At 38.5% G+C, this 72,089-nt stretch overlaps 4 protein-coding genes across 7 annotated transcripts in view; 2 read left to right on the top strand and 2 right to left on the bottom strand.

The window, feature by feature from the left end:
- Nucleotides 1–11,379, top strand: part of LOC114480473 (schwannomin-interacting protein 1) — a 19,857-nt gene extending 8,478 nt beyond the window's left edge. Inside the window, exons 4-7 of the mRNA XM_028474645.1 lie at nt 944–1,058; nt 1,145–1,270; nt 1,339–1,456; nt 8,816–11,379. Of these exons, the coding sequence (XP_028330446.1) occupies nt 944–1,058; nt 1,145–1,270; nt 1,339–1,456; nt 8,816–8,916 (460 nt within the window). The 3' untranslated portion in view covers nt 8,917–11,379. The remainder of the gene's footprint in view (nt 1–943; nt 1,059–1,144; nt 1,271–1,338; nt 1,457–8,815) is intronic.
- A 10,088-nt stretch (nt 11,380–21,467) lies between these two features.
- Nucleotides 21,468–27,410, top strand: LOC114480475 (P2Y purinoceptor 3). 2 transcript variants are annotated; one of them, XM_028474648.1, is made up of 2 exons: nt 21,468–21,773; nt 24,901–27,410. In XM_028474648.1, exon 2 carries the CDS (start codon nt 24,995–24,997, stop codon nt 26,399–26,401), a length of 1,407 nt encoding a protein of 468 aa, XP_028330449.1. In that variant the 5' UTR covers nt 21,468–21,773; nt 24,901–24,994; the 3' UTR covers nt 26,402–27,410. The 2 variants fall into 2 exon arrangements, with proteins under 2 accessions (XP_028330449.1, XP_028330450.1); XM_028474649.1 differs by lacking the exon at nt 21,468–21,773 and adding an exon at nt 24,227–24,283.
- A 661-nt stretch (nt 27,411–28,071) lies between these two features.
- LOC114480376 (chromatin complexes subunit BAP18) lies at nt 28,072–45,563 on the bottom strand. 2 transcript variants are annotated; one of them, XM_028474481.1, is made up of 5 exons: nt 45,420–45,563; nt 36,690–36,784; nt 35,360–35,598; nt 34,133–34,240; nt 28,072–28,989 (listed from the first exon to the last, which is right to left on the bottom strand). In XM_028474481.1, exons 1-5 carry the CDS (start codon nt 45,438–45,440, stop codon nt 28,925–28,927), a joined length of 528 nt encoding a protein of 175 aa, XP_028330282.1. In that variant the 5' UTR covers nt 45,441–45,563; the 3' UTR covers nt 28,072–28,924. The 2 variants fall into 2 exon arrangements, with proteins under 2 accessions (XP_028330282.1, XP_028330283.1); XM_028474482.1 differs by having other exon boundaries at nt 35,360–35,583.
- A 5,725-nt stretch (nt 45,564–51,288) lies between these two features.
- Nucleotides 51,289–60,170, bottom strand: donson (DNA replication fork stabilization factor DONSON). 2 transcript variants are annotated; one of them, XM_028474784.1, is made up of 12 exons: nt 59,786–60,170; nt 58,855–58,908; nt 58,195–58,380; nt 57,943–58,121; nt 56,308–56,383; nt 56,126–56,228; nt 55,062–55,125; nt 53,497–53,643; nt 53,217–53,415; nt 52,022–52,091; nt 51,819–51,949; nt 51,289–51,739 (listed from the first exon to the last, which is right to left on the bottom strand). In XM_028474784.1, the coding sequence occupies exons 1-12, from the start codon at nt 60,101–60,103 to the stop codon at nt 51,599–51,601; spliced, it is 1,668 nt and encodes a 555-aa protein (XP_028330585.1). In that variant the 5' UTR covers nt 60,104–60,170; the 3' UTR covers nt 51,289–51,598. The 2 variants fall into 2 exon arrangements, with proteins under 2 accessions (XP_028330585.1, XP_028330586.1); XM_028474785.1 differs by having other exon boundaries at nt 53,497–53,640.
- Nucleotides 60,171–72,089: the final 11,919 nt, after the last annotated feature.

The raw sequence follows: 72,089 nt of genomic DNA, 5'->3' as shown, positions 1-72,089 counted from the left end.
GTGGGCCTACGGGAGGGTTGAACAAGATATTAGAATAATATCTTGTTCAACATAAAAATAATCTAATATCTCTTGAACAAGATATTAGATTATTATTATGTTTTACTATATATTCCTCAACAGGATAGATAAAATTCAGAGACAAATTTCACTGTAGGTCTACGTTACATTATTATGTTTTGAGTGTGAAGGAGTAGGGGGTACATGTCTAAAGAGGTACGGGACTGTGAAAAGTTTAGGAAACACTGATCTAAACAATCTCAAGCTAAATTTTAAAGCTGGTCGTGAAATAGAGCTATTAATTGTTCAATTTATTATCCGATTAGTTGATTAATTGTTTCAATAATCGACTAGTCTACTATCAAAAAAGTTGTTAGTTGCAGCCATAGTGTTAAATGTGTGTTTGTCCTGATAATGGACTTGGAAATGGGTCGACCAATTGCAGACTGCTTTTCCCCACCCACTTATTAGAACCAGAATCACTAGTACTTTATTTATCCCAGCGGGAAATTACTTTCTTCCAGAGGCTCAAAATGTCACAAATGAAAAGAAGCAGTAAACAAAAGAATGATTTAGTAAAATACTGTTAATTAAATACAAGTGCACACATAAAGTAGTCCCAGTTTTAAAAGTTAATAAAAACGAATATGGTGCAAAATAATGCGATTTGTTAGGCATAGATCTTCTAATAAGGACGTGTCAAAGGTTTTAGGCCACATTTGTAAAAAGGGAGGATCCCTTTAATGAACAACTGAGAAGCAGGTGTGTAGACATCAGTACCAGGGCTAAAGGAACACCTGCACATTTTCAGCTGGTCTCAAATCTCCACGACTTTCACCTTTCAGCAGAGCATGCATCCATGCTGCCGTTTGCTGATCAGTTTGATCATTTTGCACTCTGTGAAACAAACGCTCATACTGCCCCACTGCTCTTCATCCTCCAGCCTGCAGACACACATGAATCTGCAGCTCTGCTTCATCAACAACAGTGAAAGTGAGGATGAAGAGGAGGAGAAGACAAAAGAGGACATCAGGACGAAGGGTGGCAACCAATCCATGGTGATTACTTTACTAACACTGTCTAATGAGCGTGTGTGGCATTTGCAGACACAAATCTACTTCTTTGTCTTCTTTATCTGAACCAGTCAGCAGCTGCTGAGCTTCAGAGGAGCGACCAACCTTCTGCCAAGCCAGAGAAGCCCAAAGCACGAGGTTTCAAGAACACTCTGAGGAACCTGCGAGCGCGACTGAGAACAGACCACAAAGCACTGGTGAGCACAGCTCATGGTGTCCGCTGAATAATAGCAGGGCTTAAAGGTAATAATCGTCCTTCTTTCAGAACGCAGCTCGTTGTAATCCAGCGTTTCATGGCAAACATCTGGAGGCCCATGACTTACAGAGTTTCTGTGTGAAGGACCTGACGGCACTTTGTGCTTCTCTCAGCAAGGCCATCCAAGGTACTCATCATTGCATTCATTGTAATTAGTTTTCCCCTCGTCAGAACAAAAAGGCCTGATCTTAGCATCAAGATGATGGAACAGGAATACAGTGCACAGAAATGTTTATTATCAGATAAAGACAGTGTACGCCTCATAGATCAATAAATCAAAGATATTTTGCCTGAAAAAAAGCAAAAGGATGAAATTGTCGCGCAAAAGTTTTAGACTCCCACTGTAAACACTCTCTTACTGACATCGTCGCAAATGTTTTGCACATTGCATTTTGGGATGTAGAATCCCATAGACCAGTGGTTCTCAACCTTTTCAGCCTGTGACCCCCAAAAAGAATGTGCCAGAGACCCATCATTGAGGCCCATTCATTAAGTCAGCAAAATGATGGTCCATTGTTCTATGAATCTTAACATTTATTTATTTATCTGAATAATAAATACTGTTATCCAGGAAGGTAAGTATTATTTGGGCCATAATATATATAGTCATCTTAAATAAAATATGTTCAAAGTGATCAAAAATGGTGGAAAATGTGGTTAAAAGTAGCAAGTTAGTCATCAGAAACGGACAAAAAAGTGGTAAAAAGGGTTCAAGGTGTTTTGAATTGGAACAATTTGAAGTAACAATTAGTATAAACTGGCAAATAATGGGCATGACAAATTGGGAATGTGATTACGTTGGCAAAAAATATAGTGAAAAGAGGTTAAAGGTGGCAATAATGGGTCAACATATTGACATTAGGTGGGAAAAATGGTGAAAAGGCATTGAAATTTGAGGTGGCAGAATTGGGAGTAAAGTAGTAAAAATGCATTAAAGGGAGCAAAACTATGGCAAGGAAATGATAAAATTAAAATATGCTAAGTTTGGTGTAGTTGCAGAAAAAGGGTGTTCAGAAAATATTCTGTTTCTTGAAGGCATCTGGAAAACCCCCTGACAGTGTCTCGTGACCTCAAATGGGGTCCTGATCCCAAGGTTGAGAACCCCTGCCATAGACCGATGCATAGAAGTGTTATTACTTCATTCCTACTGTGATTTTGTGTTTGCTCCAAAAACTTTGCCACAGAATTCCCATCACATTTCACTTTTCCGACGATGTCAATAGCAGTGTTCACAGTGGAGATCAAAACAAACTTTCAACCGACAATTTCAACCTTTTACATCTTTTTTTTTTTTTTAGAGCAAATGATCTTTGCTTTATTAATATGAGGCCTACACTGTGTATTTTTCTGATTTAAAAAAAAAAAAAAATATATATATATATATGCAGAAATATGGTTCACTGTAAACCCAGACATTTTCCCTGTGCCACTGATTACTACTGTCAGCCAGGCATGCAGAGAGAGTCAATTCTTCCCTTTGTGTGCGACTTCTTGTTGACCTTCAGTAACTAGTGAGAGGGAGTGAGTGTTTGACCTCAAAGATGTGCAGAGCAGAGTCTGAGAGGCAGTGACTCCTAAAACTATTATTTTAACATGATTAAAAATAAAATGATTATAAACTCCCATTTATTTATTCATTCAATTAGTCTGTTTGTCCTTCAGTCAGTCATTCATTCATATGTTGTTACAGTAATGTGAGATGAAGCGTCTTTATGCATTAGACACTTTAATAGGGGATTTCTACCATTACTGTTTTTTGACTCACAGCGTATGTGTACACAGTGACTCGGGGACTTCAGAGTTGGTTAGAACACAGACACAATCGGCACATTTTGCCCCGGGGTCATGGCCACACTGCACTTAAAAGCAACAAGAACTGCCAATTCGAATTACCAAGAACCTAGCCCCATAAGAGTTAATGATCTGGGTCTTTGTTTATAAAACACTGCTCAGAATCTGTACTAAAAACGTCTGTGCTCTGAAAATTTTCCATTTATAAAATTGTGCTGAGCACACACATTTCCCTTAAGATGGTCAAAGGAAATCATGAATGGATTTTGCATTGGACTGTCTTCAAAGGAAGGTCAAAAGGAAGAGAAGTATTAGAATGAGGAAGTTTGAGTGATGAAGGCTAGAAAAAGTATATTTAATTTGGTGGTCACAGTAATGGCATCACTATTACGAGAAAAACAAGTTCCCCTCAGCTGTCGTCACTGCTGTAATCAGTGTTAGTGCCATAGAGGGAAATGTAGCAGGGGTGAAGAGACGGGTTGACGGGTTGTGGCGTGATTGAGCGCTGACACAGCTTCCCTCCTCCTCATCTTGCTGCAGCGAGTCTAATTTCGCTAACAACTACACTAGGGTCTTATAAAATCCACATTAACAGAATCAAGGAATCTACTGTTGAACGCGGAAATGGATAGAATCGGGTTTAAACGCTGCCACAGTGAGTGAAAGGACATTTTTTATGCGGAAATGTCCTCCACTCTCATCTTTGCCAGTGGCCGCTTCAAACACCATCTAACACCATCTAACCTCACCAAAGACTATGCAAATCATCACTGACTCCTAAATCAGAACCAACCAGTGCCCTCTTAACTTTAACGTTTCTGTGAAACCCCTTCGTTTCTCATGTAGCTGCTGTGCTCTGTTATGTTAATTTAAATTAAGTAGATCAAAACCTAATCAATAAATCTGATCAGATTCAGTAAACCATTGTTCCCTGAGGGGGCATTTAGTGACATTAATGCTGTTCTCATACATCTTTATATGACATATGAATAATTAAAAAGGAGCAGTCAGAATAATCCATGTCAGTTCAACTTATATCTACCTTTTAATTATATCTTACTCATTATTTTAAATTACATTTTTATTATTGACATATTTTTGTTTAATTATAGTTTTCTTTTTATTGGTATTTATTTAGTTTCCTCACAGTACAACTTATATCTTCCTTTTGATTGTATCTTGCTTTATTTTTGACATACATTTTTGTTTAATTATGGGTTTTTTATTTATTAGTATTTTGTTTCCTCGCAGGAGTTAAAAACTAATATTTTCTGAAAAAAAAATAATATTTCTAAAAAAAAATGAATTTAAAAAAAATTGATGTGGAAAACAGTAATTGGAAAAAAAATTATACGCATATGCATTCAAATATATAGAATATTTTTAAAAATCAAAAGGTTTTTTGTCAAAATTGTGCAGCCCTAACGTGCGTGCACGCACAAAGGACACACATGGAGGACGCACATGCACAAAGTAGAGCTTTAATAGGGCCAAAAAAAGAAGACCCGGCCCAAGAGAACACGGCCCGAACCCGTCCGACCAGAATGAAGCCGATGTCTCTTTAAACCTGAACATGTTTCAACCCTACGATGTTCACATCTGTGTGCGCGCCTGTAGAATGAGCCGTTCTGCGGGTGCAGGTGCATCTGAGCAAATCGCCTGTATTTAAAAAATGGTGTGGGTGATGTGTGTTTCTGGGTTATTCAGATTAAAAAGAGTTTAAACAACCCATGCATGCCTGGAAGTGCCTTTTGTTTCCAACTGTGCAACAATTATTACAATGGTACCGGTTTAAAAAAAAAAAGGGAAAAAACAACATAAAATCTCTCCTACGTGGCTGAAAACTGAATGTAGGGGGCGCCATTACTCCATAAGGGAGCAAAATTACGTCGGGTGGGCCCCTACGCTCACCGGTGCTGGCGAGAACCCTGTCACCATAATTCCAATTTGTCAGATTGTAGAATAATCTATAACACTGCAGGGTTTGCTTTTTATGCCCATCTGCATGTGCAGCAGTTATATATGAGGCAGCTGATTCAGGTGACGTTAGTTCCATCGCCAGCTTCCCTTTCATCAGTTAACCTTATTTCCTAAAGCACCATTGTCTGCCTTTTTCTGCTGTGGTTTTGTCCGACCTGCTTGTTGGTGGACCCTGCAGTCCAGCTCTGCCTTTTGTCACTGTCCCAAGAATAGCTTTGTGCTATAGCTGAGTCTCTGTGTATTGTACAGCCTCTTCTTCACCTCCTCCCTGTCCTCCTAACAACCCCCACTGGCATCTGTCATTAAAGAGTCTTAACTCATTCAGTGCCAGCCATTTTCAGAATTTCAGAATTTTTGAGCATTTTGACTGATTTTAAAGACCCACAGAATATTTTCTACTATGACTTTCTGAAATCTGACACCAGATTCTGAAAGATTGAAGCATCTACTTTCATCAGAAAAAAGATTTGTTTCTGGCTTGTTTGGTTCTTCTGTAATCAGCTGTTAAATAGAGCAAGTTTGACACAAATCTTCAGTTTCAGAGCAAAAAGCTGAGAAAACAGCCTTTTTTTTAAAAAAAAAAAAAAAAAAAAAACCCCTGTCAGTGACTTTATAGGTGTTTTTTTTTTTTTTTTTGCTTCAGTGACAACTCTAACATCTGACCATCCATCCATCCACTTGTTCCTGTTTGTCAGGGTCGTGGGGGTCTGCCGGTACCAATCTCCGGCTTTCATTGGGCGCTGGGCGGGGGACATCTGACCATTGTTTCATTATAACACTGAGAAAGGGCTTTTGATGGCAAAATTATTATTATTTTGTTATCTGGGTCAGAGTTGAATGGATTTCTTGCTGTATTTTGGCATTCCTCCAAGTTGTCAGTCTGCACACACGCAACTTCCTCTTTCTCCCGGACATGCCTAGTCTCACTGCTTGCCCCATTTTTTTATTTTTTATTTTTTATTTTTTTTTATATCTTATTGTTTTATCTCACCATCGCCACACTCCAATAATCCACTAAAGTTCCACACATGCTCTGGTCGGCTGTGAGCTCCTGTGCGCTGGTGGGAACATTGACATAATTTCTCGTAGCGCCATTTTCTGTCCTCTCATCTGAGCTCTGTGTGTCGATCACACAGACGTTACTTCCTCTTCCTCCCGACACACAGAGATGACCGTTTGGCCCGATTAGTTCCTGCTTCTTCCTCCTTAGCTAAGGTAGCATCAGTGGCTGATCTGACATCTAAAGGTGCGCTGCTGCCACCTTCAGGGCACCAGTTGGTCACTACATCACATTACAGCTTAGATATTGATGAGGGACCACTGCCAGGGTGTTTTCTAGCAATCACCGTGAAAAAACGCAAATGACGAGTTTTCTCGTCAATGGCACTGAGTGAGTAAATAGGTGAGCAGAGCTGCAGGATTCAGGCTTTTAACCTTCCAGTGACAGTAGATCTGTCCATTGACCAAATTAAGTTAAACCCATCTGCTGTGAACCATAATTAACTGCATTCAACATGATTTTTTTTATCCATTAAGAACTCAAACATGTAGTCGTTGTATTAGTGCTGTGTAGATCAGGGTAGGGCTGCACAATTAATGAAATATTAATTGTGATCACGATTTTGGTTGCCACGATTAAATTAACCTGATTGTTGGCAATATATTTACATTTAAAATGTGGCCTCTGTACTCTGTAATAGTGTATTTATTCATATAGGGCTCTATTATCCCATGTGCGTATTTCCAAAAAGCCGCACAGCGCTGTTTTTGGCTGCGTGCTATTCTCCCCCTGTACTTAAGTCAGTCGCTGCGCGCCTTCATACCAGTTACGCACTGTGGGTGGAGTGGCCCTGAAATGTGGGTGCTCCCATTTAAATCTGGCTTCACGCGCATTCTCCGGTGTGCGTTAAGTCCATTTCCTCTTACGTTCTTCTAACCCTGGAATAAGTGCAGCGCCCCGATGAGGTGACACATTATATAGTACTAGAAATATGGACTTAGTTACATTTGAAGGAACACGGACTCATAATATTGCAGAAGAGACTCCCGGTGAAGAATCAATCCAAAGGGACACTGACATGCTGTCACAGGGGTGGGAGGAGTCACACAAGCACGCTCAGGGATTAACCATCAGCGTTACTAATATGTTCACATTTACCAGTTCTAGACGGGACAATTCACTTTATTTTACTTAGCCTATCGCGTGTTGCGTGTACGTGTGTGCTGATGCAGCTCGTTACAAACTCTGACAGATGTCAGACTAATTAAACTATTTTAACACTGAACAACATAAAGCCACAATTTGCTGACACAACAAGAGTAAATAATAAGTGAAACATTAATGACAGATTATGATGATGTGATGTAACGTGCGTGGATGATGATGATGATAATCAAGGAGAGAGATTTTAACTGTGACAAATCAACCTGTTATATTGTTTATCAATGAAAGGTGTTTCACATTAAAAGTGAACTTTATCATTTTCACAGATTTCAATGACATTTACAAGCGTTGGGAAAAGTCCATGTTCTGTGATTTCTAGACAGCCCAAAAAAATGACATCACTGCCTCCTTTCCTTCAGCCCGCATTCATTCACAGACTACGTGCTTTTTGGCTCTTTGCGCACGTTGGGCGTGTCAGCAGCCTGGACCGGAGAATATGCGTAGGAGAGAAGCGCTTAACTGCAGGCGCCAAAAAAGCGCTTAAGTCCAGATGGGAGAATTAGTCTTTGGTACATTTGAAAATCTTGGGTTAAATTTTCTTAAATTACTTTTTTCATTATACTTCAATTTTAAAGCTTAATTTTGCAGTGTAAATTGTACACATTGTTTGGCTAGAAGTAGTGCAATAAAAAAAAGATTTTTTTCCCCCCCAATATGATAAATAATTGTGATTAAAATCGTGATTACAATATTGATCAAAATAATCGTGATTTTCATTTTTCCCATAATTGTGCAGCCTTAAATCAGGGGTCAAATACAGACAAGTTTGATCTCAAGTGGCCAGCAGAGGTGGGGAATTGAACAATTTCATCATAACTGCTACTTTGCTTTGTTTAAATGTTATAGAAGCATGTACAGCATGTCTAGTATATAAGGCACCAACAATATCCAAGCAATAGGTGAAAGGTAGTGACAATATTACATTTGGGCAAATTTTGTCCAATAATTTTAGGATTGAGCAGGATTTTGGAGAAACTGTTTATTCTTACAAGCATGGGGAAACTGCCAACCCCTGCAAATGTTCTTGAGTTTCATTGAATTTGTGAAAAATTCAAAGAAACTCCACTTAAATAATTGTTAAATAAAAGTTGTACTTCATAATAAATCTGTTGAAATGTTATGTTTTTTTTAAAGTGTATTATTTTTGCATGGATGCCAATATTTGTGAATATGAAACAGTGATGTATGTATGGTTATGTTCAATCAATATTTCCCATGAAAAGTTTGTTTTTTAATATTGTCAAAATTCCCGAGCTTAAGATCCCGTGGAAATTAGCTAGATATTTTATGCTCCTTTGCAACCCTACTGATATTGTATAGCTACAACTAAAATATTTGGCAATTTACACAATGATTCATGTCTTGAGTTTGACACTTAGTGTAGATGCTGGTGACCAGGATGACCGACCTTTGTATTGTCTCAAATGTGTGATGTCAATATGATTAATTCCGTACGTACTCTCAGCTGTCGGGTTTGTCTGTCCACTTCAGACCTGAGCTCTGAGCTGGTGAGTCGCCTCCAGGCCCGGGACGAGCTGAGGATGGAGCAGGATGCCATGCTGCTGGAGGTTCAGGATCTCACCTCTGTTTGAACCCGTCTCTCATTGAAGCAGGCAAGAACCCTGTGGGATCCAATAGAAACAAAGCGTTAACAATCCTCTGACTTGCGAAGCAGTACGAGGTCACTCCCTAATGAGTGTGGACAATCAGCCTCACAGTATGTGTCCTTTATTCCCATGAGGTGACTGACGTCCATCATTTATACTTGGTAGTAAGGAGCGGCTCAGGTGACGGTAAGAAGTCCCGTAGAGGCTCAGGTCATGACAGCTTCAGCTCACATTAAGAGCTCAGCTTTCAGAGACTTGAGGCTGATAGTCCCATTGGAATAACGAGAGGAACAACAGGATGCAAAATACTTAAATCTAGATATATTTTTCTACGCTACAAATGACATTGTTCACTGCTTTTATACTTTCACTTATTGTTGTCATGATATTAGCTGTAATCAGCTAATAACAATGGACATGTAATCTAAACAGTAGTGACAGGGAGAGACCTCTGTTTGCTCACATTTGCTCAGTGGTTGATGACTTTTGCAGTGAGATGTGTTATTTCTCAAGGTTTTGTCCCCTTCACTCTTCTGTGTCTCTGCTGCCTTTGCACCATCACTTCTATAGAGTAGAGAGAACAACAAAGCAAGCTGAGTGTTTTATTGTCTAAACACAAATCTGACACGGTCATCAGTCAGTGAGAATACAACGTTCCTCCTTTGTCCTGAAGCTCTGTCAATGCAATTTATTTTTTGAGTCAGTGTAGTACGGCTACAGCAGAAGCATCTGACAGTTCTGCTGAGTACGGAAGAATGAGAAGTCCTTTAAAAGTTGTCTTGGCTTTCCTGGACAAGTGATGTAAATGTTAGCACAGCGGCTAATGTTCTGTCAGTCAGAATGATTCCACAGTAATCTGCTAGCCCAGAGGTAGACGACCGTTATGACAACATGATTGTCTGATTCAAGGGCGGCATTATCAACATTCATGTCAGCGTTCAGAATAATTTGCAATCTGAACATTAACATAGGAAAGAAATGTTTTTGTTTGTTTTGTGGGCTTTTTGTTTTGTTTTTCTGTGTCATTTTGTGTGTTTTCCTGCCATTAGTGTCTGTAGTCCAAAACGGGACGAAGGTACCTGTTGTAATTGCTTTTATTTAATATTATTCCTTTCCGCACAAGATCGCAAATTTGGGCCCCTGAACATCTCAGAAAAGTCACGAAAACTGGCACGCACCTCAGGCCTGGTGAAAAATTTGATGATTTGGTGCAATGAAAAAAATCAGTAACAAAAATGTGCGAGTAGCGTGCATCATAGAAAAACATTGGATGGAATCACCCCACTGACAAGTTTGACCGATGTGCATGAAATTTGCCACATTTATTGACCTTAGGATGAACAAAAATGTCCATTATGACCATGCCAAAAAATCAAAGCATACCTTTATATTAACATATATCTACAAAAACTTTGTTTTAATATATTCATAAAAAATAGTCCAATATCTAATCAAGAACGAATATAAATGATTCATCAATGCTGTGATGAAACAGGCAACTAAGCTTTCTTTTTCACATAAGCAGGTGTGTTTGTTTTACAATCACATGTTTGTTTCATTAATACATTAGAAATTCTTATGATTTTCTCATCCACCTTCAAATGTCTTTATACTTTATTAACACTAACTACAACAGTTTGCTTTCATATGTTTGGTATAAGCAGAACCCCATCCCAGTAAACCAGCAGTGCCATTACAAGTGCCAATAGTGCAGGGCAGTAATGTTTAATTTTGATTTTCCAGATGACTTAATATTTATTGTATTAAAATGTATGAATGTGTTAAAATACAACTGATCAAACTGGCTTACATTATAAATCAGAACGTAACAGAAGCCACAGGTAAATGTAGCAGTAAATCATCTAATTTGGCGTACTATAGAAAATAAAATCAATCCCTTTCCAAAAGTGTTTTTGTAATTTTTTTTTTTTTTAAAACATTCAATTCCATTAAAGTTCTCCGCACATCCCCCAGCGCTATTAGGGAACTGAAATTTACCAACAGGTGTTTCAGAATAACAGGAACAGTGACATTTTGAAGCAACAAAACAAAATCACTCACCTTTCCATTTTAATTATTCATTAAATATAAATTGCATTAAGATTTTCAACACAACCCGAGTCTTACGAACGTTGAAAATAACTGGCGATGAACCTAGCTGAAAATTTGCCAACAAACATTTATTCCTACTACCACTACAACAACAACCACCACAACTCTCCCTATATCAACAGAAGCTCAAACTCTTTACCCCACACAGAGGGCTCTACACTAACTTTTCCAGTGGTAGCGCAGAATTTGGTCGCACCATTTTTTTGAACGGGGGGTGGGGTCGGGGGTACAGCATAGTTATGCATGCTGATGAATAGTTGACTTAACTGGCCGAAATAACAGTTCATTTATTGTATATAATTTAAAAGAAGACGTAACAATTTTTTTTTAAAATAACAGCAAAGCATAACAACAGGTTACATGTATTTTGTTTTCATTTTGCAGAAAGGCTGTACTTGAATTAACTTAACAGTAGCATAACCAACTTAGCATCAGCATTGCTTCACCCCATGGAATTAAATTCAGAGGGTCCAGGGGTCTGCAACCTTTACTCTACAACTGGGGTATCCAATCCTGGTCCTCAAGAGCCACTATCCAGCATGTTTTAGATGTTTCCCTCTTCCAACACACCTGATTGAGATGACCAGGATCGTTATCAGGCTTCTGCAGAGCTTGATGATGAGTTAATCATTTGAATCAGTAAACTTCTTTTCATGGTTTCTCTCTAGGTTTGTCACTGTCCCCCACACGCCGTTTACAAGGCCATCTTCAACATTGACATTTTTGACCAACATAACACGGGCACCCACACCCACAAACAGCATTTCATCCAAAGACGTTTTAGATGTTTTGGAATGGCGGTGACCCTCAATTAATCCAAGCTTCCCTGTTTTCCTACCATTTTTGAAATTCTGCGCTTCTTCTCTCAGATATTCAGGGCAAATCCTGAATAGTTCACCACAATTGTGCTCACTTACTTGGCTTTTTGTAGCATTTGTGTGTAAAGCTGAGCTGACTTCACCAGTTTCACAATGCTTCAGTGTCTGAACATCACTGACCAGCATTTTCAACCCCTGTTCAGCAACTCGGCAAACACTCCGTCCTTCTGCCTCACTATTTACTTTAACTCATCTACCTTAAATACAGAGCACAGAAGAATCCCTTCAGATTCCCTTTAATGGGAGGTAACTAATACAAATCACAGACCAAAAATTAAGCACTGATTGAAGAGAATTGTGTTGCCACAATAAGTGCATAATCATGAAGGCCCAGGTTTGGCAAAAATTCATGTTTAGTGTGTGTGTGAGTACACACAAAGTTTACACAGGAAGTAGTTGGTCATTTTAAGCACCATTATAAAATCTTTTATTCCAGGAATTTGCTTTATCTGCCTCAACCTAACATGGTGGTAACACAGCAATCTGGGATCCACCATGGACATTTCATTAATAATATCTGTAGGTCCATGTATTTCAAAAGCAAGGAATTTACCTTGTCTTCACCCAATGGCATGTACGGTAAGTGTACGTCCAGTCCAATGCTAAGAGCTGTGTGGATTGTACATGCGTTCATATTGAAAGCAGAAGTCCCCGTTGGTGCTGTCAACACAACGCTGACGTTGTCAGGATCATGAGACATTGTTGACAGCAACCTTGTCATATTGAATTGCCTTTATTAAATGGCCTTTTCCTGTTCCAGCACCACCGGTGATGAACATGTGGAATGGTTCAATTATTTTCCCTGAAACCTTTTAATGCACCACTGCAGTATTTAATAAAATACAGGCAGCTGTGTCTCATTCAGAGCCAAACCATATTTTCTACACAAGATGTTGTTTCTCTTTTCCAATCAAGAATGATGTTGATGTTCCTCTACCATCTGCTCCCTACTCTTTAGCTCTTCCACACACTCTAAACTCACGATCGTTTGGCCCCACGCATCATCAAAAATCAATGTCATCTTCATCTACCGAATCTCGGATCTCATCCAGAAGCTCTGCTTCCTCTTCAAATTGGGACCTATTGGAATAAACAACAGACTTAACTGAATGTGTAAAACTGTTAAAGTTTCATAGGTGTGAGGTTTCAGATCCAAATCTTCCTGACGAGGAAGAAACCTCTGCAGGATGCTTTGACAAAAGGATTTGGGATGTTTTGTCTCAGATAAGCGCATGTAACGCACCACTGCATCTTTGCTTCATGTTCATTTAGAGACAACAACCAAATCCTTTTTCAATTTTAATTCTCTGATTTCTCACCTTTGCTTAGATACTGATATTCTGAAGCAAATGTTGCCATACAAAAGCCATTGAATACAATGTCATCTGGCCTCTGTCTGTACCTGTCCATTAAACTAGTCATCCACATGCCTTCTGAGCTAAGACCCTCGGGTGACGCTGCCTTTTGTTTTAACACTTTAAAGGCAAACACATTTGAAAAATGTTGCACCTGTTGAGACAAACAACTTTTCTAGAGCAGTCCTTCAGATGCATACTTGGTGTTAGTCTGTATACAGCCTCCTGGGCACACACATCCCAATGCCCAGCTTTTTCAGTGCATATTTTGGTCCTTACTGCTTCTTTCTGGGCATTTCCCAACTACAAACCTATTTCCTTTCCTGCTTTAGAGATGTAGGAAATTATGTACACCACCCAAGCGTATGCATCTGCTACAGATTGGATGTCCATGTTTGCTTTCCAGCCCTTTAAGGGAGCCTTACTATAAGGATTGATCCAAACATCATCAATTTCACTTTTCAGTACTACTAGGGTCTTTGTTCCAAGGCGTTTATACGCTTGTTTCAAAAAAGCTTTTGAGGTATCCCTTTATAACTGAATAAGTGGTCAATATTCTGATATTGACAATTATCATCAGAGAGAGACATTTTGATGGCATTCAGGACCCGGTCTGCTACTTTCTTTTGCATCTCTTTGGGTTTGCATTTGCAGGGTTCTTTGCTATCTCCCATCTTACACTTGCACGGCTTTTTCTGCTCTTTAACGTGACTAATAAGGTCCCAGTTGAGGCTGGCTTTGGATAGTTAAAGCAACGGTCTTCTTACAGGTCTTTGAATGTCGCTGGACAGATGTCACAATGTCAAGAAGATCTTTGTCTTGTGACTCAGCTCACAGGTGACATACTTATCTATGAATTCCACAACCTCCTTATCGGTGTTTCTTCTATCCAAATAAGACAATGCACATGAAAACACCCACGTTGCTGGAATTCCACCCTTTGAAAAATACAGTGGTATGCAAAAGTTTGGGCACCCTTGTAAATGTTCATGATTTTCCTTAATAAATAATTGGTTGTTTGGATAACAAATTCCAGTTAAATTTATCATATAGGAGACAAACACAGTGATATTTGAGAAGTGAAATAAAGTTTATTCGATTTACAGAAAGTGTGCTAGAATTATTTAAACAGAATTAGGCATGTGCATAAGTTTAGGCACCCTTGCATCTTATTGATTTTAATACTCTTAGCACTAATTATTGGAACTCAAAATTGTTTTGGTAACCTCAGTGATCCTTGATCTTAGGGTCTGGATTCTGGTGGGAGGTATTTTGGACCATTCTTCTCTGCAGATCATCTCTAGTTCAGTCAGGTTTGATGGTTTCCGAGCATGGACCGCCCGTTTTAAAGCACACCATACATTTTCAATAATATTCAGGTCTGGGGACTGAGACGGCCATTCCAGGATGTTGTACTTGTTCCTCTGCATGAATGCCTTAGTAGATTTTGAGCAGTGTTTAGGATCATTGTCTTGTTGAAAGATCCAGCCCCGGCGCAACTTCAACTTTGTCACTGATTCCTGGACATTGTTCTCCAGAATCTGCTGATATTGAGAGGAATCCATGCGCCCCTCAACTTTAACAAGATTCCCAGTGCCTGCACTGGACACACAGCCCCACAGCATGATGGAACCACCACCAAACTTTACTGTAGGTAGCAAGTGCTTTTCTTGGAGTGCTGTGTTCTTTTTCCGCCATGCATAACGCCCCTGGTTATGCCCAAATAACTCTATTTTAGTTTCATCAGTCCACAGCACCTTGTTCCAAAATGAAGCTGGCTTGTCCAAATGTGCTTTAGCATACCTCAAGCGACCCCGTTTGTGGCGTGTGCAGAGAAAAGGCTTTTTCCGCATTACTCTTCCATACAGCATCTCCTTGTGTAAAGTGCGCTGAATAGTGGAACGATGCACAGTGACACCATCTGCAGCAAGCTGATGTTGTAGGTCTTTGGAGCTGGTCTGCGGGTTGACTGTGACTGTCCTCACCATCCTGCGCCGCTGCCTTTCGGAGATCTTTCTTGGTCTTCCACTTCGGGCCTTAACTAGAACTGTGCCTGTGGTCTTCCAATTCCTCACAATGTTCCTCACAGTTGAAACTGAAAGCTTAAATCGCTGGGATAGCTTTTTGTATCCCTCCTCTAAACCATGATGTTGAATAATCTTTGTTTTCAGGTCATTTGAGAGGTGTTTTGAGGCTCCCATGTTGCCACTAATCAGAGAAGATGCAAAGAGGAAACACCTAGAATTTTCCTACTTAAATACCCTGACTCATGATTGGATTCACCTGTGTATGGAGATCAAGGATCACTGAGGTTACCAAAACAATTTTGAGTTCCAATAATTAGTGCTAAGAGTATTAAAATCAATAAGATGCAAGGGTGCCTAAACTTATGCACATGCCTAATTCTGTTTAAATAATTCTAGCACACTTTCTGTAAATCGAATAAACTTTATTTCACTTCTCAAATATCACTGTGTTTGTCTCCTATATGATAAATTTAACTGGAATTTGTTATCCAAACAACCAATTATTTATTAAGGAAAATCATGAACATTTACAAGGGTGCCCAAACTTTTGCATACCACTGTATTTGTAACCACCCCTATTGGATGTGAGGGGGACATAATCACCTCCTTCATGAAAATATGCATCGATAATCAAACAGTCTGGCCACTGCGATAGGATTGTGATGCAAAAATCACACTTGTTGGCCACTCTAACTGCTCAGCTGTTGCTAAACGACCCTCCTGTCTTTTATATGTAGTTAAATATATATATATATATATATATATATATATATATATATATATATATAGTTAAGAAAACTTTCTCATCGCATATCTTCTAAGGGAAATGAGCAAAACCAGGTAGGGATCCCAAGCTGCCCAACACACAGTCAGATATTATTTTTTGGTCTCTGTCAAAATCTGGAGTGCCTCTAATAGGCTGAGGAAAACAAAAGCCATCATCAAACTCCAGCAGCTTCTTTAAGGACTCAACTTGCTCAAGGTTTAACAAGTACTGGGCATAAAATATATACTCAACATTCTGTGCAAGCCTGCCATTGGCACTCAACAGCCTATTATTGAAATAGCGAGACAAAATCAACCTAAGTTGCCTTCTCTCATGAAAAGTATTGTTCCCTTCTGGAATTAATACTGCAAAAAAACTTAGCCTCAATAGCAGTATCTGACAACAACTTCACTGGATTATTACCTTCCACAACTACAAATACTGCCTCCTGAATCTCCACCTCTGTTGCCCATGTTCCTACATAACCCATTTTAGACTTTCTAACAAATCAGAGGTATACTCGCATCTCAAAAAACTCCTGTAAAACTGTGCTGTACTTTCTAAATGGTTAACAACAACCAGCCTAATCTTTCTATGGTTTCTTTGTGTCCCACTAACAGCCTGACTAAGTGCCCTAAAGAAACAATTACCATCCTCTTGTATTTTCAACTTCTTACAAATGGTCTGAGCTATGTCTGCACCAATGGGATTGAAGTCCATGTCTGCATTCCTATGTTCACTAACATCACATCTGGCTCCATCTCAATGATTTCTCTGTCTACTTTTTCTCTCTTTGCCTTTTCATGTCCTATGGGACCTGTGGGCGTGATATTCATTCCACAAGGCTCAAACTGCTTTGAGCAACTAAACACACTATAGCAAACTTGCAGATGTGATCAACACGTCATCCAAGCTTTCAACGACAGCAGCTACACTCTCCCCTGCACCATGTGCCTGCATTTCAAGTGCATTGCGTGCATGAGAGTCCACTACTGCATACGGAGCATCCTGAGCAATGATGGAGCAAGTGTTTCCTGCTACTATCAGGAAAGATGTCATACTGCCCACAAATCCGTGCCAATGCTTCTCTTAAAGAAACGTAGGCACCTATGTCTATTAACTCTCCATGCACTTTTTCACCGGACACCACATCTTTCTTCAAACTCAAAGCTGTGTCCAAAAATGACACACGTTTAGGCAGCTCTGACACAGGAAGGAATCGACTACTATGAGACACTACATATGCATCATACAATGAATTATAGACCATCACCTAACACAGACACCTCATCCAGGTCAGCTGGCTGCCATGAAAACACGTTGTTTAGCTACAGGAACCAGGCTAATAGCCATACACTGAACACCTCCATGTACAAATCGGCTATCTTCCTGATGGAATGAGCCCTGTACTGACCTGACAGGAGCAGCAGGCCTGATTGTGCTGCAGCCACACAAACCCTCTGCCTCTTCAACTACTACACCAATTACCTTACCTTCAACCGCAGAACAGGTGTCCTCACCAGACCCCTCTGCTTGCGATGAATGGACAACCAGCAGCTACAAAAAAAACAAAGTAACACATATTATTACAAACACTATCATTCTTTGCTCCATCAAAGACGCCTGCCAACGCAGCCAGTGACGACCTGCACTTATAAAATAAATATTAGACACACAGACACTCAAATCTGAAACAATTTTGTTCTGTTTCCTGACTCTTGTTAGACAGGCTTTAAACCCTATTTAACTACATAAAAATAATAGTGTTTAAATCTTTTTTCAATACAAAAAATATGATACAAATATTCTAATACACATTGAACTAAGGTGAAAATATCAGGATTTGAATCGGGGTTTATTTCATTTTTATTTTATAAAGTACATCCCAAAACAAATACATAAATTGTTGGGTATGAAGTAATGACATTTATTGATCTTAGTCTTTTTCACAGATTATATAGTTAAGTTGCAAAAACGTTAATCTGCTGAATATTTAACACATGTATGTATAACTATCCATGTATGACCGTAACCACATGGAAAGATTTCCCATGACACCTCGTGTTCTCGGCTGCCACCGGTCACGTGCCATATCGACAGCCAGAGCGCAAAGACGATATGATGCGCCAACTTCAATAATGTGTTAAGTGCACTTCCACCCAAAACAGGCCGTGTTCAGAGGGAGGGGTCTATAATGCCACCAGACAATAATTTTAAATACTGTATCTCAGCTGTTTTCGCCAATTTGCACCAAATTCTCTCAAATGGAACAAACACTAATCCCCAACATTGGGATACGTGACATTGGAGTATTTCCACCGGTCACTTTTTCGGACCTTGTAACGCTGCTTTAATTTAGTATGTAATTTTGTGACTTTAGAATCATTTGTGTTGTAGTTTTGTGTGTTTTGTCTTTTTTAGGTATATTTTTTGTATTGTGTTTCTGTTCCATTTCATTTTCTATGTTTCATTTTGTGTTAATGCAGTCGTTATGTGTCTTTTTTCACTAATTCTGTATGTGTTTTTAAGTCATTCTGTGCATTTACTTTGGGAGATGCACAGAATTACAGCGGTGGCCTCATGTGGCCCATGGGCCACCATTTGCCTATGCATGTGCAGGCCTGTAGGGTCCATTTCATTTTTTCCCTAAACCAGTGATTTATTACGTTTTATTGCTTTTATGAGGACTGGGATTGTATTCTACTGTTGTATTGTATTTCCTGTAAAGTGTTAAAAACTAACTTTTGTAAAAACCTGTTAAATCAATCTTGGTACTATTTTTTTATACACATATGTTGACTTGATTTTTGTTTCCGTGTAGTCTTGATATGAAGCCCTTTAACGAAAAGCTTTTTCATGTAACTCACCTGTTTTTATAACTGAATACTTAAAATGCTTTTAATGTACTTTATTTAACATGTTGACACGTATAACAACTCTGTATTCTGCCTAATTTTGTATAAAAAAAAAAATCAACTCAAACAACTCAGTTGTTCTTTCTTACTTCATTGACGGGTAGTATCGACCAGGTTGGATTTCTTTAAGGGATTCATTAATGGCTTCTTTGTCTACTATAACATGAATTCCTTCACCACTATCAGCTGCTCAGCCCAGTAGAAGGAGGAGTGCGTCCGAATAGTCCCTCCTATCTCCTTTCCTATCCACTGTTCCTTGACCCCCGGAAGTGTTTAAGTGTTGGCTCAATGCTACTTTTATTACCTCCTTTAGCCTAGGAAACATTGATGCATCCTTTACCAAAGGAGACAAGATAATGCTGACCCACAATTCCTTGTGGCAACAATATTTAAAGGGACATGCACACTCTCGCGCTCGCGGAAACTCACGATAAGTAACGGAGATCATGTAAGTTACCAATGCAGTAATATGCTTTAAACAACTTTAAATAATCAAAAACCCATATCTTATTATATGTAAGACATATTCTTTGATTATAACTGACATAAAACACTGTGGTTCAAGAATAAGGGATCAGAGACATTTTTAGCTACATTATATTTTATTCAAAATATTTCTGACTGGAAGGTGAGCGTGAGCAACCATTCTCAATGTAACGTTCTTTTAGTTTCGCTTTTGTTCCTCGTCGCCTCTATTCCTTTGATTTACATTCAAACCTTGTGATTTTTTTTAGATATAACAGCGGAAAGTTTTATAAATGCACTTTTAGTCAATTTTCGGACATATTTCTTAACTATCAACTTTTCGTAACCCACCACAGACCTGAGTCATCACAAGTGATCTATCACAAAGTGTCATCTTTCATGTTGGAGCACAAACACGTAGTACAAAAAATTAAAAGTACATCAACCTTGAACATTAGCCTTTGAGCTGGATCAATAAATCACCAGTTTCAAGACGATACCAATAGATGTATCAATCCACATAGATTGTTACACCCTTATTGTTCAGTAGGGATGTAATGATTAAACATAAGGCAGTTAAAAATCGACTCATAGGTACCATGGTTCATATCGATACTCTGAAAATTGAATCGCAGTACTTCTTTTAAACAGCAGAGGGCTATATATTTATTCTTCTCTTGTCCAGAAGTGGAGGCAGCGGGCGGAATCTGCTACTACTTTCTTTCTGGCCGCCTTCTATTCTTAAACATGTTCATAAATGATTCCTTACCCCTTTAGAACCGAAAGAATATCTGTATTATTACATGAATATCTGTAAAAGTCACGTTTTTCTATTAGCGCTGTCTGCTAGTATAGCATATCTTCTTCACTGCAAGAATATCTGCATGCCAACAGACCACTGGGTTACCAGTGCCCTCTGCTGGTCCAAACAAATATCTGATGTAAATACAATACAATAACTGCACAAAATACATTTTCAGTTGCACTTTTAAAAACAAAAAGAACTATTACGCAGTTTTGCATTGTTTACTATAGAACCAGAATTTAAATTAATAGGCTTCTTCTTCATTTGTATTATTCCTTTATTTATTTCATTCAAGATTTATTTTTAGTTAAATTGCATTGTTTGGAATTGTTTATCAAGGAATTCTTTTGACAATGAAAAATAAAAGGAAAATAGTACCCATTTTGTAAAAGTAATCGTCAGAGAATTAATCGGGAACCCAGTATCGCGAATTGAATCGTATCGGGAGTTGAGTGAATCGTTACATCCCTATTGTTCAGTATACGTACACGAAAACTGGATTTACCGGCAAGGTCCTATGATTGCACAATGGTATTTTTTAAAATTGATTAATACAGATTCAGAGACTATACATTTATCACTGTTCATGTGTGTAAATAACAGAGGTGACATAAGTACTCGCCGTCAGTACTCAAGGAAAAGTATAGATACTTGAAGAAAAAGTGACTCTGGTAAAAGTACTGAAGTTGCTCCCTTACTTTAGTAAAAGTAAAAAAGTACATGCTGTTAAATGTACATAAGAAAGTAAAACAAATGTCCTTTCAATAATAAGACAGGGTTTTTGAACCAGCAAATGCCATATCTTTTATTTCTTTAAGAGCTTGTAGAATACTGGTACACGGTAACAAGTTAAATCTGTTCCCTTTGAACACCTGGAGAATTGAGCACTCATAATAGATAAAATGTGTCAGGAAAAAAATAAGTGCAAATGCTCAATAAAACCCAGAGCAGCTTTGAGTTTAACATTTTTAAGAATTTGTAGAAAACTGGTACATAAAAATGAATAAAATGTTCACCTGGAGAATTTAGCACTGATAATAAATACAATCATTAAACAAAATGTTTCAAGACCAAAAAGGGGAAGAGCTCAATTAAACCCTGGTCTATAATGATTATGATTTCCTACTTGATAATTGAGAAATATTTATTATTATCAGGTTAAACTGATAGCATGTCTTTGTCCTTTAGGCGTGTCCACAGAGAATCATCCTCTTCTAATAAAGGTTTGTTTGTTAATCCTGTAAGTGTCACAGCTGGGGGAGGAAACAACACAAGTGGTCCCAGTACTAAAGGTACTAGACACCCACATATAATCGGAAGGAAAAATGGAATGACAAACAACGACAGACAGAGGGAGGGCCTGAGTTTCCATAGAAACCATCTCGACTGTTCCTGGAAGCAGGAGAAAAGGTGTCGGCTCAGGTGGTGCAGGACTGATTGACCAAATAAGTGCTGACAGTCCACACAGCAGTGCAGCTTTTCTGTGGCTGAGCCTAGACTGACCACACAGGACACTCAGGTAAGACGTTTGCACTAAGTGCCATCTTAGGGACCTTGTTTTTTATCTATTTTTGATTTTATTTTTTGAAATTTCTGGTATAAAAGAAAAAAAATCTATTGACCCAAATTTGTATTTGGGTCATTTTGATTATGTCATTTAAGGGTTTAGTGATTATTGTTAAGTTCATTAAAGAACAACTGAGAAAAAAGAAAGGAATGTAACAGAGGAGAGAGACGGACCAATATAAAACATTGAATGTGCAACATGCTTCTACGATGACGTGCATCATCAAAATGTCAGCTGCTTTGATTTTAATGTGTTCATTTCATCAGAGTTTTTCAACAACACTAGACCAGGGGTCACCAACCTTTCTGAAAACTGAACTACTGTATACTGTGTAACAAATTCCTTGTACTGTCCTCAAAACTGTACATGGCAAATAAAACATTTCTGATTCTGATTCTGATTCTGAAAAACCTCCTTAAATACTACATTTTCATGGTTTCACTTTAATTAGAGGGTAAGATAATAAGAATGGCTAGCAGGCACTTAAACAGGTCGGAAATATTTACGTTTCAACATGCAACACTATTTCTCCTAATTTCATAGAAAATCCCCATGTTGCTATTTTACTTCGTATTTTATTTCGTAAATCATATAAAATTTGTAAAAAATCAACCTTGCGTTTTTTTTAAATTATTTCATTTATATCATATTATTATATATTATATAACAGCACAACCCATACAGCAAATCTGCAGCATTTAAAAACATTTGTCACAATGTTTCAGTGAAAATAAACATTTAATACCAAAACTTTATCACGTGCAGCAATATTTAACTCTACTACATCTGTCATATGTTTTTATCTTTGTGAGTTTGAATCCTGGAAAGTTCATCAGATTTCAGATGGAGCTCCTGAGGGCCCCTCACATGCTCCATGAGGGCTACCTGGGGCCACAGTACCGTGTTGGTGAAACCTGAACTAGACTATGACTAATTTTAAAAAAATTGCATGTTGACGAAAACTACATTAAAGCTTATTTATGTTTTTGTCGACTAATAAATACGAAACTATCATTTGTCACGTGACGAATTCAAGTCAGAACTCATGTGATCATGTGCTCTTATGCATTGATCACATAAAATATATAATTAATACCTTCTATCTTTTAACAATAAATTCATAAACTCTGCTTTGTATTTTAGTCGACTAAAATTTTAATGTCCTTGAGTTGACTAAAACAAGATTATAACTGTAATAGTCCAGATTGCTATGTTTTGGCAAAAATTAGGTCGCATTTTTGTCAAAAGACGAGCCAAAACTAAATCAAAATTAACTCCAAACAAAACTACGGTTTATATTTATCCCCTAAAACCTACACTTAAATATTAGTACAAGATCATTTCAGATTCAAATGAAATTATTACAATAAAAACTAAAATAGACTACTAATGTAATAAACAATACACCACAGCTGACAAATAACAATGTCAATGATAGACATAAATACAATTAAAACAGTTTTATAAAGTGCAACCATTGTAAAAATGGGATTAGTGTTTGTAACTAATGAAATGTACTAAAAAATATATTCAATTCAATGATAATTCTATTAAGAGTTTTCATTTTCTTCTGTAATTCCAACCCAACTATTCTGTTCACATATCTTTGCAGGGGTTGATCTAAAAAGCTTTTCCATTTATTGTTATAATAAAGTGCTGGCATCACAAATATACGTGTAACCACCTGAAAAAGTACTTATTCCTTCATATATTCACGAAACTCCATGAGGGATTCTTTTATAACAACGTCATGTCCAAATTGCTAATGCTAAGAACCCAGTTTGGTTTTCGGTAGTGGTTGGACGATACACTGATATCGTGATACAATACAATAATGGGCTCTCCAATACGGTATTGTACAATATTTTTGGGAGGGGAAAAATGAAAAAAAAAATTGCAGTTCTTATTGATTTTATTTCACTTCATCTCTGGGTATGACCTTATCAACTCAATAGAAATGTAAAACAATCAGTCTGGTATGTTGTAAATTGTGTGGATCTTTTTTTTTTTTAATTTATGTGCAGCTAAATGAGTCAAAGAACAGTTTGCAGGTTTCACATGAACAACGTTCCCCATTGTATTTTCTGAACCTTTAAACATCATTGACCATGATTTCGGTTGTTTTTCCCGTACGTAGACCTCTTCTTACATCTTGTTTGTGTTGCCAATCTGTTAATATGTCGTGTTACTGGTTGACACATTACCCCTATTTACACAAAGCTGTGAGTAAAGTGCTGGCATAACCTGCCTGTGGTTGGGCTGCTGTTTGTGCTTCTCTGGACATGCAGGTGAACAGCTTCATGCTGTTTATCATGGTGCTGAATAACTATAGCCGTTGTATTGAAACAGAAAACACAGCATGCATTAAGACTGAGCAGAAAACAGGTTTTTTTTTTTTTTTTTTTAGCAGATGCATGGAGACACATGGGATATGTGTGGTTACTTATTACGGAGTCAATGAGGTGAGAAGAGACTGAATCAGCAGCATAGGCTCATACACAGGATGGCAGAGAGAACTCTAATTACCACCATAGAGCAGGAGGTATTCAACGACATTCTGTACAGGTTATTGATCAGATTATTGCAGTGTGACTGAGTGACAGTTAAAATCTCTTTCCTTGGTCATCATCACCTTCATCATCATCGCTGTAAAGCGTGACCGAGTTAGATGCTGGAGATATTAGGAAATAACGCGGCAGAGGTTTTTTGGGGCAAACACAAGAAACAGTAAGAATGAACCCTCCTTTTCTGCCTTACAGACATATTAGTCAGCATTTGCTGCAAAATACACTACATCATACCCAGGACTTGAACCGAACGTTTATTTTAGAATGTGGGATTAAAATTGGAGGACCCTGAAAAAAGATGAACACGTCCCAGGTCTGTTTGTTGTGAGACTTAAACCCAGAACCTCTCACCACTACCCCAAATTACGGCCAGCTATCACCAAAAAAAGCTATTAGAGTTAAACGGAAAAAAAGTTAAACCCAGTTTGGTTATTTTGGTTAGAAAATGATTCAATAAAATATTTAGTACTAGGATTTCAAAAGAAAGTACTAATGTTAGTATTTATTTACAGGTACACCTGCCACCTACAATCTGGGGACGCAAGAATGACTGAGGGGAAGCCCATAAAACACTTTTCTTTTGTATAGAACTCTCTATCCCACATCATGTCATCTAATGGAGGATTTCCTCCAAACGTAAGCTTGGAAATATTCCTTGGTAATCCCAGAGCTTCGTCACCCTTGCCTGAAGCATCAACTCCACAGTGCAGCATCGATGAATCCTACAAATACATCTTTCTCCCAATTTGTTACTCTTTTACTTTTATCTTCAGCATCTCCCTGAACTCTGTGATCCTCTACCGTTCTTTTCGCCAGACCAAGCGTTGGAATGCGTCCCTGATCTACATGGTGAACCTCGCTACCACAGATTTTATGTATGGTCTGTCACTGCCCTTTCTCGTGGCTAGTTACATCATACGGGACCGCTGGGTCTTTGGGGACTTCATGTGCCGCCTGGTACGCTTTCTTTTTTACTTTAACCTCTACTGCTCCATCTTCTTCCTCACCTGCATCTCTGTGCACAGGTACCTAGGTATCTGCCACCCAATGAAAGTCATTACTCTGGAGTCCAAGAAGGCTGTCAAGTCCATCTGTGTCCTGGTTTGGATAGTGGTTTTTGCTTTGACCTGCCCCATCTTTCGCTTTGCTCAAACTGGCCATGTGACAAGAATGGCAGGACTTGGGAGCAAAGAAAGCACAATGACTGTCAATCTAAGCTACCAGGTGGTGTCAGGGGATGATAACGCTACCTCCATTACCATGGGAGGTTCAATAGAGGAGTACCAGAACTGTTGGGACGATGCCATTGATAAGGAGTTTTCTGATTACGTGCCCTATGGCATCACACTCCATTTGCTGGGCTTTTTTGTGCCCTTTTCCATAATAGCCTGGTGTTACTCTCATGTCGTTTTGACCATTTTTAAGACTCTGCATTCACAGCCTTCAACACGCAGAGTTCAAGGAGATAAAAATCACAAAAGGCACACAAAGAGACATAAAAACTGCTCCGTGTTTGAGAGTACAGGCAGTACCAGTCTGTCAAGAGCAGTGGCTCAAGAAGAAGGGATATCCATCCTCCTCGGTGCTCGTTCTCCATATGCCAGTCGCAGACGAAAATCTATCAAGACTATCATAACCATCACCCTCCTGTTTGCACTGTGTTTCCTCCCATTTCATGTAACCAGAACCATATTCCTTCTGCTCAAAATCCTCAAGGGAGTCTCCTGTCACACCATGACCACTGTGTCCATGTGCTACAAGATTACCAGACCTTTGGCGTCATTCAATGCATGGCTCAATGCCCTCCTTTACTTCCTGATAAAAGACAAAGGGGGAACCCAGTGCTGCTGGCCAGTAAAGACCACCCAGGAACATGGAGGGCTTCTGCTGCCACTGAGAATAACAGAGAAAGATGGATGGAAACCGGAGGATGGAAACAACAAAAACAAGTGCAGTGCAATTCCCAGTACAACAAATGTGAAAAGCACCAACATTAAGCACATCGTTGAGTAAAATGATTGGAATGACTTTTCCCTCTTACCTGAAAAACGCCTGTTTAATCAATTGTCTTGTCGCCGCTTTTTATGTTAATCTGAAGTGTTAAGAAAAATATCTTTTTAAGAGTGGCTAAACCCCAGAACCACTTTTTCCTGCTGAAAACAAATGTATTTGGTATGAAGTAGTTGTTGATTGATTCTTGTCCAATTCTAGACATTTTGACAAAATATATAAATTTGCTGTATTTTATTGTAAGCCAATTTTTCTATTGGCTAAGAATGGTGGTTTGACATTTTGATGGCTTCTTACGTCCAACCAGCACTGTTGGCCCCGCCCCTCCCATTAAAGCTAGCACCTGTCGACTCTGCAATCTGTGAATTAGAGAATTGTGAATAGATAGGTACAGTGAGTATTGAGTAGGTAGTTAGCATAAATTGTTCTTTGAAGATTTTAAAGTATAGAGTCTTAACTGCCCCATAATCAAGGCATTTTTTTACCTTCCATTTAAAAGCTCAGGTTTAGACTTTAATTTGAGAATGGTATGAAAAACTTGACATTGCAGGTGGTATTTTAAATAACAATCTCATGTCAAATGTAAAGCAGAACACTACATATTCACCTTCTTCATCAATTATAGGCTCGCAAATTCAATAATAGTTGAACAGATCAGTAGGGTCTATATTACAGTAGGGCCCACATTATTTCAGGTCATTTCACTAACACATTATTTCTGAATAAGCTCTGGTCCAAAGTTCTTAGTAGGCTATTGGTTCTTTAGGAATATCATGTTTGTAGGCCCATTATATTACAAAACTTAGAAAACCACATGGAACTGGTTCAACAAAGCTCAGTTTGAAGATAGGTTTGTATCAACACTAGGGTTAGCATGATTACGCTACCATTAGCATCGTGTTTGTCCATCCATCCATCCATCTTCTTCCGCTTAGCCGTTTCCGGGTCGCGGGGGCAGCATCCTCAGTAGGGAGGCCCAGACTTCCCTCTCCCCGGCCACTTCCTCCAGTTTTTCCGGGGGTTCCCCGAGACGTTCCCAAGCCAGCCGAGAGACATAGTCTCTCCAGCGTGTCCTGGGTCTTCCCCGGGGCCTCCTTCCGGAGGGACGTGCCCTGAACGCCTCACTAGGGAGGCGTTCAGGTGTTTGTCCTGAAAGTAAAATAAGTGCAGTGTTTGTCCCTATCCTCTCTTAACAGATGTTAACTAGACACTTCACATCTGTCTCGTTTTCACACTTAAGTACTGTAATATAACAAATGCTCAAATTTCTGCATCACAATGAATTGTTTATAAAATCTGCTTCAAGATCATCTAAATATCTTGTGAAAACTAGTAAATTACTGCTTTGGTGACTTCACTGTGTAAAGTATCCGATCATGAGAATACTGTACTGTAGTGTGATTCATGTGTGGTTCTGTCTTTGAGCCAGTGTGTATTTTTGTTGATTTTACAACACCGCATAAAAATTTGTTTGAGGTTACATGCGAACACTGATCCATGCTTTTAAGCCGTTGAATTAAACATTTCAAACATTCACAGAAGCATCTTACTCGTTTAATTGTTTACAAGACAAATGAAGCATTTTAAGGAAGCAGTCTGGTGCGTGTGCGTAATTATTAACTGATACATAACACAGGAAGCGTTGGTGGCTCCCAGCTGAAACTTCACGCTCTGATGATTCAAATGCAATAGATGGCTTTCTTCAAAGAAAAATAATGCTCGTCTAACATGGCTCGTGGGTGACAAAAATATACATACACATAATGTGCAATTATTTAATAAGAGCAACTGATATCCCTCATTTATTTATACATTCACAAGGAAGAATGTATAATATTATTATTATAACTCATAGTGAGAGCTAATCAGGAACAACGTGGTTTCTTATTAGTTCTTAAAGTGTAATGTCAACATTTAGGATTTTTTTTTCATAGATGCATAAATGCTTATACAGCAAATGTAAAAATACATGGTTTGAAGTATTACACAGAAAGTCTGACTTTAATAAGGTGTCATGAAGGCAGTCATTAAGTGTTGTTCGCAAAATTCTGAAATTTTTGGAGCTATGTTGGCATTTTTTGGGTTAAGTGGAGGGATCTAGTGGGGTTAGGGCTAAAGTTAGGAGTTAGGGTAACGAATGACTTAATGACACCTCATTGATGCTAATGACAGGTGTTATGTAAAAGAGTCAGAACACACAGCTGGCAGCTTGAATATTGAGTTTATTTGAGCCGTCTTTGGCGTCTCTTCACAGTGCCAACACTAGACTCACTCTGACTACAAAAGGCCTAATGAAGCATATTAAAAACCATTGAATGCAAGAAAACAAAACTCTCAAATAATACATGTACCAAAAACTAAAACAAGAACTGCTTCGTCTACATTGTGTCTATGAGAACTCTGGTAACAATGAAAGCAGTCTGGAATGGTAGACCGTGTGCCGCTACCATAGAGCGGGATGTGAATGATCCATCTTCTCCTTTTCACTCTAATTACAAACGCCTCCAAATGAAAGTCCATGACATGTCATCGAGAAAGCAGGGGGAGGTCACCGGGTGTCATGATGAGGCTGGAGTCCAGGCTCAGGTTATCTACACAACAACAAATGTGTGATTTTAATGAAAACATTCAGCAACATGTTTTTATGACACCAGAAAGAAGATTACTGTCCTCATGGTGACGTCATCTGATGCGAGCCGCACTTTATCACTGAATAAACACTGAAGGAGCCTCCTTTGATTTTAGATTTATTTACCAAACGGACAACACTCATTAATGAACATAACATGTAATATGTAAAAGGCATTAGGGCTGGGCGATATCGACCAAAACTCATATCTCGATATACAATATTAATTAGTTCTGGGTTAGATTTGCTGATGCAAAATGCCACACGGGCATATTTATTAACAAACAGCTGCACAATATGTGCGACCTTTAGCCTTTTTGTCCTGTAGGGGACACCATGTGTGGCTTGTTTAGATGAAGGTCTGAGTTAGGACGCATTCACTAATCCATCTAACTGAGCTTTACATGCTGCTCTGAGAAGTAACGAAAGTCACGAGTATTTTGATCTAAAATAAGCTCTAAAAATATATATCAGAAACATTGTGAAGTAGGACACTATTTAACTGTACCCTAAATAATATTAAAAACTTGTACGATATAATTTGTACAGTGTGATTGTATAAATAAAAACAAGTTAAAGAAATAAAGATATATCTCAATATAGGCGATATTGTCATTTTCTATATCACCAAAATAGATAACGCGATACATCTTGAATCACAATATATTGCCCAGCCCTAAAAGGCATGATTATATCTTCAATCTCCTGGTGGACAAAGAAAAGTCACTACAACAATGAATGTATGGGCAGGAGATTTAAAAAGGGCAAACATGATAAAAATCTACACATGCATTTTAGGAAATAAAAAACAAGTGTTTTCATATTTTATATATAATCTTATTAAAAAAAAAATATTTTTTAGGGCTGCAGTAAACTTTTTTTTTTAGTCATCGATTAATCAATCTGTTCCTTAATCAATTAATCATGTAAGAGAAATGACATGTTTTGCAGTCTTTATGCTTCTTGATCTCCTGTCCACACATGCCTTTGAAGAAGACTGGCAGTTGAAACAGTTGAAACACAGCAGATGACAGTTGAAACATTTAAAGAAAATCAAAGCAAATTTCCTGAGAAAAAGTTGTCGGAATGAATGAAACCTTAACATATTATTCAAAAAATCATCTTGTCATAGTCATTACTAGTCATAGTCTAAAATGTATTAGTCGACAAAATGACCACTGAGCCCCAGGTCAGTGGATGTCCTCTCTTTATTTGTGTGTGTGACAGCACACTGCTGCCCCCCAAAGGAAAATAGGTGTAATGCAAAACCAATTCTTTTACTGTAAAGTGATCAATAAAGGATAACATTACCAACATGTTCAAATCAATGGGTGCTGAAGTGTATCACTATGTAAAAAATCTATGAATGAATTATAAAATACCCTTATTAACAGACACATTCTAGATGTGAATATGTATCTGAATTATGATTTATTTAACTGGTCAACAAAATAAAAAATCACACAACATTGATTTAAACCAAAAAGAAAAATGTGGGAGCAGTTCTGACTTTTCAGCAGCCATTTAAAAACAAACAAACAACTTGTACATGTATGTAAATTACTTCTTGTTTGTGAAGAACAATATGAAACAGGGCTGTTGCCTCTAGGGATGTTTTATTTTTTCTATTTTCCTAAAAAAAACCAAAATTTCATCTGTTCTGGTGTTGTATATGTTTCTGCCCAACATTGTCATACACTACATCATGTGTAACAGCACCACTGCTTTAAAATACAGTTTATCTGAATCAGGCACTGTTGTTGGATCAATCTGAAGTTGGAAAGATGACATTTTATTCTGTTCACAGCTTTAACGTTAACGGGTGCTGAACAGTGAAATGAATGTACTACTTTAAGGTGTGTGTTTAAAATGATCACAGTATACGCAGAATGAAACCACAGACTAGTACAATAACTATAGGCCTTCAAAGGAGGTAAACCACTTTGTTTCTTCTGAAAAACTGCACTAACTTTCCCATAAACAGGGCCTCCAATATTCTGTTTCCTACTTTTTTTTTTTTTTTAGGGTTTACCCATTTCCACATCACTTCCATTATGTTCCTGTTTCTTTCCCCGTTTAGATGACTTTACTGGCTAATAAACTGGATGACAATAGAGTCAACTACCTGTTTTTATGCTTCAGGTGATTTACAGAAATGGGAGGGTTATGCTGAAATCACGCGGCAATACGTCGCAAAAGCAACGTTAGCCACACTGCTAGACCCCAAGCAAACGCAAAAAATACCACTGAAATATGTGATATTTGTGAAACCTTTAATTAGCGCCAAATCTTGCCTGCACAGCTGTGTGATTGGAGACGCTTCTGCTGTGATGTGTCACAAGATATAATGATCACCAGTTCAGCTCATACGCCAATAGCTAATCCTGAGCCTTTTTAGATTTGAATGCAGTCATGATAATAATAACTACGCATTAAAAACACACTTCAGATGAAGCTCTGCATCATTTTTCAGTCACAGGATAACATGATCACTAGTCTCACTGCAACACATAGAGAAATGACAGAATTATGGGCAAAACTGGACATATTTACTATTTGTTACACATTCAATCACCAGCTTTTCAGTGAAAAGTGAATGTAACTCGAATATTTGCATTTCCTGACGAAAATGCAAATGCTGACCTTAGCATTAGTTAGCATTAGCACTAACATTAACATCTAAATTAGCATAGCGTCAGCCTAGCATATCATTTGCTAGCATCAACATTAGCCTAGCATTAGAATTATCATTAGCTAGCATTACGCAGCAGAATGAACCTCAGACTAGCATTAGCATTTCCCTAGCATTGACATTAACCTAGCATTAGCTAAGCTAAAACCAAGCAATAGCATGAGCAATAGAAAAAGATAGAATACAATAGATAGAAGGCTTTTATTGTCATCAATGTACAACGAAATTAAAGGACAACTCTGGTGGTGCAAGAGTATATAATAAAATAAAAACACAATAAGCTAGTAAAAATATGAAATGAAATAAAATAAATACAATTAAAAAGTTAAAATGGGTTAAAAAAAGATTTTAAAAAGTAGAAATAGATTGAAAAGGTTGAAAAAGGTTGATGGTAGTAGTTGAACATGTTGGAATGGTTGAATGGTCAAAATGGGTTGAAGAATGGCTGGTGATGAAGGGTTTGAAAGTAAAAAAAAAAAGCTGAAATTTCCAATAGAATCAAATGAAAAAGAAAAAATGTAATAAGTTAAAAAGTTTCAAAGTTTAAAAAAATAGAAAAGTAGAAGCAAAAATCTCGGAAACATACCAAATTTTTTGATAACTTAATTGCCTCCTGCATCCCTCACTAAATACGTGATATTGTCTCAAAACAAGTAATTGAGACATTTCCGTGTCATGCTGGGAACCGATTTTAATTAAAGCAAGAGGAAAAAAATTAAGATTTGTTTTCCGTTTCAAAAAGTCAATGCCGTTTTCAATCACGGAAAATTGGATGCCCTACACCAGTTCCGGCTCAAGCTGTACCTGATGATACGTAGGTGTGTACGGCTGCCATCCAGAGTTTTGTTTTTGAAAACCGACTTTATGACTCCAAATGTAGCGGTTGGCACACGAGCACCACCCCACTGTGTAAAATAGAAGCTTTGATGGCTCATGAGATGGTGATGGTGACCCAAAGCTGTGGAAAATGTATTCTCACAACCAACCAAACAGTACATTTTCCAGTTTAGCCACTTTTCCCCACATTGATTATTGAAGTAAAACATACATTTTTCAACCTTTTTTGAGCCACAGTCCAGCTTTTCATTGAAAAAATCCCAAAGCACACCAACCAGAAATGTTAAAAATAACACGTTGTAGCCCATTTTAACAATATACAGGAGAGGTGGCAAAAGTACTAGTCTTCAGTACTCAAGTAAAAGTATAAATACATATATAGATATAAAAAAACGACTCTGGTAAAAGTGAAAGCATCGAAGTTACTCCCTTACTTGAATTCCATATGTTTTATTTTTTTAAGAACTTGTAGAAAACTGGTACATAGAAACAAGTTCAATCTGTCACCTTTGAACACCTGCAAAATTTTGCACTCATAATAAATACAATATGAAAATAAAATGTGTCAAGAAGAAAAAAAAAGTGCAGATGCTCATTAAAATCCAGAGCAACTTTAAGTTTAACATTTTTAAGAACTTGTAGAAAACGGGTACATGTAAATGAATTAAATCAGTTATTTTTCAATTAAATTAAACCATGTAGATTAGCACTAGCTTCTCGGTTGCTGGTTTGTGTCTTTTTTACATCTTTTTACGCCTTAAAAGTAACCAGCTCATTCTTAAAATGTAAGGAGTAGAAAGTACAGATATTAGTTTAAAAGAGTAAAAAGTAAAAGTAAAAAGTCTCAGAAAAAATGAATACTCAAGTAAAGTACAGATACCAGAAAAAACTATTTAAGTACTGTACTTATCACCTCTGATATACAATCAATAATATTAAAGATTAAATAAACACTAAGAAATAAGTTTTTATGATTTTTTAGTCAAAAGTGCAATTTAAAATCTTTATCTTATATTTATATAATATAAAGATGGATGGATATCCATGTTCTGAGCTGCCTGTTCCTTTTTATGCAGATCACAAGTTAAAGTAGCTTTATTTGCACTTATCCACAGTGGTGGGGGTCTCCTCTCCGCTCTGACCTGCAGCTGAGGTCGGGAGATGCTGCTTTTTTTTTTTTTGCCAACTTTAATGTTCTTATTGATTTTAAGCTGTTGAATGTTTTCTGTTGCACTTTTTGATCATGTGACGCACATTGAGTTGCCTTGTGTATGAAACGCGCTATACAAATACATTTGCCTTGTCTTGAAGCTGACGGCCTGTGGACGGGGAGGGGCTCACGGCAGAAGAAGCAATGGCACATTTGCAGACAATAATTATTCATTAGTTTTAAAAAAAATAATTTAGACCAGTTAGGTGAAATTGAATCATTTTCAGTGGTTGAAAAACCCTGATTTAGGCGACCAGTTCTTTTTTTAAATGGTGGTTTTTAGCTATTTGAAAGAACGTAAAAAGATTGTGTCTGTGTGCGTGTGTGTGTGTGTGTGTGTGTCTCAGAGCAACTTGAGAGCTTCACCTTGGTCAAAGTTGTTGAGTTTTTTGGTGGTTGATCTTTCAGTAAGTCCTTCAATGTCCACCAGATCACTGTTGACATCTGAATCATTTAAAGCACTGAGGGTCACGTCTACACAGAGAGGAGGGGCAAAAGTACTGTATGTCACACACATGCACAACTTTAGAGTGTTTGACTTAATAACAGACAGCAGCAGTATGAACAACAGTAGGCAGTCACTAGGCCTGGGCCGATAATCGATAAATCAATTAACCAGACGGTAAATAAAATGAACACGGTAAGTTTTCCGGCCTCGATATATTGCCATATTCATACGTATTTGCAGCGTAATTACTCTAAAATAGTTTTCCCACGGCCAGGTTATTTTAGATTTAGGTCAATCTAACAGTTATAGTCCGGTAGATGCGGCAACGCTGGACCTACTACGTAGCTTCGGATTGTTACGCCGACTGCACTCAGCGGCCTGTGGAGCAGCGGAGCCTCGTACCAGCGGAGGAGATGTAAGCCGCGTGATCGGAAGCAGAAGCGGGAATGTCGAGTGGGGCTAGCAACCAAGCTAAGTATTTTGTTTTCCTCGTCTTTTGCTTCCTAACAGGCTGGATGACAAGATGGTTCACATGCATTTGAGGTGTTTTTTTTTTTCTTTCTTTCTTAACAGAGACAGGGTCTATTTTATTGTTTTTGTTTGATATTTATTAAAGTGCAATTTTTTGCTAACAGAGACCAAGAGTCCATTTTATTTTAAGTGTTTGTTTTATTTTATCTTGACATTCCAATTCCAATGGTAAAAAAATACTAATGAGAAATACAAGTTGATTTGAAAGGGTGTACTTGCATTATTATGATATATCATTACATTAGTGGTTGATTTGGTCTAAAAAAAAAAATCGACAATAATATCGTTTATCTGCAATAATTTGAGGGGCAATATATCGTCTAGCAAAATATGTCATGAGCCCAGGCCTATCATTCACAACCTTTTAGTAGTTTTATTACAAGCTGAGTGACTTCCCTTGTTCTGCAGATTATCACCAAAGCATTTAGAAAAACTCTGTGTGTGTGTGTGGAATGTTTGCTGATTTAAAACTGTGTATTAGTGTTTCCTGTAATACAGCTCAGGTTGGTCTTTAATGAATGTTGATGATGTGACCCTCAGATCAGACGGTCACATGTTGTGGCTATCTCTGGTGTCAGCCAACACAACCATGGGTGTGATGGTGCAGGACTCACCGGCTGTTTTTGGTTTCCTCAGTGGAGCCTGAGATGAGGTGGCAGTCAATGGTGCTGAAGCGCCCACAAACTGAGCTGCAGACAGAGGCAGGGCAGCTGCAGTGCTCGGGGCTGTCCTGGCGGCTGCGGCGGCGCTTTTCTTGCTGACCTTCTTTGGCCCATCGGAGGCAGGCAGGGCTCCTTCTTCATACAGCTTCCTCTTCACTGTGTTCTTTGTCTGACCGCTGCAGGGAGGGGAACTGAGCCTACTTTACTATTTTTATCAGGGCACACTGGTCAGTGCATTTGTTCAGGTACACACACACACACACACACACACACACACACACACACACACACACACACACACACACACACACACACACACACACACACACACACACACACACACACACACACACACACACACACACACACACACACACACACACACACACAACACACACACACACACACACAAAGCAGACCAAGATGGGCAACTTTTATCACAGTGGGGGCCACAAAAATGTAATGTCTGATCTGAGGGTCACATTATCAACATTCATCTTAGTATTTAGTTAATAACCAATCTGAGCATTAATACTGGAAACAACAAATGTGCATTTTGTGGTCATTTATTGTTTTTTTTGGTGAAATTTACTTGTCCTTTTGTATATTTATATGTAGTTTTTTTTGTAGTCATTTTGTATTTTTGTTGTGTTTTTTTATGTTTTTGGAGTCATTTAGTGTTTTTTTAAGTCGTTTTTTAGCATTACCAGTATATTGACATTTTGTGTACTTTTTATTGTCCTTTTGTATATTTGTAGTTATTTAGTATGGTTTTTGGTTATTTTGTTGAGTTTTGTTGTTATTTAGTGAATCTCTTCTTTTTTTGGTGTATTCATTTTGTATTTTTTATTGTTGTCTTCAGTGCTCTTGAAGTCATCTTGTGTTATTGGAGTAATTTCTGTTATTTTCTGTCATTTATGTGTCTTTTTGTGGTCATTTTGTGTATTTTGATAATATGTTATGCATTTCTGATATCCTTTTGTTTATTTTAATTGTAATTTAAATGTTTTTTGAGTCATGTTGTAGATTTGTGTTGTCATTTTGTCTTCTTTTAATCTTTTGTGTAGTTTTGTCATCATTTTGCATCTTTATTGCCATTTTGTGTATTTGGAGTCAGTTTTTGCATTTACTTTCAGGGAAGCACAAAATTATTCTGAGGGTCACATGTGGTCCCCCATGTCTGATCTATAGCCTCAGCAAAGTCACAGACAGTCACACAACGCTGATGCACAGATGATTCACTTCTCATGCATGTGTGTGTGTGTGTGTGTCTGTGTGTTACCCTGCAAGGCTTGGGTCCACTGCTGGGTGAAGTTGCATGGTGAGCTCTCCAAGCTTTGTGAAGGCAGCTCCAGCAGCAGAAAAAATCTCTCCAACCTACACGTACAGACACACAAAAACACACACACACACAATTAATAATTATTTAAATTATTATTAAATAAAATAATAATAAAAATTGGGGGTTGCAATTTGGCGCTCCTCCAGCAGATGGCACTCTAGACGGCCGCCTAGGTTGCCTGGCAGGAAGCGTGGGAATGCTGTTGTATACCACAGAGGAAATGTGTGTTATTTTAACCTGTTTAGCACAACATTGAGTTGCTGAATGGAGCGATACCTGAAGTTTCTGCACTCTATGTGTTATTTATTGCTTCCAGCGTGCAGAGGTCAATAAACAACATATTTCTATGTCTCTCCCGATATGAGGTTTGAGTGGTGAGCTGTGAGCAAACAGCGGGGGACAGGGGGTACATGGCTCACAGTCACCAGCCTGACTAAACTAAATGTAAAGAATTGTTGTGATCAAATAGCAAGGATTTACGCTTTTCTGGGCTGTGGAAAAGTAACATTTAATTGAAACCATAATGTGCCATTATTGATAAGTTAACCTCATCCGAAATTCCGCTCCATTACAGAAACACTGTTCACTTCCTCCGTTATTCTCTTTCACAGAGTGTTTATAAGAAGCTCCTTAAATTCCAGTTTTCACACTGCCAAAATGCACATCTTTGTTTTTCTTCCTCTCAGCTATGAGGAAGGATGATGATTTTCATCTCGGAAACGTTTATTTCCTTGCAAATGTTTGTTTGGCCTCAGTGGGCGGGGCCTCCGAACCTGGAATATTTGAGGGCGCATCATGTTAATGACAAGCAAATTCAGCCACGGCATTTATCATCACCAGATTATTGGTGAGCTGGGATTCGTAAGATACAAATGTTTCATAAGTCCTACGTTGCTTCAGTCATACGGCACAATGTGCACTCAGATTTGGACCCGTTTTCAGGAAAAGTTGGTAAATGAGGGCCATTTTACTTAGCACCAACGATGGAAGCACCATTTTACCCAGAAAATCAAAAGGTTGTTCTGAACAAGTTTGCGGACGATACCTTTATTTATTAGACCATGTTCGACGACCGTGATTTACTTCACAGTGAGGACACATTATGACTGATTTTGTGTAAGATGTTGTACATTAAAGGTGCATTTCCAACGCAGTTGGTTCTAGATTTGAGCTCTTCTACACTTGAAGTCTGCAGGCCAAAGAGCTTTTAAAAGAGTGTTGTAATGATTCATTGTATTTGTCCAATGGCCTGTTGATATCTGTGTTTCCAACTACTTTAATCATACCTGGCAAATCTCACCAGAGAGAAATGTTTATATGTGGTTATGGCGGTGGAAACAGTCATTTAAGGGACAGTTCCTAGCTCTACAGTAAAGTTGCTGCGTTAGAAATGCATCTTTAAAGTACAGATCTGTCTTAATGTGGATCTTTGTCTTGTCTAGGTGTATAAGCCGTTTCACACTCTTGCTATGGTTTAGTTCTTCCACATTAGGTCAAAGGTCAAGAGGGATAAACTCGCTATGGCTGACGGTGTACGAAGAGACTCTGACAGAGAATTTGATTATTTTCTCCAAGGCAGAAAGACTGAGTTCAGCTGCTAAAGCTAATGCTAAAATTCCAGTTTTGCCTGGCGTTTCAATAGTGACCCAGCTTATAGTCACATGTTGTAAACATGAATCGCTGATCAGTGCTGTTTCATTTATTCAGAATCAGAAAATACTTTATTAAAAACTTAATAAAGTATAATATAAGTATAGTATAAATGGCAAAAAGCGCTGTATTAAAAAAAAAAACCCAACACTAATAATGACCATCACGGACTACAAGCCCCCTCCGCAGACCTGTGACAGTTCCACCTCTCTGCAAAACAACCTCAACAACTTCTTTGCTCGTTTTGAGGCAGACAACAGCACCCCAGCACAGAAGACGCCACCTTCTCCTGGCGACCAGGTACTGACGCTTTCCCGGGATAGCGTGAAGCGATCCCTCCAGAGAACAAATGCACGGAAAGCGCCAGGTCCTGACAACATCCCAGGTCGTGTCCTGAGAGACTGTGCAGAGGAGCTCACAGATGTCCTCACCGACATCTTCAACACGTCACTGAGCCAAGCTGTTGTCCCCACATGCTTCAAAGCCACCACCATCATCCCGGTCCCCAAGAAGCCGTCTCCATCCTGCTACAATGACTACCGCCCGGTCGCACTAACCCCCATCCTCATGAAGTGCTTCGAGCGGCTGGTCATGCAGCACATCAAGTCTGCCCTCCCCTCCACCCTGGACCCCTACCAGTTTGCATATCGGCCTAACCGATCGACCGACGACGCCATCTCCACTGCCCTCCACTCAGCCCTCACCCACCTGGAGACCAAGGACGCCCACGTCAGAATGCTGTTCATCGACTTCAGCTCAGCATTCAACACCATCATCCCGCAGCAGCTCATCCACAAACTGGACAACCTGGGCCTAAGCACCCCCATGTGCAACTGGCTGCTGGACTTCCTGACAGGGAGACCACAGGCAGTTCGGGTCGGCAGTAACACCTCCAGCACCATCATGATGAACACGGGGGCCCCCCAAGGATGTGTGCTGAGCCCCCTCCTCTTCACTCTGCTGACCCATGACTGCGCCCCATCTTCCAGCTCCAACCTCTTCGTTAAGTTCGCGGACGACACGACTGTGGTGGGTCTCATCAACAACAACGATGAGTCAATCTACAGGAGTGAGGTGAGCAGGCTGGCCTCGTGGTGCAAGGACAATAATCTCCATCTGAACGTGGAGAAGACGAAGGAGATTGTTGTGGACTTCAGGAGAACGCACACCCAGCATGCTCCTCTGACCATCGACCACCTGCAGTGGAGAGGGTGAGCAGCACCAAGTTCCTGGGTGTGCACATCTCCGAAGACCTGTCCTGGTGCCTCAACTCTGCATCACTGGCCAAAAAAGCTAATCAGCGCCTTTACTTCCTCCGCAAACTGAGGAGAGCAAGAGCCCCATCCTCCATCATGCACACATTCTACAGTGGCACCATTGAGAGCATCATGTCCAGCTGCATCACCGTGTGGTACGGCGCTTGCACCGTGTCCTGCCGTAAGTCTCTGCAGCGCATCGTGAGAATAGCTGAGAAGATCATTGGTGTCTCTGTTCCCCCCCTTCTGGACATTTACAACTCACGTCTCACCCGCAAAGCCACCAGGATTGCAGGTGACCCCACCCACCCGTCCTACAGCCTCTTCAGCCTACTGCCATCTGGGAGGAGACTGCAGAGTCTCCGTGCTCGAACGAGCAGGCTCAAGAACAGTTTATTCCACCAGGCTGTCAGGAGACTCAACTCCCTCCCTGCTCTCCCTCCCATTCGTCCACTCATCCCCTTTCCCTTTCCTGCCCCTGCCTCCATCCCCCCTCCGCCTCCTTCCACCCTCTGCCCTCAGTTCTCTACCCTCCTTCACCCCTCTGCCCCCCTCTGCTCTCCATCCCCCCCCCCTTCATCCTGCCACAGTCTGGCCCTACAGAACCTGGCATCACCCCCCTCCACCTCCACCGCCCGTGTGCTCCACTAATTCACGCACCCTAAACTCTGCACAGCCGTCATTGTATTGTTATGCTATTTGTACTATTTGCTCACTACCTGACTTTTTAACTTTGTAATTTAATCTGCACTCTGTTTATATTATTAATACTGTAATTTATTTATATTCTACCTCATAGTAATTTATCCACATTCTACCTCATAGTGGAACACTCACAAGTGCCTTGTCTGTCGATTGTCTGTTGTTCGTTATTTGTTGTCCGAATGTCTTTAGTTAAGTTATTTGTTGTATAGTATTGCTAGTTGTTTTTTTGTGTGTTTGTTGTGTGTTTTTGTGTTTTAAGTGCTCTTTTTATGCACTGCAGGTTTGCACTGGGGGTTGGGGGGGGATTGTAATTTCATCTGTGCTGTATGTTTAACATGGTGCATATTTGACAATAAAGAACCTTGAACCTTGAACCTTGATGATAATTATACACACTCAGAAAAAAAAGTAAGACTACACAAACAAAATGTGCACATGAAATGACCTGTCCATCGTGCACTTCCTTTCAATCAATCAATCAATCAATCTTTATTTGTATAGCGCCAAATCATAACCAATGGTATCTCAAGGCACTTTACAGTAGAGCAGTCTTAAGGACGGACTCTTCATTTTATGGATACACACATATGCATATATACGTATATACACATACATATGTATCCCACACCCAACATGAATTCATCATGGCGGCAAGGAAAACCTTCTGTTAAGCAGCAGGAACCTTGTGTGGATCCCATTCCTATGATGAACAGCCATCCACGTTATGCTGTGTTGGGTGTGTGCAGAGAAAAGGGTGGAGACAGAGCCGCTGAGACTCTGTAACTCCACACTGAGGATCCCACGGACCTGCAAGACAAAAGCCAGAAGGAGTACAGGAGCAAACACACAAGGGAGTAAGCAGACATAGAGGGAGTGTTTGAAAGAGGAATGGGACCCTCTCCGGTCCCTCTCTAACCTAAATGACCTCTCTCTTAACGCCCTCTCCAACCTCTCTCCAACCGAGCATGCCAGACCCCCCCCCCCGGCAGTCTATGCCTATTGCATCTTAATTATGAGCTATGAGCTGGTTCCTAACTAAAAGCTTTATCAAAGAGGAATGTTTTGAGCCTAACCTTAAAGGTAGAGAGGGTGTCTGCCCCCCGAACCGTGGTTGGTAGATGGTTCCAGAGAAGTGGGGCCTGATAACTGAAAGCTCTTCCTCCTATACTACTTTTAGAGATGAATGGAACAACGAGTAGTCCAGCATTTTGAGAGCGTAGTGTTCTGGGGGGATTGTATGGCACTACAAGCTCCTTGAGATAGACTGGTGCCTGTCCATTTAGGGCTTTATAAGTGAGAAGAAGAATCTTGAATTCTATTCTATATTTTATGGGAAGTCAATGCAGAGAGGCTAATACAGGAGTAATGTGATCTCTTCTCCTAGTTTTAGTCAGTACACGTGCTGCAGCATTTTGAACCAGCTGAAGTGTCTTAAGCGACTTGCTCGGGCAGCCTGCTAAAAGAGAATTACAATAATCCAGTCTAGAGGTAACAAAAGCATGGACTAGTTTTTCGGCGTCGCCCTGAGACAGGATAGATCTGATTTTAGCAATGTTACGGAGATGAAAGAAGGCAGTTCTTGAAGTTTGTTTTATGTGAGAGTTGAAGGATAAATCCTGATCAAATAGAACCCCAAGGTTTCTAACAGTTGTGCTTTGTGCCAGAGTAATGCCATCTAGGGCAGTTAGGCTAGCATAGGTTTCTCTAAGGTGTCGCGGGCCCAGTACAATGACCTCAGTCTTGTCTGAGTTGAGAAGAAGAAAATTTTGGTCCATCCAGGCCCTAATGTCCTTTAGACAGGCCTCAAGTTTAGATAGCTGATTTGTCTCACCTGACTTCATTGATACATACAGTTGGGTATCATCAGCATAGCAGTGAAAGTTAACAGAGTATTTTCTCATAACATTACCAAGGGGGATCATATAGATACAGAAGAGGATTGGACCTAGCACAGAGCCCTGAGGAACCCCGTAGCTTACTTTAGTGTACACAGAAGACTTATTATTCACGTGTACAAACTGGTACCTATCAGATAGGTAGGACTTAAACCAGTTTAGGGCAGTCCCTGTGATTCCAAGTAATTTCTCTAATCTCTCTAGTAGAATATAGTGATCTATAGTGTCAAAAGCTGCACTAAGATCTAATAAAACCAGCACTGAGAGTCGTCCTTCATCTGAAGCCCAGAGTAGATCATTAGTTACTTTAACTAAAGCAGTCTCTGTGCTGTGTTGAGCTCTAAAGCCTGACTGGAAGTCCTCGAACAGGCTGTTGTTTTGAAGAAATTCACAGAGCTGAGCTGCCACAACTTTCTCAAGAATCTTTGAAATAAAAGGAAGATTAGATATAGGCCTGTAGTTTGCTAAAGTGCTGGAATCAAGAGTAGGTTTTTTGAGAAGGGGTTTGATTACAGCTACTTTAAAGGACTGTGGCACGTAGCCTATTGATAGGGATATATTTATTGTCTCCAACAAAGATGGGCAGACTAGGGGAACAACTTCTTTAAACAGCTTAGTTGGGATCGGATCTGAAAGGCAGGTCGATGGTTTGGAGGATGAAATAATAGAGTTAAGTTCCTGAAGTCCTATATGTGTGAAACAGTTTAGGTTAGGCCTATTTACATTTAATGGTACAGCAGGCCCAGGTGAAGGCAGGGAGTGGCTAATTTTATCTCTAATCTTGTGAATTTTATCGTTAAAAAATGTCATAAAGTCCTCACAGCTGAGGGCTAGAGGAATCATGGGCTCAATAGAGCTCTGACTTTGTGTTAGCCTGGCTACAGTGCTGAAAAGGTACCTCGGATTATTTTTATTTTCTTCAATTAGTGAGGAGTAGTATGTAGATCGACTATGTCGTAAGGCTGTCATGTATTTACTATGGCTTTCTTGCCAAAGTATTCGTGACTCCTCTGTTTTATTGGAGCGCCACATTCTCTCTAATTTACGGGTTGTTTGTTTGAGTGTGTGAGTTTCAGAGCTAAACCACGGAGCTTTCCTCTGACGTTTAATAGTTTTTTCCCTCAATGGGGCAATTGAATGTGTACATTTAATTAATATAATAGCTTAATAAAAAATAATCATATGGACCAGTTTAATGAATGGTATACCTCATAAATGATCTTTTTCAAAGTGAGAACATACTGTAATACCTGCCTGGTCCACATTCCTGGTGTCATATAATGGCTAGTTTATATACATGTACAGTATGGATCAATTGTTAGTGATGAACATGTCAATATCAGACCAAGTCACTTTCCTTGTATAATTTTAAACTCTATTTGGCAGTAAAACTATTCTGATTCTGATGTGGGGAAAAAAACATACTGTTATATTCTTACAACAGAGCAAGGCAAAAGATTACGCTGACTTTTTTTTTTTTTTGCGTCTCTTCGTCTTTTAAAAGCGCAAATACGCATTGAAATTTGTTTGTTGAAAGCCGGTATAAGTGACTGAATGCAGTCTGAATGTTGCACTTGCTATATTGAATATCAGATAGATTAGGACTAGCTTTATCGTTGTTGCGTGGGGCCATGACATTCTCCCCTAAATCTTTTCTCTTTGAGCAGGTACCTCATCAAGAGCACCTGCTTGATTGGCTGCAGGAGGGAGTCTGCTGGCTATTTAAGGCCTGCACGTCATTCTGTGAGAAGAGCTGGGACAGACTTGAGAGGATGCAGGGCTGGGCTGGGCACATGCTTCATTTTGTTGTATTTATTTAGTTTATTATTTTAGCTTGGCCTGGGAGTGACCGGTAGTCAATGTTTTCGTTTATATATGTATCCCAGTTTTCTAATTTAGGGAGGGGGAGCAGCTTCAACGGCCCTATAGGGGTTGGCCTGCCTCCCCCTGCATTTTGTTGGTTTCAGCTGGAGCTTCCATGCCCTTTCAGTTTTTCACTTTTGGTGAGTTTTGATTTATTTAATTAAAAACACTTAAATGAATCTTTGTGTGATGTCCTTAATTATGTTCTGGTCTTCTTATTTCAAGCCATTTGTTCTTTTTGTACCTTCCTTGAGGAGACCATAACATAATGGGGGCTTGTCCAAAAATGAATTGATAATTTATATTACAATTGTAGATATTTTTTTCTTTCCTGAATTGGAAATGTATTGGACATTTTTTGGTGTGCACAGTATAAGTTTTGAGGTTTAGACTTATTGTGTCCACCTCAATTGATTTTTTTTTTTTTTTATTGATAGGCTATTTGTGAAACTGCATTCAAAATTATTTCAAGCCATTTGTTCTTTTCGTACTTTCCTTGAGGAGACCATAACAATCGTACAAAAAAGTCCGCTAAAAATGTCAGCACATAGCACAAACAGCGTCGTGTTTACATTTTTATCCCTCTTGACCTATGACCCAAGTTGGTCGTGCATGCGCACTTCCAGAGTGAGAAAAGGCTTAGTGTCATCCTACAATGCCTCTGTTCATGTCTACGCGCTCTTATTTTGAAAACGGCAACTTCCGGTCGCACAATATGAAAAAAGGGCCTGTTTTGTTTGTTTTAAAATATTTAATATTCTGTTAGTAGAAACAAAAACGAAAATCAACCGGTTTTTGCAGTTCATTTTTATCCCCTCTCGACCCTGATAAAGAAAAAATGCCTTGAATTTCTATCTTAATTTAACATTTTAAAATTAAAACCAAATAACTTAAAAAACATTTTTTAATTATTGTTCAACTATTCTTATTGAGTGAAACATTCCATGACCAAAACATATACCGACAATTACAGGCTGGTTAACAATCACATTTTAACTTTCCCATTGACTGTAATCTACTAACGATGTGTGGTATACCGTTTTGTTTTGTCCCCGTTTTTCCAGCCACTCAAATTAATGTGGGTCTCCATTAACCAAGGAAGCTAGAACATCCCAAACCCCAGTCAAAGATCTCCTTTAGCAGCAGTACTGTGAGCAGCACCTTCATTCTTTCACATGATCTATGATACTTTCTGTGGGACTCATAAGAGGCAGTAACTGATATCTGGGTTCAAATGAATGGCGCCTACAGGACGTGTGAGCTCCCCTCACTAAAAGTCATGCGTGAATTAAAGGACTTACTTTGGTGGAGGCTGACGTCATGTAGCAGGTGTTCGTGAAGTCCAAAGAAGTAAAAATGTAGCCGTGTTTACACCAGCATTCAGGATGCTAACAGTAGAGCTAGCTAAGTAGCTAGCTTAACGTGTGGTGCTGAGATGGCGGAGCGCAGTGAATGCAGCACGGCGTTACTGGTGACGTCAGGGGTCGTTTGTGACTAACTCTTTTTTTTTTTTTTTTTTTTTTTTGTATCTTTTATTGAACATTTAAAAACCATACAAACTCTCGATAAGGATAATAAACTCAACTTCAAACTTCTTCAAAAGCAAAGAACAAAAAACAACAAAAGGGGGTACATTTAAGAAAAATAAAAACTAAATATTGCGAATCAACAAATAAGCACCCATATGCAAAGAGTCGGCGCAAGGCGGTATTAAATATATATACAAATATATAAATACACAGGTGAACATAAACACACGTTTCAAATTAAAACAATAAATTAATTAGAAAAGTCTAAACATAACTTATATGCAAATTTACAGGAGCTTCTTATCCAAGGTTACAAGAGATAACGGAGAAGATGCCTCATTCATGTGTGAAATAGTACCAACCGGTTTACAGTCCAAATCAGATCTAATGGGATTACCTTTCACGCGTAAGACTTTTAGTAAAACACTTCTGATTGCATTTGGCCACTATAACAATCACACAAAGATAATTTGCTGACTTTGTGGCTAAATCTGTGAAGTACTGTAGTGAAACCAGCCTCTAAGCCAGTGTAAGCGTACTTGAGCACATTGCTAGAAATCCTTCTAACGAGCGCACTGCGCCCGTGTGTATAATGGCGGATCCTTCCTTTATCCAGCTCCAATTGGCCAGGGCTAAAGCCTGGTCCCATAGTGTTTGATAACACCAATTTCTACAGGCTCTGAGCTTTACAACGCTGTGTCAAACATTCTGATTGGTCAAAGCATTGTGGCACTAGAGCCATGCTTAACGCATCAAAGAGTGGAACCAAAAAAATACAGCAGAAACCTGACTAAAAATAGATATGTTCATTTCAAGCCAAATTGCAACACCTATTGGTCAAACATGAGACTATCCATCCATCCATTTTCAGACCCACTTTGTCAGGATCGCATGGGGTCTGCCGGTGCCAATCTCCAGCTCTCATTGGGCACTGGGCGGGGGTACACCCTGGACAGGGCGCCAGTCTATCAATTTGACTAACATATTGCAGTTACAAACTTCTTACCAAGCGTTTGGAAAACTTTGGCAGAGTTGTGGCAAAGTGAGCTTCCACCTGAACTTTTTAGTACAAAAACGTGCACATCTTTGGCCTATTGATTATTATCATCACCAAACTTGCAGCAGTTGATAGAGCATAACGTGGATGGCTGTTCATCATAGGAATGGGATCCACACAAGGTTCCTGCTGCTTAACAGAAGGTTTTCCTTGCCGCCATGATGAATTCATGTTGGGTGTGGGATACATATGTATGTGTATATACGTATATATGCATATGTGTGTATCCATAAAATGAAGAGTCCGTCCTTAAGACTGCTCTACTGTAAAGTGTCTTGAGATACCATTGGTTATGATTTGGCGCTATACAAATAAAGATTGATTGATTGATTGATTGATGTCCATACATTAGTTCAATTATTTCTGCTTTTATAGCCTTCATTAATTAGAATTGACGTTATTTTTTATGTAAATCTTCAGGTTTTTTTTGGGCTGACTACAGATTTCTCTATATAAAACATGATTTATTGTCACTCAATATCATATTTCCACAATGTAAAGGGTCCTACTTCAACCTGAACAAAAATTAGCCATGTCGGTCATGTAGAAGCTTAGAAAAACCTTATTTGTTATGGATATGTGATTTTTGGAGATAAGTGGCTGGGGCTTAAGAGGTGTATTTACACCGTTAGATAACTTCTATATTTCATCCTCCATGTTTCAGACACAGGAGACCCCGTCACTGGACGGGTACCAGTCTGTCCAAGAGACACGACCCATGGCTGTGTCCATTATTTTGAGTCCTAAGTGCGAGCTATGCCTCAAACAGCTGTAAACAATTACATTCACACTTGTGCCCTTACAGTCACTTTCCACACTCACGTTGACATTTAAAAGACTACGCACATATGGAAAATCATTTGAGAATAAATTTGATGTCAACCATAGTAACAATGGTCTACTCGTGAAATATTTCCTACTAATAGTACGAGTATACCTAATGCAAATGAAGTTGGAGGGATTATAACCAAATCCAGCTCCCTGTAATTAGCCGATTACTTTATGTTTTAATAAGAGAACATATTTAGTTTGACTCTTTCAGCAGCTTAATCAGTTAAAGGTCTGTACAATGTCATTTAACGTATGAATAATGACAAGTTCAACATTTATTTAATATTGTGCATTGATGGATTGTCATTGCTCAATAAATATTTTCTTATTCTTAATGTATTCTGTGTGTGCTGATCAGCTGTCTCCAGTGTTCACAGACATCTTTAACACCTCACTGGAGACATGCACCGTACCAGCCTGTTTTAAGGCCTCCACCATCGTTCCTGTCCCTAAAAAGCTGAGGATCACAGGACTTAATGACTACAGACCCATCGCTCTGACATCTGTGGTCATGAAGTCCTTTGAACGCCTCATGCTCTCCCACATCAAGGACATCACCGACCCCCACCTGGACCCCCTGCAGTTTGCCTATAGATCCAACAGGTCTGTAGACGATGCTGTAAACCTGGCTCTCCACTTCATCCTCCAGCACCTGGACTCCCCAGGCTCCTACGCCAGGATCCTGTTTGTGGACTTCAGCTCTGCTTTTAATACAATAATCCCAGCTCTCCTTCAGGACAAGCTTTCCCAGCTGAACGTGCCAGACTCCACCTGCAGGTGGATCACAGACTTCCTGTCTGACAGGAAGCAGCACGTGAAGCTGGGAAAAACCATCTCTGCTCCCCGGACCATCAGCACTGGATCTCCTCAGGGCTGTGTTCTTTCTCCTCTGCTCTTCTCCCTGTACACCAACAGCTGCACCTCCTCTCACCAGTCGGTCAAACTCCTGAAGTTTGCAGACGACACGACCATCATCGGTCTCATCGCTGATGGAGACGAGTCTGACTACAGGTGGGAGACAGACCGGCTGGTGTCCTGGTGCAGCCAGAACAACCTGGAGCTCAATGCTTTAAAGACAGTGGAGATGATAGCAGACTTCAGGAAGAACCCAGCCCCCCTCACCCCCCTCACCCTGGGAGACTCTACAGTGAGCTCTGTAGAGTACTTCTGCTTCCTGGGGACCATCATCACTCAGGACCTCAAGTGGGAGCTGAACATCAGCTCCCTTATCAAAAAGCTCAGCAGAGGATGTACTTTCTGCGGCAGCTGAAGAAGTTCAGTCTGCCAACAAAGATGATGGTGAACTTCTACAGCTCCATCATCCAGTCCATCCTCTGCTCCTCCATCACCATCTGGTACGCTGCAGCTACGGCCAAGGACAAGGCCAGACTGCAGCGTATCATCCACTCTGCAGAGAAGGTCATCGGCTGCAATCTGCCCTCCCTCCAGGACCTGTACGCCTCCAGGATTTTGAGGCGTGCAGGAAAGATTGTGGCCGACCCCTCCCACCCCGGTCATAAACTGTTTCAATCTCTCCCTTCTGGTAGGAGGTTTCGGTCCATCAGGACCAGAACCTCCAGACACAAAAACAGCTTCTTTCCCTCTGCCACCATCCACATGAACACACCCCAAGTCACCCACTGAACCCCCCCCCCCCCACCCGATCACCACCTCCACCAGCTTGATACCATGCTGCACTGTATATATATATTTATCCTTTATTCTCTATCTATCCTTTATTTATCCCTCATCCTTTATATTTATCATTATTATTATTGTTGCTGGGTTGTTCTTTGTTGTTTTGTTTTTATTTCTTTTATTTCTTTTTGTTGCTTGTTTTGTGCACCAACCACCAAGTCAAATTCCTTGTACTGTCCTCAAAACTGTACATGGCAAATAAAACATTTCTGATTCATTCTTTGAATTTATAGCCTCAATTTCTCGTTTTCGGTTTCAGCCAAGAATTTTCATTTTGATATTTTCACAAGCCAATAGGCATGCTTGAATTTGCTTTCCTAAGTTGTCTGAAGAAAGGTAACCTGAACATACAGTAGCACAGGATGTGATTGTGTCCCAGCAGCTGAAGAAACAGATGTGCATTCATTCTTTTTCCAACATTGTCCTGCTTCAACCTGCTTTGGTGGTCTTGTGGACAAAGCACTGGTGTACATTTCATGGTTTGTTGTGTGCCAAATTCTGAAAAAAATGTCCTGTGTGAGGTACTCCTTGGTACCTGATGCCATTTTACCTTCATTCATTGATCAGAGCTACCACCTGCTCACACTAAAAAAAAAAACAAAGAACAGCTGATGATTCCTTCTGTGGTCAGATCAGCAGAGCGCTGTCATGAAAAGCTATCATTAATGGACTGGATCTGTCGGCTTGTCCGATATGTTTTGGTCCGGTCTGACATTACCCACTATGTGTGCAGCTAGCTTTACTCAGGTAATCCCATTTTGTTTGGAGGAGTAACAACCCTTTGCGCACACAGCAGTTCTTTTATGTTTACTTCACTTTAACATAAATATGATTTTTTTAATGCCCTTACTGTGTCTCTCTCTGCAGTCTGTGCTTTCTAAGGGTGTAAGATTTATTTTACAAAATGGGACTGTACATAAATGACTGAAAAATATTCCTTTATTTTTTTGGGAAAATACTGTACTATTTTTCTTTTATTTTTCATTGTCAAAAGAATCCCTTGATAAACTATTCAAAACAATGCAATTTAACTAAAAAATCTTGAATGAAATAAAGGAATAATAAAAATAAAGAAGAAGCTTATTAATTTAAATTCTGGTTCTATAGTAAACAATGCAAATCTGCATAATAGTTCTTTTTCTTTTTAAAAGTGCAACTGAACATGTATTTTGTGCCTTAACAATTGGACTTTAAAAAAAAAATAACAGTCTGTACTGTATTTATGTTTGGACCACCAGAGGGCACTGGTAACCCAGTGGTCGGTTGGCATGCAGATATCTTGCAGTGAAGAAGAGATGCTATGCTAGCAGACAGAGCGATTAGAAAAAACGTGACTTTTACAGATATTCACATAATATTACAGATATTCTTTCGGTGCTAAAGGATTAAGGAATCATTTATGAATATGTTTAAGAGTAGAAGGCGGCCAGAAAGAAAGTATTAGCAGATTTCGTCCGCCGCCATCACTTCTGGTGATACTAAAAAAAATACTGCGATTCAATTTTCACAGCATCGATGTGAACCTTGATACCTATGAATCGATTTTTAACTGCCTTACGATTACTCATTACATCCCTAATTGTAATTAATTATCAATCACGCAATTACAATTATAATTGACCCTAGTCAGTGCACAATTATCGTATCGATCCAAAAATCATGTTTAATCATGTTTTTGAACAAAAGAAAAACATTTCACTGCGCTAACATATGCATAGCATGTACACTTCCAGTCACCAGGTGAGTGAACCACATCAGGCCTTGTTAAACTTTCACTCCTCAATGCATTTTAGCTGGAAGTTGATTTCACTTTAGTTCCATGAAACATACTGGACACTTTTCTAGATGAATGTGGTTACTTTTTTTTCTAAAATAATTTAAGAACTTAACAGAATCATAATCTGTTCTCGAAGCAAAAGTTGAACTTTTTTGAAAATTTAATTTGACAGTTTAATAAACATATCACTTGTATGTTTTTTTTTTTTGTTATTGGTGCTTGAATTACAGTTAATTACCATTTACTTGTTCTTGCAAGTTGATTTTTTTTTTTTTAAATAAATTGTATTTCATACCATTTCGGATTTAATAACCTGGCACTAACTTGATATTAGCATTAGCCTAGCATTAGCATTAACCTCGTGTTAGCATTAGCCAAGCTTTAGCATTAACCTAGCATTGACATTACTCTAGCAGTAACTGAAAAATAGCAATAAGGTTGAAAGTTGAAATTAGTTGGAGAAAGTTGCAATTTATTTGGCCATAAAGTCTTCACAATGGTGAGAAATAATATAAAACATTCCAATAAAACAGCTAAATGTACTAATAAACCCAGGATTGAGCATGACGTTCACAGAGAGCAGCGAGTTCAGTTCCTACAAGTGTAACTGTAGTGGTCCATATCAATGTGTGTCAGTGCAGTCTTGCCCAAGGTTGAGGGCAGCTTCAGCTGCTGAAGGGAGGCAGGATGAAGGCCACAAGCAGACAGGTCCACGGAGCCCTCAGAGACCTGCAGGGGGCGTTATAGAGAAGGCTGACATCAAACTACAGACCTGATAAAGCTTTAGACAGGACAGTGGAAAACACACCTGCAGCTTGGGGTTGTGCACGTTCATCACTGCAGTAGGAGAATGGCTGAAGAGTGCAGCGGAGAAGTTTCCACCCTGCGCTGACCGAAGGAGGGTCGTTATGGAGTGAAGAGCAGAGGGGAGGACGGGCCCTGCAGCAAACACACGTCAGTGGTCTTAAGGAGCCCTCAGTCAGACAGCATAAGGCCCCTGCAGCCCTGTACCTGTGATCTCCAGACTGCTGATGTTCTGGAAGGAGGAACCCACCTGGCTCTTTACGTTCACACAGCGGCTCTGAAACACACGGAAAAGCTGAGCCCTCCCATCTCACAAAGCTCTAACTGGTCTGATAAACCAGGGATTCTCAACCTTGGGGTCAGGACCCCATTTGATGTCGCGACTAGGACTAGGAGGGGGTCGCAAGATGCCTTCAAGAAACAGAATATTTTTTGAACAATTTCAACCTAATTTTTGCTTATTTTTATCCATTTTCTGCAACTACACCAAACTTGCCATAATTTAACCTATTTTCGTCACTTTTTCTTGCCATATTTTTGCTCCTTTTAATGCATTTTATCTACATTACTCCTATTTCTGCCACTTCTCCATCTAATTCCAATGCCTTTTCTGCCCATTATTTCCACTTTCAAGACATTTTCGACACTTATAAACCTTTTCCACCTCTTTTCCCACCTAATGATGCATATGTTGACCCATTATTGTCATTCTTTTAAACTCTTTTCACCATATTTCATACTTATTTTTGCCAAATTAACCACATTTACCAATATTGACACTTTGAACCCTTCTTACCACTTTTTCTGTCCACTCATTTTTAACCAATTTCTGTGTTTTTTAAAAAAAAAAAAAAAAAAAAAAAATCCCATTTCACCACCTTTTCTGGTCACTTTTAACCAATTTTATTTCTGATTAAAACAAAAAATTACATCTTTAGGATGACTGTATACTATGGCGCAAATAATAATAAACTTCCGAGATAACAGTGGATATTATTCAGATAAATAAATACATATGGTTATCATAGATTCATAGAACAATGGACCATCATTTTGCTGACTTTATGGATGGGCCCCAAAAAGCTTTCCCCTTTATTCTCTCTTATAAATGACAATAAAGTATAATGTATATTCTATATTAAACCACAGGAGTAGCCAGGATTGTCAGGAGAGGAGTTTCCACTATATGACGTATTATTGGGGGAAAATCCAACTCGCCCGTTCAAAGCTGACTTTTTTACAAAATATGGAATAACAAGGGAGGCAGGAAACAACTTTTTCAACTTTGGCCCTCTGAATGAGGCTAAAGGAATGTATAATACTGTACCAAAACCATTACAAAGTGAGTTTTTCATAATACTGCCCCTTTAAGATGCTAAACTTGTGTGTGTGTCTCATGTACCTTCAGCGTGTGCATAGTGGCTCCTCTGAAAGCAGAGGGGGCGAGGAGGGTTGGGGGTAACCCTGCCTGGGAGCCAGCTGCAGCCACGATGCTTTTACAGTTGATGAGGAAGTTGATGAGGGTGAAGGTGTGAGCTCCTTCCACACACACCAGAGACTCTGGTTTGTGGTCCAGAGACACTGCTTGAGAGTCTTTGTGACTGCAGCGAGGGTCAAAGAGTCTGACATCGGTGTGTGTGTGTATGTGTGTGTATTCAGTCTGCTGTAGAACTAAAGGATACAGCTGTATCCTGATACCATCAGGCTTTCTGATCTTGTCCTGGATTCCCATCTCCACCAGCCAGGAAAGGTTGCAGTCTTCTTCATTCTCAGAGGCCTTTTCATCACATGCCAGACCATCTGTGGTCCTCTTAGGGTCAGAATCTCTGCTTTTCAAAGTAGAGCCACAATTATCAAAGTCACAAGCTGTTCTGGAGTGATATCAGCTGAACGGCAACAGAAAAAGCAGGAAAAAAGTCTCACAAAACATTTTGCTTAAGGTATTGTGCTTTTTCAATCACATAGTTAATTCTATAGCACACTACAATGATGATGCAACCTTATGTTGGTCTGTAAATGCAGTAAATTTAAATAACTGCCTTGAATAAATTTGCGCTCACATCATGGCTCTATCAAATGCCTTTAAATAGGCCACTGTCTCTTTAAGAAACTCCTACGTTCCGACACGCCCCTTCAGCACGCTGTCTGTGGCGTCATCACAACACTACTGCATCTCCTCCAACTATTATCGATCTTCGGTGCACTTTAATTTGACTATTGGAAAGGAGCTAAACTTTATCACTTAGTGCACAATGACCACAGGATATTGTGCATCCGTACAAATTTAATCCTGCGTCTGACCCGGAAAGTGACTTTGAAGATGAACCTGAGAGAGTTCAGAGGCTCTTACAAGACGTGTCTGTTTGGTCATATTCAACCTTCTTGTCATAAATAAATAAATAAAAGTAATTTTGAAGCTACATTTTGCAAGTCAGTGATATATAATGAAACTATGTTGCAATGAAATCATAAACATAACATAAAATGTACAATCTTTTTTTTTATCATAAAGGGCAACAGCTAAACGTTTGATTAATCATTTCTTTTATGTTAAAAGCAACATAAATGGTTACATTTTGGAGCCGGATGTTTGGCTAAGGACAGTTATGTTACATTATGAAGCTACATGTTGCTATGAAGCTATATTTTGCAATAAAATGCTGTGCTGCTGCCGGCTTGAGACGCGGGGGTGGGGCGCTCTGCTGTTCAGTGGTGGGCAGTGACGAAAGGTCCGAGGTGTTTCTAGGAGGTGGGGGCATTCCTAGGAGGACTCAGGCGAATCTACACTTGAAATGGAAGCCGTCAGAGTTTTTAAAGATTACTCACATATACATGAATGAGCCAAGGCAACACCCCAGGCATGTTTTAATGAGGGACTGACATAGTAACATGATATAAATCTTGAAAAAGTTGATTTTACATATTACCCCCCCTTTAATTGTAGATTTAGATAGTGCTGAAATGACTTAATGGGTGGCTCTTAACCAGTATTCATGAGCGCTAAGGTATGATGATACCTGCAGCCTTTCCTTTGGCTCTCTGCTCTTTTACTTTTAAATGGTGCCCCATTTGTGGGAGGAGTATGTGGGTTGCCATAACAGATTTATTACTATGAGGCATTATTACAATAACAAAAGTAATCTACCGAAACACACGTGCTTATACTTTCAGTGCCAAGTTTAAATAGTTCGACACCAAAAACAATCAAACGTTACAGTAATTCCAGAGCAAAGAATGAATCACTTACTCTTCTTCTCTGTGCTGCTCCACACTCTGCTTCTCCTCCATCAAAGGGACACTGAACCTGATGCCTGACCAGGAACAGCAAAAGAACCAGTCAATAGTGAGGAATGGAACTTACTTTCTGCAAAGTAACACTCCCAAATCCCATGGAGTCATCATGGTACTGCTGCAGCGTTGCTGACGGGTACTTGAGGACTTTCATTAGGGGCCACCAATTGTTATCCTGTATGTCCTATTTCTGAGGAAATCCCACTACCCATGCACGAAAAATCACAAAGTTCAAAAAATTAACAACAAATCAACAATATGTGCAACTTTTAACTCAAAAACCGTCCCCACATTTTTTTGCCCAATTGACACCAAACTTGCTACAGCACATCTTCAAACTGTCCTACGTGACCAATCCCACACACATTATTAATTTATTGAAATCGGAGCCTTCAGTGCATCATGTTTGCCCGTAAACGATGTTGTGAACACATACTACATTCTTGCTAAATACAATAACATTTTCAAAGTTCAATTAAAAAGACATTTGACCTGATTTTGTTAAAACCATTGGGACAATATGTTTGTGTTTGCTTTGAGTGTTAAACAATATCTACCTATGTAATTATTTATATCAAAAGTACATTTTCTTTTTGTGATATTCAATGCAAGACTGTTGGGCTTTTATTTTTTTGTGAGCACACAGAATTTTGGGATTTTATTACAAGATTGGATTTCAGGACAGGATTCTGGTTTTCCATCACTTGAGTTTCATCAGAATAAGTTTGGTATAAAAATAATAAAGGATGAAAGTAAGTATGTTTTTTGCGTGACTCAATTTTAATTTGGAAATATTTTTTTCATGAACGTGGATTATTAAAAAGGGAGCCATGTTTTTCCACTTTTTTGTTTTGTTTTGAATGAGTTAAACATATTTAAAAATGTTATATTTGTGCAATTTAAAGCTGCTGGTAATATTGCCCAAATTTTTTTTTTAAAGAAATTTAATCACAGTTGTGTTAGAACCTTCTCCTAGCCATTGATCTGTTGTTGAACCTTAGAGAACCTGCTGGAGCTCACCCTCTGCCTTCAGGGCCTCACGCAGACCTCTGGTGGTCGGGGAGATGTAGGCCGTGATGTTGCTGTATCCTCCAAGACCAGCTGTCCTGAACAACACGGTAAACTGACAGAAACCAGAGCATGTTACCTACTGCACTCTGTACGGAGGATTCAGCCACTAAGTGGAGAGCACACACACCCACCTGAGAGGAGCAGAGGTAGAAGTACGGACACAGTCTTGACTTTAACAGACTGTAGAGAGATGACAGACTCAGAACCCTGTGAAGGAAAGTGGTGCAGTATGAACATCCAAGCGGCGTCTCTCAGAGCTGCAGTGGAGATGATGGAGGAAGTTCAAAACGACCCCCTGCATACTAAGCCTTCACCACGAGGCTGTGTTTGAAATGTCATAAACGTCAAAATGAGTATGTAGTGCGTTCACATTAGATAGCATTAAAAGATTGAGTGAGCGAGAAACACCGGGATGTGTACTATATCAGGACATTTCCAAAGTGTGCACGGTGGGCACACTAGCCATACTCAACATCCCCATGATGCATTGCGAGCGGAATGTAAAATTGTCCTGGGACCGGCTCTAAGCTAAAAATCAAACGTCGCCTTTTCAAAACAAAAGCATTTCTTCTAGTCTTCCATTAGTTTTTTAACACTTCTGTAAATAAGGCTCTTGTTTTGAAGTTAACCAGAAATTTTTCAGCAGGACAATGAAAATCTCTGAAATGTCGGCATGAAATGTGTTTCCTTTTGTACCATTCACTGAGAAAAGTACGAAACATTATGAAACATTACAAAATGTCCAAAGGCAACGTAGAGAGCTGCCTTTGGACGTAAATAGTTTTCATCTTGGGGAACTGACTGCGCATGCCCAAACATGTGAAAACACACTATGGGGCCAGAGGCAGAGCTGAAATGTGCTTTTGGGAGAGGGTGTGGCCTCCTCCTGGCTCCTCCTCCTGCCTTACAGCGGAGTGAGACTGTGCAGCGTCTCTACCGTACCAGGAAATAGCACTGTTTAGATATTTGGCCTATGAAAAACACTAAATGCTGACACTTTCAAACTTATAGGTACCGTAGGCTCTCGGAAATGAAAAAGAAATAATTCATAATTATATTATAATTAAAACAAATAATCAATATCAATTCACCCTTGGATAGGCATTGCCTACCCTGACAGCACGTCACTGTCACATGTTGATATTCTACTTGGTCGCTTTTCTTCCGAACACAACCGGAGTGTTGAAATGAAACTCAGCTGTGGTGGGCACTCCAAAGGAAGGGGGCGGGTCTAAGTAAGAAGGGCAGGAATGAGACGCCCTCCTCACTCCACCGGAAAACAGAAGCACACGATGGCATCGCGATACAAAGACATGTTGCCATGGCAACCCTCTCATGCCATTGTTAATTTTAAATCTAACAACAACCGACAAAAACAACCAATAAAATATCTTTTATATTTTTATAATTTTACAGCTGATTTAAGACATGGCTCAAAACTGACCCGTTATCATAAGAGATGCTGACAAAAAGCTAACACAAGATGAAGTTTATGCTTTATGGGGTTACTTATTAAGACTCAGCAATTATGATTAATTGTAGCTGAACTTTAATAATTAAAAACGTCGTTGTAAATGACTTTAAGGGAAAAACAATATTTCTAATTTTAATTGTAATGGAGAAAAAAATCTCGTTCACTATAACTGTAATTAAGTTGTAATTGAACATGGATAATTGAAGACGTAATTGAATAATGTAATTGACCCCAAGCCTGGTGGCAAACTAAAGGGTTAGTGTGTAGGGAGTGGTGTGGGTCCAGGTCTCACCACTCCCCCATGAGACTCTGCTGCAGTGCTGCATCATGGGCCCAGGGCGTGTTCTGCCCGCTGAACCTTCTCTCTGCGTTGATCCGAGGGAACAGGGAGAGCCAGGGCAGAGACGGGTGTTGCCAGTACACAAGAGCCTGCTGGAAGGAGCAGCGCAGCTCGGAGCAGCTACTGGGATCCTGAGGAGGAGCAAACAGAGGACCACCTGAACAAGGCCATCAGAGAAAAGGCTCCTCCCTATTTCCCAAATACCTGAAGGATGTGGGGCAGCTTAGCAAACTGAGCTCTACAATGCTGATTCAGACCCTGGGCCTCCTCGTGAGCTCTGGGCTGCTGGGCCCAGGACAGGCAGAGTGCTGAGGTGAACAGCAGCCGCGTCTTCAGGCTCCAGTCTGCTGGATATTCAGGGAGTGGGGGAGGAGCTACAATCAAAGGGTTCTGGAAGCACACACAAGCCATGGGCTTCAATAGCCATCTTTACAACCCCTACCACAAACCTCCAACCCCATATTTTTCTAACGCTTTAGGACAGTGGTTCTCAAATAGGGGTACGCGATGGCACTACATGGGGTACTTGAGAGAGAGAGAGAGAGTGGAGAATTAACAAATAAAGTGTCAGTCTTGGTCCCACCCCAGGCGTGAGATGACCAGAAATGTTACAAGTAACAGAGACAATCAAGAAAAATACGGCAATGGATCTAATCACCTTGCAACCTCCAGACCTGGCCATACATATGAAAAAAATCTCAACAAAATCAAAAAAATTCTCAAAAATATACACTCAAACACTAACTCTAACCACTTACCAATCACTAAATGGGAAGCTAAACTCTCTATCACCACAAACACCGATTTTTTTACTTTTCTATAATAAATTTCACTTTAAATTTGTAGATTAAGCCTTGATCTCACCTTTAGTGCAGGAACCGTATCATCAAAGAGCGCATCAGGAGGAGGTAGAGGCTCCTAAAGAAGAAATAGTTTGAATTCATCACACACTGCTGCATTAAAAGAGCAAACAAACAAAATCCATAAATTAATTGCAATTTTAGTATTGATGTCAATTATTAATTTTCAACAGATCGATTATTTACACTTTTTAAATTGTAAAACAAACATTTGGATATTACAATGACACAACAAGTCAAATAATTCAGCAGCTGACTGATGTTAAATGGAAAATCAAATCGATAATTGTATTTTGTTTTTTAAATCTAAAAATTAGTTTGAAATCGAATCGAGATTTCAATCATTGGAATCAAATCAAGTCAGGAAATTAAGCTGATTAACCATCCATATAAAAAGCGCAGTTCAACTGAAGACACGGATGTCACAGGTACCACTGTGCACTTTCAAAATAAGAGTCCTAAACTGAGTAACCTTGTCTTTACTAAATCATGAATTATTCCATCATTCATATAATTATTATTAAAAAATAAATAAAAAAAAATCCCAACAAATACTTTTAAGACAATGAAACATATCTAATGCACCTGGTTGATAAATCCAAGAAGCATTTATTAGTTTTCTATTTTCCTTATTTTCTCATTATAAAGAGTGACGAGGAACCTCTTACAACAATAAAGCAATATGTCAACCATTCAGCTTCCATTCTAATGATTATGTTATTAACTATTTATAATTTAGTGTTGTTATATGAATCGAAAATGTCATCAGGATGTTTAAATTTAAATGAAACCCATTTATCGGAACTACCTTTGCCAAAAACACTGAGGCTATTTTATAATCCAATCAAAACTATTTATTTAACGGATATTTAATATTTCCTAAACAACCTTTGCCTGTTTAACTAAAGTCCAGGGACCAGTGTTTGGAGAACCACCTGAGAGGAGACCTGGTGTCCGGTGTCATCGGACCCCCAGCTCGGTTCTGAACCCATGTCCCCGTCAGCAGCCACCCGAGCCTTTTTCCGCAACCTGTCCGGACTGTCCGTGTGGGCGAACGGGTTCCTGCGTCGAACGCCCCCTGCGGAGCGGCCTCGGGTCCCGGGAGGAAAAGGACGGAGGCCCGGTGGGGGTTCGCTGCTTTCCCCCGGTTCGTCAGACAAGCTACTGGGACCCTGAGTTGCACTCCGGCTCCTCTTTCTCATGAGGACAATGGGCCGCTTGAAGCTGGGTGAATACCCGGCTGACTGAGCCATTGTCAGCCTTCAGGAGTGGCGGAGAGCCGGTGAAACTGGTCCTGGTGATATTGTACCACTTCTCAAGCTTCACCAGCAAATTTGGCGCTCTGCGTAATGACGTAGGACGTACATTACCCTCGCTGCGTTTCGGGTTGTAGGAAATTTAAGATTCTTGCAGCACGATTTCTTTCTTTCTTTCTTTCTTTCTTTCTTTCTTTCTTTCTTTCTTTCTTTCTTTCTTTCTTTCTTTCTTTCTTTCTTTCTTTCTTTCTTTCTTTCTTTCTTTCTTTCTTTCTTTCTTTCTTTCTTTCTTTCTTTCTTTCTTTCTTTCTTTCTTTCTTTCTTTCTTTCTTTAATACATCAATACTTAATAAACATAATAAAAGGTATATATTGTGATAAAGAATATTATTAATTCAAATATTGCCACACCATATTTTATATTTAAAACAATGCAAGAAAAAATATTAAACACACGTTTAATGTAAAAATAAACTTTATTTTATAATAATGCCAGTAAAATGTTAGACAGGAGCACCAGCATCCACTGATGGAGGAAGAGGATGATGAAGATGGAGGATAGGAGCATCAGCATCCACAGCAGCCTGAGGAGGAAACATCAGCAGGACAAGTAAAACCTCTCATTTACACAGAAATAATCTGAACAGATGATTAATGTAAAAATAAAGATGACTTTTATACTAATGTCTGTGAATTGTCTTGTGTTTGATTGCAGAGTTTTGCTTCAGAGGAGAATCAGATTAATTGGCAGATTAATTTAATCTAAATCTAACAACACCACAACCATGTATTGTAAACTATAGCACCACCCTGTACCCACAAGACCAGCAGGTAAGCGGCGTCTGCAGTGTTGGATGTGACATACTGCACAGAAAATGACGTTAGGCCTGGGCTGATAACAGATTTTGCTGGACAATATATTGTCCCACAAATTATTGCAGATAAACGATATTATTGTCAAAAAAATTTACACCAAATTAACCACTAATGTAATGATAACATATCATAATAATGCAAGTACACCTTTTCAAATCAACTTGTATTTCTCATTAGTATTTTTTTACCATTGGAATTGGAATGTCAAGATAAAATAAAACAAACACTTAAAATAAAATGGACTCTTGGTCTCTGTTAGCAAAAAATTGCACTTTAATAAATATCAAACAAAAACAATAAAATAGACCCTGTCTCTGTTAAGAAAGAAAGAAAAAAAACACCTCAAATGCAAAACCACACACAACCAAAGCAATAAATAAAATGGTTAATAATGGTTAATGGTTATTAAGTCTCTCTCAAAAACCAAAATTGCACTTGCAATAAATATCAAACATTGAGGTACAGAGGTATATATTTGTACATTAACAGGTAACACTTGCAATCCAATTAGAACCTTTGTAAACAACAATGCCAGCGGCCGCCTCCCCCTGTTTCATTCTGTTCCGTTTCCATTCAGTCTTAAACCATTACAGAATGAACCAAATAGTTTCTAGTTTGCTCTGTTCGTTCCGCTATGGAACAAACATGCATGTGCTGACAGTGAACCCTCTTGTCATCCAGCCTGTTAGGAAGCAAAAGACGAGGAAAACAAAATACTTAGACTTAGCTTGGTTGCTAGCCCCACTCGACATTCCCGCTTCTGCTTCCGATCACGCGGCTTACGTCTCCTCCGCTGGTACGAGGCTCCGCTGCTCCACAGGCCGCTGAGTGCAGTCGACGTAGCCGAACTGACTGAGTTATCTGCTGTTTAATATCCGTTGATAACACTAGCCTCTGCAGCCGACAGGCGCGCCGCCAAATTCGTATGAATATGGCAATATATCGAGGCCGGCAAACTTACCGTGTTCATTTTATTTACCGTCCGGTTAATTGATTTATCGACTATCGGCCCAGGCCTAACCCTCTATTTACTATAGAGCTATAACAGTGTTTTTAACCTGAATTCTGGGTCTCCATTATAAACACACACAAAATTAGGTTATAAAAAAGTCAGAGACGTGAGGACAATATGCGGCAGGTTTTAATCTAACTAAACAGCCAATACAAAGAAATGCTAAGATGAAGACGGTGGGGTAGTTTTGTGGGAAAATATGGGGGGAGTAGCGTCTGGTTTAAACTTGTCCCTCCTCTTCATTGATCCCAGCCCCTCACATTGAAGCTTTGCCTGTTGCTGAGGCAAAAAGCCACAAAATGTGATTGGATTGGGATTTTTCGGCAGCGATGTTCAAACGGCGGCTGGCTATGTGGAGATGTTGCAGAAGGCAGCCCTCATGACTGAAGGCCCTCCTCTGTGTGGGAATGACTGGTTTTTAAACAGGACAAGGCTGCAGTTCATAATGCATTCATCACTCTTTTGGACCATCATGCGTGTTCCTCTCATCTACACCCAATTGAGAACATTTGGGGATGGGTGGCAATGGAAGTTTACAAAAATGTACATCAGTTTCAGACAGTGGATGCCCTCTGTGAAGCCATCTTCACCACTTGGAGCAATGTTCCCACTAGCCTCCTGGAAACACTGGCATCAAGTGTGCCCTAATACATTTTTGGCTACTTTCTTACTGAATTTTTTTTTGGAAATTGTCTTTGTATTTTAAGGGGGTTTCTGTGTAGTTGTGAGCTATGGTCTTACACTTTTGATCAGGTGATGAACATCTTATTTCAGTTTAATTGTTATTTACAATAAATTGTTAACTAAATCTATTTTTTGTCTCACTCCCATTTCTTGTTTTTTGCATTTTGAAGCTCTATTTGGAAGATCCAACAGTGCAAAATGTAATTATTTTGCCATTTTTCAACTGATCTTAACATTTTTAACAGGAGTGTATTTAGTATATACGGTAACTATAGCCCATGCTGTATAGACGTGGACTAACATAAGTGTATATGAAAGAAGAATGTCTTGCAAATAGTTCTGCATTCATGTATATGCGTGTTCATATGTCTGTATTTTTGTCTAACCCTTTAAATACATACAGAACATATATATACACAGTGGTTAGCAGCATGCCTGCCTCACAGCAAGATGGTCCTGGGTTCATGTCCTGTTTCTGAATAGAGTTTGTATGTACTCCCCGTGCTGTTAGGTTGACTGGTGTCTCTAAATTGCCCATAAGAGTGAGTGTGTGTTGTTGTTTGTCTGGCTGCGTGTTGCCTTGCGATGGACTGGCGCCCTGTCCAGGGTGTACCCTCTCCTAGCGCCCAGTGTGAGCTGGAGACCCTGACATGGGACAGTCAAGACCATTGATCATCGCTGCCCCTTGAATTACCCCTGAAATCTGAGGCTGGAATCGGTACCACTCAGTACCACGAATTAATTGATGTTACATTACATTATTGAGAATGGCAAAAAAGTCAATTTGACCTTTGTATCCTTGTGGTTGATGTCCAGGTACCGAAGCCCTGCTGAGCTTGTTAGGTTTGGCAGTGTGCCCTGTTTTTGTTTTGTTTTCCTCTCCATGTCTGAGTGGGACATGGAGAGGCGCCTCCCTCAATCAACTCACCTGTGCCACTACACACCTGCTCACCATCAACCCTTCAGCCACCACCTTTTCCTGCAGTACAAAGGGCGTGTGGGAACCTGCATCGTAGGGATGTGAATCTTTGGGTGTCTCACGGTTCGATTCCGATCCTTACCCCCGCGGCTCCGCCACCAGAGCTGATAGGTTTCTATTTAAGTCTATGTGTTAATTTCCACCAGGTCCGCTGTGCTGCGTGTCTGCTTTTTCCCAGCTTGATAGTCCGGTGCCCTCCGCCAGATACATGCAGGGCTTCTATTTCTGGCGGACACCAGAGCACGACGCATCAATCAGCACAGAGCAAATGAAGCTAAACAGGAAGATAAGCTTGTACTTCGCAATTAAATATACGGTTACTTTTTAAAGTAAAACACTTTAGATTATATTTCAAGTAACTACATCACCAAAACGTCATGTGTAAAAACAAATTCACATTCACTATAATGTTTCCTCTCATAATGTAACTGCACTGTAAACTGCAGCAACTTTGATTTAGTTCATGTTTTACTGGTGCAGTTTTATCTCCTCTGTTGGGCTAAAAAATGTGTGTATGACAAAACCAGGGAGTCCAACCTTCTTCTTCTCCTTCGTTAGGAACACTGACCTGTTTAACTGTTTATTGTTGCGTTTACAACACATACCTTTCACTGCATTCTTGCGCGATTATATAAATATCGTTAGAACTCCAGTCGTCCAACCAAAGTGCACCGTGGCGCACTCAAAACGGACGGCGGACAGCGGGGCAAAACCGGATTGGCGCCGTGACGCAGCGGAGACGTATCCAGTGGAAACCCCGGGTTAGGATTACAATTCGATTCAAAATCGATTCTCGTTTTAACCAAATTTCGATTCAAAATTTTGAAAAACGCATAGTGTGTTAAGGCAAATTATGGCATTAAAACAATACAGTTTGTATAAGATCATTTTAAATAAAGTGATTCCAATGATGTAATCACACAAAGGCAAACTTAAGACAAAAGGTAACATTTATTCATGCTAAACAAATAAAAACACACACACTCCTTGTGCTGTCTATGTAATACACTGTAGGTTGGGTGACTTTCAAACAAGTGAGGGTACCACCAAGTCAACACCATCACCACAGTCCGATTGCCCAGCAACGCCCCATGTGCTTCACTATCACCTTCAGTGTCTGCCACATCCAGAGGTAGATGCAGCCCCTTCCATTGTAGACTGTTCTTGGTAATACCACTCGTACCAGAAACATGTTTATCAAAAGTAATCCAAGTCCAAAATGAATGTTTTAATAAACTTTTTCCATCTTCCAGTCAACAGAAAAATGGAGGATGATGTCATTGTGGTGATGCACCAGATGCACACATCTGATGTGGAGGATCGTGCACAGCGAGAGAGGCTCTGCCAGCAGGTAATGGTACTCTGCAATATGTGTAATTCTGCTATAGTTTTATTTAATTCAGTGCAATAATTATAGTTTGGCTATTGTTTTACTTCATACATTACAATATTTATAATTCTGCTATAGTTTTACTTTTGTGCAATATTTACATTTTATATTCATGCAATAGCTTAACATTTCACACGAGTGCAATATTTGTATTTTCTTTCTGCAATAGTTTTGCATTTCATACTGTGCAAATAAATATTTTTATTTTTCTGCAATATTTATTCATAATTTACTATGATGTTACCTGTAAATAACTCCTACCTTAGATAGCCCATCATACCTTAATTAGAATTAGTTTTTTATATTCTTCGTCTGATTTTTCTTTTTCGCTGTGTGCTATGGCGTGCCAAGTGTAAAAATTTAGTATAAAAGTTGTAGCTAACACATTTTCATTATTTATCTCACTTTTCTCATATTTAGCACATTTTCCTACATTTAACCACATATATACAGGTAAAAAAAATCTAAATATTTAAATCTAAATCTAAATTGTATGTTACATCTAAATGGTAAATCTATATCTAAATTTTAAATCTAAATCTAAATCTAAATGTTATATGTTATATCTAAATATTAAATCTAAGTCTAAATGTTAAATCGTATATATAAATGTTAAATATAAATTTAAATGTTTAAATCTAAATATTAAATCTATTTCTAAATGTTTAAATCTAAATGTTTAAATCAAAACGTTATATATCATATCTAAATGCTTAATCTTATATCTAAATGTTAAATGTTAAATCTAAATGTTAAACTTTAAATGTTCGTTTTTTTTTAGTTGTTTTTGTAGTTGTTTTAATATTGTTTATTTACTTGTAAAATGAAAAAATTCCTAAATGAAGTTAGTAAATACTGCTTGTATTATAAAATTGCAAATTTTCTTGCAAATTCAGTAACATTTCTGATTAAAGTATGTAAATAATACTTGCAACGTAACATTGTAAATTTACTTGCAAATTCAGTGATATTCCTGAATAAAGTAAGTAAATAATACTTGTATCTCCTGTGTCTGATTGTAGTTGCTATATTTTTAAAACAGTAATTTATCAGTGGTCATGGTGAGAAAAAATACAATGCTGTGGAAAAGTGCATCTAAATGCATCAATTCATTATCTAATTGCAATTCCTATGATTGTAATGAAGAATTTAATTACTTAAACTTGGATTTAAGTTAGTTTTTTTAAAAATAATTTTAAAATGCATTTATATTGTATTTTTATGACTGTAATTTATTTTATTTTGTTATTTGTGTGCCCTTTGTCATGTTTTAATGTCTTATTACGATGTAAATCATTTTTAATGCCTTGTTGAAATTTCCTTCTAGCTTTATTCCACCAATTTAATAATTACTATTCTGTAAAATCATACTTTTAATTACACAAACAAACATTTTTTTTTTCCTTTGTGGTAAATACTGTCCAGGTCAGCCATGTTTTATTTCTTCATTTTGTGCAGAACAGCTCAATGTTTGACAGGTAGTCATGGTAACTCAGGCTGAGATGAAAGCGGTGCAGAATCTAGACTACAGTAGTAATAACAGCACTAAGGACTGTCAGAAACGACTAAAGTACCTTTAATATCCTTAAAACACCTCGTAAAGATTGACCAGCAGATGTCCTCAGTGAGCGGTGTGTGTGTCACAGTGAGTTTTTACCGTGTTCCGGTCGTGTAGCATCATTTAAAAGTGTGTTTATGTCTTGTCTTGTGCAGTAGTTGATGTTAGTCTATCTTTATTGAACTGAAAGCAGTGTTTACCATGTAAAACATATATTAATCTATTTTTGTAGCCATTAGTGATAAATGTATCAAGCACTACGCCACGCTTTTAGAAGGACATTGTTGTCTTTACTATAGTTATTAATTCTTTTTAACACAAACACCTGTTTTTGTGTCAGTGTACACATTTAGTCATTAAATGCAGCTTTGCAGAACAGCTCAATGTTTGACAGGTAGTCATGGTAACTCAGGCTGAGATGAAAGCGGTGCAGAATCTAGACCACAGTAGTAATAACAGCACTAAGGACTGTCAGAAACGAGGGAAAGTAGCTTTAATATCCTTAAAGCACCACGTAAAGATTGACCAGCAGATGTCCTCAGTGAACAAGGTTTGTGACCAAAATGAGTTTCTTGTAATTTTGTAAATTTTAATGACTCATTCAGTGATAATCCTGCAACAAATGAGTTAATACTGTTTGTTTTATATGATTGTTAATTTAGTTACTCATTCAGCTAATTATTCACTGCTTGTTTTGTAATATTGTAAATGTATTTACTTATTGTGTTATATACTTGAATCAAGTAGGTAAATAATGTTTTTTTTTTTTTTTTTTAGTTATTTTCATTTTGTATATTTACTTGCAAATTCAGAGATATTCCCAAATGAAGTTAGTAAATAGTGCTTGCGTTTTAATATTGCATATTTTTTTTTGCAAATTCTGTAATAAATAAAGTAAGTAAATAATACTTATTTGCAAATTCAATTTTATTCCTGAATGAAGTAAATGATACTCATTTGCAAATTCAGCGACATTCCTGAAAGAGGCAAGTGAATGTTACTCATTTGCAAATTCAGTGATTTTCCTGAAAAAAGTAAGTAAATAATACTTATTTGCAAATTCAGTGATATTCCTAAAAAAAATAAGTAAATAATACTTATTTGAAAATTTAAATATTATTCCCGAATGAGGTAAGAAAATAATATGTATTTGCAAATTCAGTGATATTCCTAAAAAAAATGAGTAAATAATACTTATTTGCAAATTCAGTGATATTCCTAAAAAAAAACAAGTAAATAATACTTATTTGAAAATTTAAATATTATTCCCGAATGAGGTAAGAAAATAATATGTATTTCCAAAATCAGTGATATTCCTGAATAAAATAAGTAAATAATACTTACTTGCAAATTAGTGATATTCCTAAATAAATTAGGGAAATAATACTTATTTGCAAATTTAGCGACATTCCTGAAAAAGTTCAGGAAATAATACTCATTTGCAAAATCAGTGATATTCCTAAATAAAGTAAGTAAATAATACTTATTTGCAAATTCAGTGATATTCCTGAATAAAGTAAGTAAATAATACTTATTTGCAAATTCAATTTTATTCCTGAATGAAGTAAATGATACTCATTTGCAAATTCAGCGACATTCCTGAAAGAGGCAAGTGAATGTTACTCATTTGCAAATTCAGTGATTTTCCTGAAAAAAGTAAGTAAATAATACTTATTTGCAAATTCAGTGACATTCCTAAAAAAAATAAGTAAATAATACTTATTTGAAAATTTAAATATTATTCCCGAATGAGGTAAGAAAATAATATGTATTTGCAAATTCGCTGATTTTCTTGAATGAAACAAGTAAATAATATTTGTGTTGTAATATTGTAATTTTACTTGAAAATTCAGTGATATTTCTGATTGAGGTAACAAACTAATACTTGTATTGTAATATTGTAACTTTATCAGGAAATTCTGTGATATTCCTGAATGAAGTACGTAAATAATGTTTGTGTATTTTTGACGTCATTTTATTATTATTATTTTTTTTTAAAGCATCACTTTTTGCATGTTTTTAATGATGTTTTGCCACAATTTTGTGTTTTTTAGTTGTCATTTTGTGTTTTTAAAGTAATTTTTGTCTTTTTTTTTTTTTTGGTCTTATATTTTGTTGTTTTGTAATTTTATGCATTCTGTTTTGATTTTGTGTTGTCTTTCGTGCATTTTGAAGTCATTGTTTTTTGTTTTTTTTTTGTCTTTTGTTTTATGTCTCTTCTCGTAATTGTATGTATTTTATTTTCCTTTTTGTTTATATGTGATGTCATTTTGTGTATTAGCAGATTTCTCCTGCTGGTTTAACAAAAGGTAAGGAGGTAAAAGTATCTCCTGTGTCTGATCGTAATTGCTATATTTTTAAAACAGTAATTTATCAGTGGTCATGGTGAGAAAAAATACAATGCTGTGGAAAAGTGCATCTAAATGCATCAATTCATTATCTAATTGCAATTCCTATGATTGTAATGAAGAATTTAATTACTTAAACTTGGATTTAAGTCAGTTTTTTTTAAAATAATTTTAAAATTCATTTATATTGTATTTTTATGACTGTATTTTATTTTATTTTGTATTTTTGTGTGCCCTTTGTCATGTTTTAATGTCTTATTACGATGTAAATCATTTTTAATGCCTTGTTGAAATTTCCTTCTAGCTTTATTCCACCAATTTAATTATTACTATTCTGTAAAATCATACTTTTAATTACACAAACAAACATTTTTTTTTTCCTTTGTGGTAAATACTTTCCAGGTCAGCCATGTTTTATTTCTTCATTTTGTGCAGAACAGCTCAATGTTTGACAGGTAGTCATGGTAACTCAGGCTGAGATGAAAGCGGTGCAGAATCTAGACCACAGTAGTAATAACAGCACTAAGGACTGTCAGAAACGACTAAAGTAGCTTTAATATCCTTAAAACACCTCGTAAAGATTGACCAGCAGATGTCCTCAGTGAGCGGTGTGTGTGTCACAGTGAGTTTTTACCGTGTTCCGGTCGTGTAGCATCATTTAAAAGTGTGTTTATGTCTTGTCTTGTGCAGTAGTTGATGTTAGTCTATCTTTATTGAACTGAAAGCAGTGTTTACCATGTAAAACATATATTAATCTATTTTTGTAGCCATTAGTGATAAATGTATCAAGCACTACGCCACGCTTTTAGAAGGACATTGTTGTCTTTATTATAGTTATTAATTAATTAACACAAACACCTGTTTTTGTGTCAGTGTACACATTTAGTCATTAAATGCAGCTTTGCAGAACAGCTCAATGTTTGACAGGTAGTCATGGTAACTCAGGCTGAGATGAAAGCGGTGCAGAATCTAGACCACAGTAGTAATAACAGCACTAAGGACTGTCAGAAACGAGGTAAAGTAGCTTTAATATCCTTAAAACACCCCGTAAAGATTGACCAGCAGATGTCCTCAGTGAACAAGGTTTGTGACCAAAATGAGTTTCTTGTAATTTTGTAAATTTTAATGACTCATTCAGTGATAATCCTGCAACAAATGAGTTAATACTGTTTGTTTTATATGATTGTTAATTTAGTTACTCATTCAGCTAATTATTCACTGCTTGTTTTGTAATATTGTAAATGTATTTACTTATTGTGTTATATACTTGAATCAAGTAGGTAAATAATGTTTGTTTTTTTTTTTTAGTTATTTTCATTTTGTATATTTACTTGCAAATTCAGAGATATTCCCAAATGAAGTTAGTAAATAGTGCTTGCGTTTTAATATTGCATATTTTTTTGCAAATTCTGTAATAAATAAAGTAAGTAAATAATACTTATTTGCAAATTCAGTGATATTCCTAAAAAAAAATAAGTAAATAATACTTATTTGCAAATTCAGTGATATTCCTGAATAAAGTAAATAAATAACACTTATTTGCAAGTTTAAATATTATTCCCGAATGAGGTAAGTAAATAATATGTATTTGCAAAATCAGTGATATTCCTGAATAAAGCAAGTAAATAATACTTATTTGCAAATTAGTGATATTCCTAAATAAATTAGGGAAATAATACTTATTTGCAAATTCAGCGACATTCCTGAATGAGGCAAGTGAATGTTACTCATTTGCATATTCAGTGATATTCCTGAATAAAGTAAGTAAATAATACTTATTTGCAAATTCAGTTATAGTCCTGAATGAAGTAAATGATACTCATTTGCAAATTCAGCGACTTTCCTGAATGAGGCAAGTGTATGTTACTTGCGTGAAAATTCAGCGAAATTCCTGAATGAGGCAAGTGTATGTTACTTGCGTGAAAATTCAGCGAAATTCCTGAATGAGGCAAGTGTATGTTACTTGCGTGAAAATTCAGCGACATTCCTGAATGAGGCAAGTGAATGTTACTTGCATTCATATTCAGCGAATTTCCTGAATGAGGCAAGTGAATGTTACTTGCGTTAAAATTCAGCGAAATTCCTGAATGAGGCAAGTGTATGTTACTTGCGTTAAAATTCAGCGATATTCCTGAATGAGGCAAGTGTATGTTCCTTGCGTGCAAATTCAGCGACATTCCTGAATGAGGCAAGTGAATGTTACTTGCGTGAAAATTCAGCGAAATTCCAGAATGAGGCAAATGAATTTGTAAATTTTAATGACTCATTCAGTGATAATCCTGCAACAAGTGAGTAAATACTGCTTGTTTTACAGTACTGTGAACTTAGTTACTCATTCAGCTTGCGTGCAAATTCAGCGACATTCCTGAATGAGGCAAGTGTATGTTACTTGCGTGAAAATTCAGCGAATTTCCTGAATGAGGCAAGTGAATGTTACTTGCGTGAAAATTCAGCGAAATTCCTAAATGAGGCAAGTGTATGTTACTTGCGTGAAAATTCAGCAAAATTCCTGAATGAGGCAAGTGTATGTTACTTGCGTGAAAATTCAGCGACATTCCTGAATGAGGCAAGTGTATGTTACTTGCGTGAAAATTCAGCGACATTCCTGAATGAGGCAATTGTATGCTACTTGCGTGAAAATTCAGCGACATTCCTGAATGAGGCAAGTGTATGTTACTTGCGTGCAAATTCAGCGAAATTCCTGAATGAGGCAAGTGTATGTTACTTGCGTGCAAATTCAGCGAAATTCCTGAATGAGGCAAGTGTATGTTACTTGCGTGAAAATTCAGCAAAATTCCTGAATGAGGCAAGTGTATGTTACTTGCGTTAAAATTCAGCGAAATTCCTGAATGAGGCAAGTGAATGTTACTTGCGTGAAAATTAGCGAATTTCCTGAATGAGGCAACTGTATGTTACTTGCGTGAAAATTCAGCGAAATTCCTGAATGAGGCAAGTGTATGTTCCTTGCGTGCAAATTCAGCGACATTCCTGAATGAGGCAAGTGTATGTTACTTGCGTGCAAATTCAGCGACATTCCTGAATGAGGCAAGTGTATGTTACTTGCGTGCAAATTCAGCGACATTCCTGAATGAGGCAAGTGTATGTTCCTTGCGTGCAAATTCAGCGACATTCCTGA

Source organism: Gouania willdenowi, chromosome 18, assembly GCF_900634775.1.
Source record: "Gouania willdenowi chromosome 18, fGouWil2.1, whole genome shotgun sequence".
NCBI classification, from domain to species: Eukaryota; Metazoa; Chordata; class Actinopteri; order Blenniiformes; family Gobiesocidae; genus Gouania; species Gouania willdenowi.
Note: the sequence above shows the minus strand (reverse complement) of the source record. Positions and strands in the feature narration are given on the sequence as shown.

What these genes read in the sequence shown, in the direction of transcription:
- LOC114480376 (XM_028474481.1), bottom strand. Translation starts at nt 45,440, where the DNA reads ATGACGTCAGCCTCCACCAAA. An exon ending in TGACGTCAGCCTCCACCAAA is followed by an intron (nt 36,785 to 45,419) that starts GTAAGTCCTTTA and finishes CTGTACGTGTAG; the next exon opens with GTTGGAGAGATTTTTTCTGC. An exon ending in GTGGACCCAAGCCTTGCAGG is followed by an intron (nt 35,599 to 36,689) that starts GTAACACACAGA and finishes AAGTAGGCTCAG; the next exon opens with TTCCCCTCCCTGCAGCGGTC.
- LOC114480475 (XM_028474648.1), top strand. Translation starts at nt 24,995, where the DNA reads ATGTCATCTAATGGAGGATTTCCTCCAAACGTAAGCTTGGAAATATTC.
- donson (XM_028474784.1), bottom strand. Translation starts at nt 60,103, where the DNA reads ATGGCTCAGTCAGCCGGGTATTCACCCAGCTTCAAGCGGCCCATTGTC. An exon ending in CAGAGTCTCATGGGGGAGTG is followed by an intron (nt 56,384 to 57,942) that starts GTGAGACCTGGA and finishes TTTCCTTCACAG; the next exon opens with GGTTCTGAGTCTGTCATCTC. An exon ending in TCTACCTCTGCTCCTCTCAG is followed by an intron (nt 56,229 to 56,307) that starts GTGGGTGTGTGT and finishes GGTTTCTGTCAG; the next exon opens with TTTACCGTGTTGTTCAGGAC.